The sequence below is a fragment of the Hetaerina americana genome, unplaced genomic scaffold (genome assembly GCF_022747635.1).
Source record: "Hetaerina americana unplaced genomic scaffold, ioHetAmer1.1.p SCAF_9, whole genome shotgun sequence".
NCBI classification, from domain to species: Eukaryota; Metazoa; Arthropoda; class Insecta; order Odonata; family Calopterygidae; genus Hetaerina; species Hetaerina americana.
In genome coordinates this window covers 54,905,452-54,977,540 of record NW_027287538.1, presented here as the reverse complement: position 1 = coordinate 54,977,540, position 72,089 = coordinate 54,905,452, and positions in this window count along the sequence as shown.

Here is a 72,089-nt window from a genome sequence, read left to right as displayed (position 1 = left end):
AATAATGATGTAAATTCAAAAGCGTGAGCATGTCATTTTTTATATTAAGAATATTATTAGCCTTATTACACTTCCCTGAGTGACATAATTTCCAGAACAGAGGTCAATGTAACTTCCCGAAGTTACATTGACCTATGTTGATCCCAAATATAATAATTATTCAAACCATATTATCACTTTTTCATTGATACCATAGCCTTTCAGCTGGTGCATCGGTATATTGTGATGGACTTTATCAATCTTAATTGAAATTCAAAAATACGGCATCTACTCATGTATTCCTTTCGCGTGATTTAAGATATCGTATATAAAAATAATTAATTGGGTTGGGCGAAATCTGCTCTTCCTAAATCCGAGCTGGTTATAGCATAGTACCTTCCTGCTCTAAAGAAATGTCATAAATTTTCAAACAATATATGTTCAAATATTCGACATGAAATCGATGCAAAAGGTACTTCTGCGATTGGTGGGATTCTCACTATCGCCACCTTTGCAGTAGGATTTGTTTGATAGCTCGCAGTCACGAGGTACTGGGCCTTATTTTTTGACTGACGACTAATACTTTAAAAGTTTTTGCCCTGCTTATTCATGAAATACTTTAGTAATATGTTCTTCTATGCCTGATACTTTTATTAGCTTTGATTCTAAGTAGCAATTTTTCTATTCTTTTCTTAAACATTGCTATGTAACTCATGTTTTTTTGCCCTCACAGTTGTGCAGGCTTGTTTGGTACCCTTATATCATTTGTAGACACTGTGGAAATACTTATTTAAATAATATCCAACTCCGTCTCGATGCCATTTGTGCCCACCCTTCCCTCCGTTATCGAATTTTTTCCCACGGTTTTTACTCTTTCATTTCCGTGCCTAGCATTGACTCTTGTATTTTATTTAATATTTTTTTTTCTTAAAGTTCTTTAAGAATTTTTACAGTTAATAATACAAATTATATCCATTTCTCACAACATGTTTCCTTAATCAACGAGCTTGAAGAATTTTACGTAACCTCCTCTGAAAATAATCCACCTTCTAGAAGCACAGCCAATACAGCCCTCACTAAAATCACAAATCTTTTTTTCCAAAAACTTTCTTCCTTCTAAAATCAAACTGATACCCAGGACGCCCTTCCAAACCTTCAAAACCTGCGTGATAATTCATTAAAAAATATTCTGCAGGTCTAGGTCTCGTTTAAGGCCATGGGTGGTCATTTACTCAGGTGTTAGCGCACCACTTCAGCCTCCCTCATCCCAAAAGTCATTACACAGATTATGAATATCACAAATCGCAATACCATACTTGCTCATACGAAATTCCAAACTTAAAATTTATCCTCTGCAGTCCATTAAGAACAATTAATCTTTCTTCTTATCTGCCCTTGTGCATTGATGACCATCACCACACACTATAAATGAAGCCTAGAAACAAGATGAAATAATACCGAATGACTCCAAAACAAAGTTTCATTATGAAATCATTACTTTTCTGAAAAAACAAATGACCACCATAAGGTTAACAAAGCACGGCGTTTTAGTATGGCTTTGGCCCTTGAGCTACTCAATTTTATAACTCTTCTCAAAATATATTTTCGTACTAACAATAGCCTTCTCATAGGTTTACCTCGCAACTCTCTATGGAAAGGTTTTTGCGCTAATAGATTTTTAAATTTAAACTCTTATTGATTGAATTACTTTACCTGTTGCATACATAAATATCCTTGATCGCCTAGCTTAGATTTCTGACCTCTCCATCAGGTTTGAAACAAAATAACCAACACTGTCCCTGTATAAACTCCTCGCGCCTTCATCCCGCTGACCGAATATTTGCGGCAATTCCTATGAGATGATCCGTGCCAAGTGATCCCATTACAAAATCTCTTTTAGATCTCTCAACTTTTGTCCAAATGATAACACCTTTTCAATGAATGCCATCAAATTATTTCGGTAAAATAGTTTCGCGATTGGAATTGGCGTTCCTCTCTCATCATACACCAAACTTCATCTCGGCCTCACAGAAAAAAGTCAACTCTCTAAAATTAGCTTTAAGAGTAAGTACTGTGTCTTTGAAATCCTCCGCCGAAAAGATTGCATTAATTCTCTTAGTGATATCATTTTCTCTCTCAATATAAGTCCTTTCCTTTCCTTTATTTTGATGATACGTATATTCATCCTGCGAATAACTTTCCAAGATGTAAATATAATTCTCACATTAGACAAATGTATTAACTCAGGAAATGTGAAAAAACGACATTTATTAAATATTAAATACTGGCTTTTACACTTTTGAGGAACCTAATCATCCTCAATTTTAATCTGCGGCATCACGTTCGTAACAAACCTGATGACTTTGGCACTTTTATTTACAAATAACCATTCTTCCCTGGTTGATCTGCCACTTTACCGCGAATTCTTTTCGAATTATGTCAAAAACCTCTAATTAAACTCTTCAAAAATAAACCACCAAATTTTCTATTTTGTATTACTTACTTCATGGCATATTAACTCCTGAAAGATTCTTTACTTCCCTCAAAATAAATAATAATTAAACCTCCAACGATCTATTCTGCTCCCCATTTACCCTTTCCTAAATCATCATACACATTAAGCAACGTCCTCTTTTGACCTCCGGGTAATATGGAAGAATCTTTGCAAAAGGAGGTGTTTTTTATGTGGATGTTGAGGAGTGAATAGCCCCAATAGAAAGAGGGGAAGCTAGCTTTTAATTTACCAATGTAACTTTAACCTCTGCCCCTCTTTCTACATTTGAGAACTCAAACCACTTCTCAACATAAGTACATGCATTCACCGCGCCATATACAACATTTCTTCAGCTTTTCAATCAGTTTTCAAGCCTATGTCATTCTCCAAAATGCTTCCTTCAATGAGTGTTTTTAACCTATCAATTATCACCCCCCTTCCCTCATAAGGAACACCACCACAGTTCCTTAGAGCATACTCGAACCTGGGTTTAAACCTTTCCCACTACAGGGTACACTCCCGCCGACCCCCAAATGCTACCCCTCAAAATCCACTCTCTCTCCTCTCATACACTCCTCTCTTCACCCGTGCTCTCTGCATTATTTATTTCGCTGAAAGAAGGGTTGTTACTACATGATTTCTCAAAAACAAATTATTTTTTTTGTTTTTCTGTATTTTATCACATCTTTTCGTCGGTAAATATCCTTATGATCTCTATTGTGGACATTTTCGTGCTTGTTAGTGTTTACAGACACATTACGGAAATGCATGTAAAGTGGACAAGAACATTTGAATATTTTTTATCTGTTTCCATGCTTATTAAGTACAACTATTTTATCGTGTATTGAGTCTTTACTACCATGCAAATGCAGTTTCAGTAAGAACTTCTTCTTTATTTACTTTTGTACTAAGACATTTACTTCTTTTGCTAAGGAATTTAAGGGAGGCGAATTTGAACAAAAACACTGGTTATAAAATAAATTGAAAGATTGGAAAATGAAAATCTTCTTTCTTAATCCCACCTTCTGCACAAATGCGATTGTACGATTTTCCTTTCAATATAAATACGACTTATGCTGGAGAAATACTGGATGATTGTAGAGATGCCAGACATGGTATTACCGTTTCTCCGTAAAATTAATGACACCATAAAACTTAGTATAAATTGATTTATTTAGCCATTATTTTTTATCGTTAATTGCTCGTGGGACGTTATTAACCGTAAAAAAACTAAAAAAATTTAATAAACAATGCAATCTAAAAAAATAAAATGTACCTTTTTTTAAATTCCCGCCTCCACTACCGTCAATGAGGAAATAATTGCTTGGAATAATATTAGGAAATATACTTTATGATTTTCTTTTAACACGGAAAAAGTGTCCAGTAGCTCTCCTTCAACCTATATGAAAATATGCCATGATGCGTTCTCTCCTAATATGCTGTCTTTTGTGTTATGTGTTTATTTCATGGATAATCTCCTGTGTAACGCAAAATTTTGAGAAGGAAAATAACTTTTACTTCAGCATGACCTTATGAATACCTTCCTGGACACATTAATCTATCGCCTCTATGCATAGATCGCAGGGACTTCTAGTTCGCAATTTCCAAGCTAAGTGATATGTTGGAAAGGTTGAAGGAAAGAAAATTACGATCTAAGATAGGTCGAAGGAAGGGATGAAAGGGCACGTAAATATGGAAGAACGGAGGAAAGTTAGCGCGGGGACGTGAGAACTACTTGAGGGATCGGAGCGACGCTGAAGGGAACATGAGGAAAGCCGTAATGAAATGAAGAAGAGTGGGGTTATCCTGCAGCACGTCGTAATTAAGGGCGACAAAAACGGGGGAATTCCTTGGGCTCTTTTGCTTCTTGAATTAGAGCTTGCCTTGTGAAAGGAATTATTCTTAAATGTTGGGGCCTCTCCTCCTTTGCTTACTTTCTTGCGTATTTTTGTGAAACCAATAATCATCCAATACACAATTATTGTGTTTTTCATTTGAGATATGAATTTTTTTAAATGGTATACACACTCAATGTACAAACTTAGATGATATACATTCACTTGCTCGCATTCTATGATAATGGCTGCATAATAACTATTAAAAATATGAATACCCATTGAAAACATTTTCAATTAATCCATTTCCAAGGGATTAAGTAAATGTTATGGATCTAGCTTGTGAAAACCCAGGGCAACATTTTGAAACACTGTAACCAATTTAATGCATGACATGCCAGTAAAAATTTATAATTTTGCAAAATGCATTTATTTCTCGGTAAAAGCAACTTTATTTTGCCATTGAAATTCTACATAGACAGCTAAAATATATAATGAATGATAATTGGGATCCTAGAGAGAGAGAAATTGATCTAAAAATTCAATAAATTCAAATTTAACATTTAAACTAGTTCTCTAGGTTTTTCGCGATCAGTTTGGGGATAAGGTACAAATGAAATAACAAACTATATATTTTGAAAATACAATAATACTGATAACGAAAGTGGCTTGGGAATTCATAATAACATTTTTTGAAACAAGTTTAACGAGAGTTCACAGAAAGTTTTGATTTTATTAATGTCATACATTTCTAATTGTACACTGTATTAAAGAAGCCATATCACTGTTGTTATAAAACATACCTTTTGACTATGTGCTATTTTTGTAACATGATTGTGACTGCAGACAATCGTAAGGACTATGTAGATCATTTAACATTATTTCTGTACTCAAATAATATCATTTTGATATTTTGGGATAAGACAACTATTGTAACTTTCCTTCAAAAATATTTTCTTCTAACAGTGAATAGCAATCATTCAAAGGACTTTAAAATGAGGAAAACTGATCTACAATGTATGTCCCAAAAGTAGTATGACCTATTTTTTCCCGGATAGACGGACGGACGGGGGCGGTTTCTCTGACTGGGTTTCAGAATGGGAGTCAAGTAAAGGCTGGAGGCCAGTGGCAGTTAGCTCCCAGCCTTTATTGACTGCGGATCATTCTTGTGGGAAACCGCTAAAATGTGATCTCGTTATGATCCGTCATGAACTGGTAATTGGAACAGCACTATGACATCGTTCTTTAAGTGAAACAGCGTAAAACCGGGTAAGAGACTCATGGAATGCTTAAAACAGCTTGTAGTATTAATGCCATGGGTACATGGGGTGTTATTAGGTGGTATAAGTTGCATTGGTATTGTCGAGAAAATGTTGAAATCGCCAAACGTTCAGGACGCCCTTTGACTTCAAAAAATGACAAAAATATTGCAAAAGTGGAGACTTTTTTAGACAGGAATCTTAGATAAAGAGTTCACTTGGTTTTTGATGAACTTAGCATCCCTAAAAGTGATATTCATCGACTTGTTGCATGGGTATGAGAAAGGTGTATGCGAAGTTGGTGCCGCGAGTGCTTCGGATGAATAAAAGAACACGTGGATCTGCCTAGAGCTTCTCGACCATGTCAATGAGGATCCATATTTTTTGACAAACCCCCAACAGAATTCTTCCTCTTCCCCCATCTCAAGTTCGTGTTGAAAGTACGTTATTACGGCTCAGTGGAAGCGCAACAACAAGCTGTGACGAGGGACCTTAGCAGCATTCAGGGCGCCGCCTCCCAGAAGGCATACGAGGTGTGGAAAACCCGTTAGGAGCGTTGTATGGATGTATATGGGTTGCTACTTCGAAAACTTTGTGAGTGAATGTATTAAATTTGGTGTTTATTAAATCAACTCAAACCTACTATACTTGGGATAGACCTAATATTGTCGGAAAAAGTAATGTTACAGGATCACTTAGACAAGGTGCTCATCGGGCATTGAATTAGCATTCTAAGATATATGAAAACTTTTTTCAACCACAAGAATAACTTCCTCATATTATGTACCCAGAATTCCATACCGTAGACTTCTACGAGTTTTTAAAAAAGGGTAGTATTGTTCTCATGGAGAAACATTCTGGCGCAGGCCGAGAGAAGGGGAAGGAGTGCGAGGGGGATGGGTGGCTCGGGGACGGGGTTAGGACATCGTCGGCCGAGAGGAGTGACAGCGCTGAGTAGGAAAAAAATGAGCAGCGCTCGCGCGGCGTCCACAATTCACTTTTCCGGAGGGGGCGTGGCTCTCCGGGTCTGGTAGATGAAGGGGTGGGCCCACGACCGTATTTCTGAATTTCGCGCGCGGGGGATGACATCTTGGAAGAGGAGGCGTGATGGTCGGGCAGAAATTAGACTACAGAGATAGGGAAAGGTGGAGAGGGATAGAATGCACTACCCTCAAAGGGGATAGAGAGGGAAGGGAATTGAATTCACCCAAAGCTGGGGGGCCTGAAGCACCACCGTATTGCATACTTTCTGCTTACATCTTTCTATCTCCTCATCTCTAGATCCTAGAATTCAACCGAGACTAATATATGTTGCTACGAGAGCTATATTTATGTACGAATCAAATAATTCCTCAGCACTTGACTTTAATATTATGAGCAAGTATATAGTTAAGAAATTTAAAAATAAATTTTGAAAGGAGATATAAAGGGTGGTTGAAAGCGTCAAATCTGGCAGCTGGAAATAATATTAGGAAAATGATTTTTCTATCTGAATGAATTTCATGGTATATATAAAATCTGTTAGAGAAGGAGAAAGCTAACTTCGACATAATAGATAGCTTGTCTTAAAAATGTTTAGTATAATAACAATAATACAATATGATATTTAATATAATAAATATTATGTTTTAATAATTTCAACTACAAGCAAGGAAAATATTTAAAACATACATAACGTTCCTTCAAGATACCACATTGATTTGATTGAAAAAGAAATATTATCTCAGAATCAAAAAGGTTATCTTATAAAACGCAAAAATTAGTCGTAAAAATATAATTCACTATACTGAAAGACTATAACGGTTATACCGAATCAACTAATTCTAGATCAATTCCAAGAAATTAATATAAAACCAGTCAACCTTTTTAAACTATTTACTACGAAAAATTTGGCATAATTTCTTTTCAATCACTATGTTGAATACCACTTTGAAATACAAACTACACCCTATGCTTGTATTAACCGATCCGTTTCGCCAGAAATCTCCCGGTAAATTACCATGTCATTGATTTATATCCTAATTTTATTGTTACTTTTACCTTTGTCGTTAAAATCGTTTTAAAAAATCAAGAAGAACCAGAGCCCGATTACAATTCGCTGAGGTGCACCAGAGGCCTCTCGCATGCTATTAGAACTGGCGTCGTCGAAGTTCACCCTATGTTCCAGTTTTGACGCGTTCAACCTAATTTATTGTGCTTTTACTTATTTTGGGAAGTGTCAATTCTTAAATTAGCTTGCAATGGGGAACCACGAAATGAAATGCCTGTTGAAAATCTAAAACATTCGCGTCTGTTTGTCTACCCCACTCCTCCATTAAACGAAAGTCATGTATTGATGGCCCTTATTGAGTCTCGCATGAGCGGATTAATTGAATCCTTGTTAATTTTTACTTATGAAGCTACGTAAGTCTAGATATCCCCTTATCAAACTCAAAATAAAGTGCTCCAAGATTTTGCAGCAAATTGAAGGGAGATAACAGTCTGTAATTACTGGTATCCTCGAATTCACCACTGATAAGAATAACGAGTCTCTTGCTCGGCTTCTGATCTTTTGAAACTTTGAACTCTCCGAAGGATTTGTGAAATATTGCTACGAGAGACGTTATGATATTAGAAGCTCATTGTTTGACCCCGGAGCTGGTAAAATGACTGCACCCATAATTAAATGGCTGTTTAAACTTGATAATTCCTTGTTTATCCGCTGTTATGAGATAAGTCATTACTTGAGTAAGACGAATATCTTGGAAATTTTCAGGGGCAATATTGTTCATGAAAACACTTTCAAAGAATGCCAATCTCCATTCATTCCCATTCATTATTTAGCAAATAATTCCAAATGCAATCGGTGTTGGTGGTCTCGGTTTTATCTTGAATTCTTTTAATTTGCATTTCAAATATTCCCCAAGTTCGTTGAAATTTCACTTGGTGAACTAATGTTCTTTTCGCTTTTTCTTATATATTTTCTAAGATTTTACTTTTTCAAGAATAGCATTAGAGTCACTGATGCTGTCCATTATTTCAATGCAGTGATGATCTGGGGCATAGAGGTCGCAAGGATATCAAGTATGCTGTGATCTCCTATTGGTGATTTATTACTTGTTCTAAAGAGTTCTTTTCATAGGAATAATATTTTCCTAGCTACATTTTAGCCCTCTTAGTCTGCTCAAAACAATACTACCAATTCCAACACATATGGGACGATTAAACAAATGCTTAAGTTTACTGATCCTACGCCTCGGCTTCCTTCACCCCCAAATGCAACTTCTACAAAGAATTCAGAACTTTAGAGGCACGTTACGTGGCCCCGTTGGTTTTTCATGAGCTTAAATTCGCAGCTCGGAGTAACCCACGTCACGTCCTTGCCACCTTCACTGTTTGCGTCATCTGAGGAACTCCACCCTCCGGTACACGCCACGAGAACTATGCTCCAGCATTTGCCTCCCGCTGGTCAGTACGCCGTAAAGGAGAGATGCGGCCGATATTGGAGCTACCTATCATAATGATTACCTTCCCGTAGACTGACGTGTTGGCCAAGGTACATCTAGTCTCTACCTCGGAGTAGAGGTAGAGACTAGAGATACGATTGTGCTCTCATTCGACGTACTTAGTACCTGTTAGAGACGGGAATAGGAACTAACTTCACTGAGTCCAATCCCCGACGCAGAAATATCTTCCCTTTATCTCGATAAACGACCCTCCAGTCGTCCGATCTACGAAAAAGCGACAGCCCTTCATTAGAGCATGGGGCACAAAGTAGGGCAGCGATTGCTCAGCCACTTATAGCATCCGGGGGTACCCGTTCAGACCTATTGGAGAGGTTCTGAATTCTCATCCCGAGCCCTATCCACTTTGAGAGAACCCGTTTCACGCTTAATATTTGAACGGGGTCCTGTACCATCCTCTCAAACAAGGCGTTATGTGCCCTATGAACCGAGCAATCGCCAACATGCTCGATTCTGACAACAGACGGAGCTATTATAATTTTTTGCCCACAAAAGTAAAATCTAACCTAAAATTAGACTAATATTCCAGGAAATAAAAAAATTGACACCTACTGCTTATGTAATCCATTGAATGTATGGAAATATGAGTTACCTTTCCAATCGAGTTGACTGGGGAGAATAAGAAATGTAGTGTTTTTTCGGAAAAAAATCATATATCAATCGCAAATATAACCCCAAATCACAATAACAACCGCAAAACAAAACTAGCATAATCAATATACTTAAGAAATGGCGCACCAATTAAACCATCCTTTCCCTTAATCTGTCTTTATTCCACACACGAGAATATGTAGGCTTTTAGGTACTAAACACACTAAAATAATACAATATAAATAAAATAAATAACATTCAATACTACAGCTATAATTAAGCAAACAGACACAGAAAATACACATGTAGACCGTGGGTGAAAAGCACTCAGATAACAAGTAGTATGTGGGTAGGACACGAGTTTAATTAGAGCACAAAGAGAATTATTGTGGCCCCACAATATTTGTGTAGGTTACACCACAAAGATGAGACTAGGTAGATAGACTTATTTACAGACAGACACAAATTTTCGTTCTTTCCTCGGGCAACCAGGCATAGTATGGAGTCAAATTCATAATAGAAAGGGTAAATAAATTCTAATTATGAGCGAGGACAAGATTAAACGCTGCGTTGACATCTGGTACAATCGTAGGTGAATGCCCAACTGTATATTAGTTTCTAGTGTATTTATTTCCATGTTTATAAGCTAAAATGAGTTTTTTTATGAGTATATAAGTCTTTGTGGGTATGAATTGACATGTTTTTGTTAGTATTACAGGTGGTTTTATTCTGCTTTATGGGTGGTGTCCTCACGGCCTCCGGCATACGTCCTTTCGGCGGCTTGTGAGGTATTGTGTAGATGCATGCATGCAGGCTCCGGAGGAGCTAGCCGGGTTATATACTTTTACTTAAGCAGTGGGTAATGAGTGGTATGGGCTTAAATGCAATTACTGTCCCAAGCCAAAGCGGATAGTTTGAATTCCCAGCCGTAAATAGAAGAACTATTTTTACGGGTGATCTGATACATGACATGTTGAAATGTTAGAACGCCCAAGTAAAAGGAGCATGGATTAACGTTGGGTTGGACTTATTCCAATACTGCGCACCAAATATTTTTGATGTTTTTATAGTCAAACATACCCATGTTCTACTATCGAAAACTTTTTCTACTGCCACAAAAACTCAGAATCCTAGTCTATCACGTCTGGCGCTTCTGTTAGTAAAGTAGTGGGCGTGTTTAGATTCTGCAATGTTGGAAAATTGATAAATCTAGCATTGCAGGCCCACAAACTTTAATTTTATATTCCCATTAGTTGACCTACACAACATTCATTAGAAAGTGCTCAATATTATATCCTTTGATTAAAAAACAACGAGTTTATGTATCAGACGAGCTACTAACTCCGATTCCTCGGAGGTCTCTGTAAAGCTGGCCGATGTAGAGGTTTAATGGCTGCAATTGTGCATTCATGGTCGATAATCTAACATGTGTCACCACATACCCCTGAATTGGCTTACGCGGCATGAATGATTGATCTCCGAGTGATTCAAGGACTTCCGAAATGATAAGAAGACAGGTCTCAGGTTAACTAGGCCGTCCGTCGGATGAGAAGTAAAGCTGCGGACCCCTTGGGGCCTTTCGCGAAGAGTAGGCTAATGCCAACGCCGGGTTTCTCTCCATCCTTCATCATATCCTGCTCATCCCTAATGACCCAAATGGCCTTATCTGTCTGCCGTCTCCCCTAAAATACTACTACTACTACTCCATTTTTTCCAACGTCCACACAATCTTCCCTTTAAACCTTAAACTCTGCTATACGACTTTAAACGAGCCCTCCGTGGTCAATTCGCGGCAAAATGCTATATCTCGTTAAATATTAAGGTTGGACCATCAACTCTGCTTCGTCACGTTTCACTTCTGATAATAACTCTTCATCGTTGGTGCCTAAATGAGTTGTCTTTCTTAGTTTGCAGCAACCTGCATCCCTGACTACCGCCTTTACCGCCTGCGTTGCCTTATAATCCCGCCCGCTTGGTACACACCAAGACGACAAGAATCCAAAATCTCCTTTCCGTTGAAGCCTACCTCGCAAAGGGAATATTATCCACAGTAGGTTTGAACTACCTTGTACAACTATAACCTCCTTCTCGTAGGCTGATGGTTAAACTTTGGCTGTGACCTCGGGGCAGGAGTAGAAGCTGAAAGAAATTCGGTCCGACAACAACTGGAACCTATTTGAGTCGTGGACGGCATTTGACTCCGCATTTGCCATTTCACGCTTGAGCGTAGTAGTAGCACCCTTCTCAAGAGAGAATACCAACTTCTGTATTATAACTAACAGATAAACTATTCTATGTTCGAGTGCAAAAAATCGAGGCCATAAACTTGTATCTTAAAATTAAAAAACTTAACCTGGTCACTGACTACAAATAATAAGTTTGAAAAAACCTCAAAATCACTGGCCCTCGAATGCACTATATAAAACAGTACACAGAGCAAAAATTTTCAAGTAAAATAAAACCGCTAACGAAGAGTTATTACATACCTACAAAGATGAAAAAAAATAACTTTTCACTAAAACAACAATTCTAAGCTATATAGGAAAACTACACTTTTCACTCGCTATATCTAAGAAACTATCAAGCACACCTAAACAAATAAGATACACGCACACATATAAATAGGAAGTGAACTCCTTGCCAATATATTATAGCGTGTATTGAGAAGAAAAACAAATCTACTGGTTCACTGAGGTATTTCAGCACAGGTAGGAAGCAAGCACGTTATGTCGAAACAGGTTTAGGTGTAATCAGGAGTTCGCTAAGACACGGCGTTGTACTTCGAATCCAAACAGAGGGGGATTGATTTACGAGATCTTCGTGATGGCAATAACGGCAGTGAATTAATTTAATTAGTTCATAGTGTATAATTGTCTTTTTATTAGTATTCCCAAATCAACACTAGAAGCATTTCTGTGACGCTTTTCGTTTAGTCGTCCCTCTAAAAAATCTGTCATTCTTTAAAAATTAAATTGGAACAATATCGATGAGAAAAAAAGGAGACAGGATATTTGTTTCAGTAAGAAGGTATTGTGGCAAATATATGGGATCCATCTCAAGAAAACACAGATTAAAGAACTGAACAAATTGTATAAAATGGCCACCAAAATCCTGCAAACCTTTTACAAAAAAATAAAAATCGTTGCACATGTGATACAAGACCCGGGATTGAAACTTTAAAATTGCAAAGACTCAGACCATGATAACAACGTAGGTGATACTGACACCACAAACTAACCGATACCAACGTAGATTGTCTACTATAATTATACCAAACTTGTGGTGTTACACTCGTATAGAGCATATGCCCCCCAATTAAATGGATAGGCCAGATTATTAACCCCCAAAAAGTGGGAATGACTCTTGGATGGATGAATCCAAGCATTTGTTATCCCCCGGCACTTTTTGTGATGAAAGTGCATGAGGGAAACTGCAAGACAGAATGGGTAAGAACTAGTGAAATAGTTTGGAGCAAGTTATATTCCCACTGAACTTACTTCATGGCTGGCATCTTAATGCAATTAGCCTCGTACCCTTTGGCCGAGTAATGGGGTCCCGTTTAAGTAAAATTACAGATGTAATGTAGTTAAACTGTCCATCCTACATGGGGAAAATGCTAACTGGTGAGTAGTTGTTGCGTTGAAAGTGAGCAATGATCTTTTTAATAAGTTTAATGTTTCTTTCCATGGTATTGACAGTGCAGTAAGTACTAAAAATATACTTTTTGTAATGTGCATAAGGATTCTGTATGAATGTTGTCCAATCACCCCCATTCCAAGGATCATTTCAGTGGATTGCGAGGTGCCACATGCATGTGGAAGGATGGATTGAAAAAGGAATGGTGGTAAACCTGACACCCCTTCCACCGATTCTTACGATGGCTAGTGAGATAGGTCATAGATACATATAATGTAGAGATAAAGTGAAAGCAAGATATATTTACTTTTCATTGAAATGTTTTACCAAAATGCGTATCAGTGGCTCGCATTGAATATTTCAATTCTGTAAAACGCTGTAATTTTTTCCGTGAAAATATTTTATGTGCCATATTTGCCTAAATAAATTTGCGATAAATGATGTTTTTGCACCATTTAAATGAGAACAAGATACGGCCAAATTTTTTATTAGATTTTCTGTTAAATTGAGACTTGCGATGCATATTTTAATAAATACGTAATCAAGAGGTATCATTTCGGTAACTTAAATGCAAAGTGACCCAAAAAACATTCCTGTGCATAAGTCTATATCTATCAGTCATTTTCTATACCTTCCGGAGTAGTAATGCACAATTCTAGGTTTGTTTAAGCGGTATTCGATTCTCTTCTTGCAGCAGGAAATTTGGGCTGCGCGAAAGGGATCTATGAATTATCTGTCTATTTTGCGTAAAGGAAAGGGAACGTAAAGGGGCGTGGGTGTTAGAAGGCGAATAAATTGTAAATATTTATCTCTTTTCGTCCGCAAAAATAGATTTTTATTCTGCCCAGCATTTGTTTGCTCATTTGCATGGGAAAAAATAAGCTTCACTTAGAATTGCGCTGTGAGAGAATATATGTGTGAATAAAAGATTTCGATATCGCGTGATTGGTGTAAGTAGGGAATGAAACGAGAAAAGTGACGTTTTTTGTTGTCGTAAAAACTAGCAATGTAGTATAACAATCACATTACATTACTATGAGGTGCCCTTGAACAGGGTTACTATTGAATTGAGAAGGATATTCATTTCAGATTTCTTTCTTAATCCATCCTCTTCTCAGTGGCGTTCTAAGAAAATATGTATAATTACTTCTAGTTCACATGGAATAATCATTATTCTCAATCAGTCATTACCTTTATGCCGTTCAACTTACTCTCGTCAGATTTACTTTATTCAGCCCAAAATTTATATCTTATTCCTATCCCTTCTTCGTTCACCTAACATTCTTTCCTCTGTCACAGTCTTCATTTCATTTCTAATCAAAGTGCTCTTCATTGATCTTTCATGCCTCTCTTTGATTTCTCCTGGCAATTCTTTCTTCTCCTACACGATGCCTAGTACTTTACCTCTTTTGTTTCCATTTAAGTCAGTTTTTCCTTTTTATCCCTCTCCATACTCTCATTTCACGTACGTGCAGTTCTTTTTTCTTTCTTTGAGATACAAACTAACATTGGTCTGATGAAGCTAAACCTTCCGGCCATATTCCTTCCTGATAATTGTTACAACTTATTCCACGAAAATTCTTACTCCCACCTTTCCGTAAACATTGAAGTACGCTTAGTTCCACGAGAATGTTGGTTACACCCACCGTCTTATTTCAATATGAATCACCTTTACCAATAACCTCAAACCTTTACATCTCGCCATCGAGTAAGTCTGGATTTAAGCTATCCTTATCTATGCCATCTTTCTACGTCTAACCTAGCTAATCTTTTCTGTTCCTAACCTTGTTGACCTAATGTCTTTAAATACCAATATCATATTTATTCCTTCCATCTTTTTTGAAACTTCTCTAGCTCAGCTTATATTTCTTAATTGTAGTTACCCTTTTTTATAGATGGTGTCCTGGCACCCTTGTGACGGCTTGCGAGTTGTTTAGAAATAGGTGAATATTACTTCAAAATCAAATTAGTTATCATATTGAAAAAGGGAGTATATTTTCACTCCAATGTAAAACATACAAATGCGTGAACATGAATACATAAATTAGGTATAAGAATTAAACAAAAAAATAAGATGTCCACATTTCACAACAAATTGCGGTCCAAACGATAAGAATCAGTGAAAGAGGTGCAATTATTCACACAGATGAGGACGGTGCCGATTTCATTTATATTTTCTATTTTTAAAAACCATTTAAACATCACCTTCTACTATACTCACTTTACCTTAACGTCTATGGACATGATCCATAGGCAATATGAATTGAGCGGATAAATATATAAAATTATGTAAACTTTTTCAAAAATTATGATACATATCCCACTGTAGCAATTCCCAATGAATTTCATTCTACCTCCAAGTAGTGGTAAAATTAATTTTCCGAGGCATGCGTCTTTCAAAATATCTCCTATCGTTACTGAACGTACGGCGAAAAAGCGATCGATCGAATTCCATCCGGCCGAACGAAGAGCGCTTATGTAAACATATCTAACCACGACCGAATCCATGTAGCCGTAATCATTTTGAGAGACCAATCAGCCCGAAAATCACCGCAGTGAATGACTGGCAAAAGAAAAATGAAGATGGTGGATGTTGTTCAAGGGGAGAGAGCTGCGTGGGAGAGAGAGAGAGAAGGTTGAAGAGGAAGAAAAGCCGGGAGGAATTAGAGGGGAGGAGGGAAGACGTGTGGAAAAAGGGGAGGGAGTGGGAGTAAATTTGAGGGTGGATGACTGGGTGGCGGAAAAGGGGAGGGAGGCTTGGGGGTAAGAGCAAAGAAGGGAGGAGGGAGACTCTAGAAGGTCTCAACGAGCGGATCACAATGGATATCTCCCTGGAAATCAAAACAAACACGCGGGGTATCCGCTTACCATTGGCTGAAGGTTTCGGATGAGGTGGGCGGCTGGTGGGAGTCTGAAAAGGAGGGGATAAAAGAGGGAGTGAGACATAAGCTGGGAAGGGTGGGGAGTAGCAAAGAACATCCTGGTTAGGGTAACGATGTATATCGGGAGGAGTGGGAGGAGGTTCCACGAAGGGAAAACGGGGAAGGAGGACAAAGGAAGGGGCATACTACAGATACACCTCCCTTTCCTTCCCTGAGGCAATCGCAAACACTAACAACATCGATCTTCCTTTCCAGTTTATTCCTGTTGGCCTTCTTTCCGGCAGGAAATTTTCCTTTTTAGTTTTTAAATAACTTTTACACGCAAGCACATGTATGCATGCCTATATGTATACATGTACACACACTTATGTTATAAAATATTATATTTCATTATTATATATACATATATGTGTGTGTATGTATGTATGTGTGTGTATATATATATATATATATATATATATATATATATATATATATATATATATATATATATATATATATGTATATGTATATATATATGTATATGTGTGTGTATGTACTATATATATATATTCACACACATAGGTGTGCGTGTGTGTATGTGTGCATGAATACATATATAGTTGTGGGTCACGGTATGTAGAAGTAAAGCTTTGGACTACTGACCGGAGGGCCCGGGTTTGATTCTCGGGCAAGCCTCTTTGGGCACCAGCAGCTCCACCCAAGCTACGCTATTTTCCGGATACTAGATCTTTCTATATATATATATATATATATGCATGTGTGAGTGAATATTTATGCATAAAATAGACAATTGATATGACGGAGAGAAAAACGAATATTTAGCGTTTCGTGACAGTGATAGAGGGGAGAATGGAGAATGTTAGGCGAACGAGGTAGGGGTAGGAATATCCTGTAGGTTAGGGATGTAGGACGGGATGAAAGGAGGAAGGAAGTACTTGAAGATGTAGAGGGTCTTTTTGTAGAGTAGATGGGTTTTGTTTTGTTAGGAGAAGAAAAATAGTTATCCGGTAGCTTTGTTTAAATACAATATAAACGAAGTTATAAAATGCAAATATCTTTGTTGATATATCTTCTGTCAGTATCTTTCCATTAGTATCTCGGGAGCAGTGGGATTTTGTTTTTCTTACTCCAAATTTTGTCTTCACCAGTTTTTAAGCAGTTTCACTGCTCCCTTCCCTATGTTGCCATTGATATCCTTGCAGTAGCTTTCTATCCACTCTTCCTTGGCCTTTTTGAACTTTCATATGACTTGGTTCCGCGGCTCTTCGTACAGGGATTCCTAAGTTTCATTTCTTGGCTTCTTGTATTTTCTTATTACCTCATAGAGGTGTCGTATTTGAGCTGTTATCCACGGCCGTTTTGTTGGGGCCGTTTTACTCACGAACGTTTCATCTGCTACTTCTTCAATAATATTCTTCATTTCCTTCCATTGTCCTTCTATGCCTGTCGCTTTTATTCCTCCTATTTTTCTATCTATGTAACGTGGTGAGTTTTCCTCTTGCCTACTTTTCCTCCAGTATTTTTGTTTTCCATCTGGGTTCCTGTGTCACTTTCTTAATTTTCTTGTATCGCAGTTGGCTGTCCATGACCACCAGGGTGTGTTCGCTATTTATATTTGCGTCGGGGTAGCTCTTGCATTGCTTAGCTCGGTTTCAGTACATCTTTCTCACGAGGATGTGGTCAATTTGCTATCTTACCCTGTCCCCTGGCATCTTTCAGGTGTATCGTCTTCTACGACATTGCTCAAAGAGAGTGTTCACAACTACTGTGTTCTACTCTTTGCAGAATTCTTTCAATCTTTTTCCACAGGGATTCCGTTTTCCCAATTCGAACTGTCCCACGCTCCTGGCCTTTCGGCCCTCCCCAACCACAGTGTTCCAGTCTCCCATCGCGATTAGGTTCTCCTTCCCTCTTTCTGCTCCTATAACTTCTTCCACTTGTTCGAATACTTCTTCTATATCCTCCCCTGAATAGCTGGATGTTTGCATATACATCTGCACTATCACTGTGTCTATAGGTTCTCCCTCTAACCTTTTCATAAGAATCCCTTCACAGTACTGCCAGCAGGATTTGTCCATCCCTGCCCACTTATTTTTGAGCATCATGCCCACTTGGTAGGTTGCTTTGTTAGAATGGACATAAGAATTATTTATTTAATGATTTTGGGCTCTCCGCTCTCACGGCATATATGAGTACCCGTTATGATAAGAGAGGGAATAAGATAAGCCATCCAACGCAAGATGCAAGATCGTAAGTGAAAATGAAACACTCCAATTCGATGCGAGATGAGTATAAGCGATGGAAACTACAATGCCGGGTACCAAAGAACGCGATGTAAATATAACCTGTGTGCTATAAATTTACCAACGTTGGCCAATGTTAGCAAAACATCGAAGTGATGATGACCGCTCACAATATACCACAATTTCTACTCTGATGGGAATAGACACGTCGCGATGTATGAAGTGACGTTGTCCGTTCGCATCGAATCGTCGATGCGCCGACAGTTGTGTGATTTTCAATTTGAAACCACAGAGGGGAGAATTCGGCTGACAGGGAGGTCACCCACACCCAGGGTAGTGGTCCTGATTTCAGGTGCGTGGTATAGACCTCAAGGAATTGCCATGGGTCCACGGTTCCGCGCGGGGACCTCAGGAGAACGCCACGTATAATAAGTTATGCGATGGCACACTGTCCCTTGGGTAAAGGTGGAAACGTGTGCACTTGGAACAGCTGCAATATTTGATTTAGCCAAAGAAATTTCGTATAATCTTGTGTTATCCTTAAAATTCCAAGGGTATGGAAATAGTCAATATTAAAATGCCATTTTTTAGCGTAACACCAACCTCTATTAATAAATCATGGTTCTAATGTTACTAATTGCCTTTCCCGGATTCACATTTCCTTTTATTTTGAATTATTATTACAAGGCAAAATTTTTTTCGTCCTCAAAGGGCCTAATAACTTCAATAGCAAAAGTAATTTTTTAAATCTTTTATTTTATCAAGTTAAAAAAATAATACCTTTATTATTGTCATCAATAAAACATACTAGGTCATACAGGATTTGAATGGACATAACCTATTTAAGAGTAAAACGATGCACTATGTACTTGTATCTCTACCAACTATAACACTCCCCACACCGTTCTCGTTCAGCAAATTTGCATCCATATTTCTTGCCTCCTTTAGATTTTTCCCATCAGTCCGTTCTCCTCCCCAGCAAACCCTAAAATTTCAATATTTGTTTCATTTCTCTCAATTTCATCTCTTTTTTCCCTCTCTACAAGCATATTTCAATAGCCTATAACGTAGTCATTTAGTCTATCTCCAACGATCATGTTTATGAGATATAAAATATATGACACAGCTCTAATGCAGTAGAAATTACTTCGGGTGTTCTCCATGGAAGTGTTATAGGTCCTTTTTTTTATCGCTCTTTGCACTAAGGACATTAACTCCGAAGTCACTGGCAGGATATGTCATTTTCCACCGATGCAGAGATTTACAAAAATATCCAAATTCCTAAGGATAAAGCAGCTTAATCAGATTACGTAAATGCTACACAACGCTATTGTAACCCTTGAAATCAGATATAAGCTTAAAAGGTGTGCAGCGATGAATATTTGGAAAAAAAGCTAATCCATCCAGAACACCCATTGCATCGGGAACACCAACATGGTATGTAATAACCTAATAAAATACTAAAACGCCACCCTCACTAACGGTACGTCCTCGGTATAACGCATACATGAACAAGCTAACAAAAATTCTGATAGATTTTTTAGAAAAGTACTGGTAAATGCGATGAAAAGTTCAAAAAGAAATGCTAAAAGCTAGCTAGTAAGGCCTCATTAATAATATGCTGCTAGTACTTCATGGTATTCCCTTGAAGTTGGACTGACTGCCAAACTACATCGCGTGTATTCTAGTGGACCGAAATTTGTTGCAGGGAATGATGGTTTTCAGTAAAGGTGTAATGGTCACGTAGAAATAATTGAAACAGCTTACTCGTGAAGGAATTAATTCAATTATTATGTTGTATTCGTTTCCAAAAAACGGAGTGCTTAGTATCACATATTCTTTTTTCTCAGTTAAAAATAAATTCAAATATCTGATGATATGACTTGCTAACAATGGTCCAAAGACCAAAAGAGCTTACGCAGAAGCCGTTACTAGGATAAAGACAAGAAAGAAATATCCTTGGTGTTAACTCTTCAAATATGGAATTTTTCATGAGTTAGCACTTTTCTCATCTTTTTAAAAATGTATCATAGTATATAGCCATATTTTCTATTCCAATACTAACGATGATTATAAATATGAGTGCACTCGATTTAACGGGCGATAGAACACCATGGTGTATATATATGTATACCAAACTTGGACAGCAACAAACAACATAAGAACACATATGGGGAATATATATATACATATATATGTATATATATATATATATATATATATATATATATATATATATATGTATGTATGTATATATATATGTAGAATTATGTATATATATATATATGTAGATATATGTGTATAGATATGTATATATATACATATATATATATATATATATATATATATGTGTATATATATGTATATATATGTGTATATATATATATATATATATATATATATATATATATATATATATATATATATATATATATATATATATATATATATATGTATGTATATATATGTATATATATATATATATACATATATTTATAATTAGGTAATCTACCGGTTAAGGTAGGCTTTTGGATGGACGCAGCATTTAAATAAGTATTTTGTGACTCCTAGCAAAACACTAAATTTAGCATCCTTCTCTACAGCAGGCCCCTCTTCAACTCTGAGTACCTTCTTCCTCCCTTCATCCTGTCCAACATCACTATTATGTTCCTTCCCTTTCCTCGTTTGCCTAACATTCTCCCCTCTATTACAGCCTTCAAAATCCCACTGCTGTCAATACCCCCTTATCCACTTTTCCTGCCCCTCCCCGGACTACAACCTTGACGTGGTGGAAGGGCTTGTGCGTTCTGATGGCCCCTAGAGCTGTGCTGGCGGGAGTAATAATGATTGCTCCTGGTAGGGTCACCCATGCGAGATAGGTCGAAGGTTAGGAGCCAAACGAAGGTAGTCCGCGCAGCGTCTGTTCCACAGTGAGGCGGCTGCAATGGCGTCTGACCCCAGTGGGGCGGCCTGTAAGCGATAGTGTCACGCTAAAACACTTTTGAGGAAGGCAACGGGAAACCACCTCAAGTTTCATTCCCAAGATTAAAATGATGGATATATATATATATATATATATATATATATATATATATATATATATATATATATATATATATATATATATACAAATTATTTATGTATTTTTTTAATATAAATAAATACCGTGAGTCGCGGTAGTCCATGGGGTAGAGCGTTGGACTAGAGACCGGAGGGTCCCGGGTTCGATTCCCGCGCAAGTCTCTGGGCACTTGCAGCTCCACCCAAGCTATGTGATTTTAAGGGAACTAGATCTTCCTGAGAAGGGAACTGGCCCCCCTATCCTGATGTGTGAATTTCACACGCCGTCGGGCTTAGTACTGGTAAAACTCGACCATCACCTACTAAACCGACCTTCGGGTTGATTACTGTATGTATTACTGTGTTTTATTACTGTGTATATATATATATATATATATATATATATATATATATATATATATATATATATATATATATATATATGTGTGTGTGTGTGTATACGAGCATCATCGGACGCAGTAAGCGTAAAATCGAATGTTTCACATGGAAGGGTTACTGGCCAGCTTTTTTTTTATTTTATTCAATAGTGACATCGGGTCTCAGGTTTCCAGTTAACTTTGTCTTTTTGCGCCTCATGAAGATAAAGTATCATTAACTAACCACCCAAATGCAATAAAAAGTGGTACGAGACATCAGAACTAAAATTAAATTTGAATAAATGTGTTCCGATAAACTTTTGCAGGAAAAGTGTTTCATCCGAAAGCACACGATACAGGGAACCAACATAGCATACGTAGAGATGCTTAAATATTTAGTTGTAACGATGGCCACGGATATGTTCTGGGCAATACACATTCGTGAAATTGGCGGGATAGCCAACACACAGTTAGGATTCATAAAAAGTATACTCGGGATTTATACTCAAAGGGTCCCTTAGCATTATTATTTCATGCTGGTTAGGCCCCACCTTGAGTATGTTATCAGTGCATGGAAGCCTGGCGAAGTAAGCTTAAAGCTAGAAATTGATAAAATTCAACGTAAAGCAGCTAAGTTTGTGATAAGTCGTTATAAACAAGGTAGTAGTGTCATGGCAGTATTGGAAGAATATGAATGGGAGTACCATTTGACCGTAGGCTTAAATACAAGTTAAATGTACTGCGTAAATCTGAGTAAGGTTACCTATCTCGGGATATGAAATGCACATTACAGACCCCGATTTAATATGGTAGATCACATCAACATAAAATGAGGGAGATTTATTGAAGGACGAATTTGTTTGAAAATGTTGTTTTTACCTCGTACTATTTGAAATCAACACAAATATGACATCAATCACGTAGGAGATAATGGGAACTTGTTATGTTTATATTTGTCAATATTGTTAATGTTTCTTCTTCAAATTTATTGTTCTTCCAATTGACTTGTATTTTTAACATTTCTACGGCATGATTTGAATACAGGTATCCTGTTATTAAATATTGTTGAATGTGAGTAATTTCTTTCGTGTGTTTAAGTGTTTCCGAGTGATTGATCTAAATAATATTTTTATAGAGGTTACATAAATGCGATTGTTAATACTTGGCTTGTGACCTGACACGCTCTTGCGGTGGCTTGCGGAGTATTGGGTAGAATTAGATTTAAAAGTGCACCTGCGCATATGGGGCTAAGTATCTTAAACAAGGGATGGGATGTGTGCTAAACGGATTATACGGATTAATAAACAAAATAAGTAGGAAGCCATGAATTCCACAAGGAAATTATGTGGAAAAAAGAAATTAGTCAATAGGAATACAGATGGAGGAACGGAGGGTGAAAGGCGGGAATTGTACAATATACTATATAGTAATTGGAGAATTTCTTTGCTACGGAAAATGTTACAATTCATTTTTTTCCTACTGAGGTAAGGGTTATCCTACAAAAGACCACCTTATTATTAATAGACATACATATGATGGGAAGTGGAGGAATATTAAATGTAGAATCATCTAATTATATTGTATGTAAACAAGTAGCTAATGTTGAAATTAGTGTAACCAGTAAAAGAATGGAGAAGAACTCAAATGCCTATTTAGAAAAACGTCGGGTTGGAGGTGAAGGAAAGATGGTTCCTCTTATGCTATAGAAATAACTAATTCTCAAGTAGGAAGGGGCATAAGGTACGGCTGGGATGTCCTTTAATACTCCGTTGGCTTTAAGGGAGCACTGGACAGATTAAATGGAAAAATTAATGGAAATTTTGCGAGACTGGGAGTAAACAGGATTAGTAGACGACTTACTCGTATACTGAATCCGTACGTGCCGCAGGCAGTGGCTTGGCTAGCAGCTGAAGATTCGAAATTTATGGTTAGAACAAATTTCGTATACCCCACATTCCGTTGGAATATCTACTTTATCCATGGTTGTCCCAAGTATATCTTTTAGTGTGGATATTTTATAAAATTCAGTTTTACTTTCCTTTTGGGAAACAGGCTATAAATTTATAGTGATATTCCACCAACTAAAGGTCCTATGAGATTGTGCTTTTTTGTGTGGACAGGAATAGAGAGAAAGTGGATATTTTTAAAATTGTTAAATTCACTGGATGAAAATATAAACATGCAATTAAATAAATAACATTAAATTAAATTGATAGAGATAGTTTGGAAGCTCTTTCTAATTTAGATTTATGTAAAAAATTATTGATTGGAAGTTTATTTTCTCCACAATTGTGCTAAACCGTCCAAGTGATACACCATAATGCGAGACACCTCATATCATAAAGAATGGCCGTCTTTCACTCAATGATACACAGATTATGCGGAATTCCAATGTAAATTTTAAACAGATACAAATAACTCCAAAGCATTAATAATAGTAGAAACATTGGATCACATGCACATTTAATCGACGCGCTAAACTGACGGAAATACGAGTACTCACGCATGTTTCTGCCATTCTCTCATGAGATCTTATTCAGGATATGTATACAGCGTAATTATTATTTACTTAAAGGCCATATATTTTTTTGCCCAATAAAGACCTCTATCTATATTTACGACCTCAGAAGTAGGTTGTAAAGGAAAAACAAGGATTTTAATGTATTTAATATTGCAGATTAATGAGGTAAATGCTTGGATAAATATTAAATGCTCAAATGAACAAGATATTTTGAAAATAAAAAAAATATATTTTCAATAGATTGAAGCCAACTTCTACCGATAATCAACAGTATAATCCCTTGTGCCAATACGTTAACCTTAAATAAGAATAATAGTATGTAACTATCCATGGCTTTAAATTCGTAGAACTACTTTTTCTCAAACAATGAGGTGACACATCGCAGTTGGACCACTATCTTTGGGCCTTATAATCTGAAACCCTATGGCACACGTATAGAAACCGGTGTGGACCACATAGAGTCAGGAGACATATGAAATATATACTTAAGAACCGGCATATTATTCCTGGGCGATACAATCTCATAAATAAAAACACTTTTTGTTTGTATCTTCCATGAAACTGAAATTTACGTAGAATTAACGTGTGTGGCTTTTTTCAGAGCAAATATTCCAAGAAAGGCAGTGATGCTTTGCTTTGAAATATGTTTTGCTTTAGGAAATGAAATGTATTGTCATTTTTCCGGCTTTCAAAAGAATTTTATTCTGTTTAAAAATTTTGATTTAAAAGTTGAAAAATATTTTCAACATTAATTTAACTACACCAACCATTTTAATATATATTTTAACCTGTGATATTCTAGTATCAATTTTTCTTAAGGGAACAGAATTCACATAGCTTTGGTACTAACATATCAATTCCATACGAATGCGGCATGTTTAATTACTTTCTATTCTCTCTCTATATATTTTAGAAGTCTCTGTTTTACGTCAAAAAATGGATGATTTGTTTAAAACGCTAACAGCTCATGTAGTTACAGTAAAACTCGCATAAAACGAATTTAAGGGGACGGGAATTTTACTTCGTTATTAATGGGAATAGGTTGAGCCCGGATAAACATGTCAGCGTGTAAATCTGGTGACTAGTTGAGAACTATGCCATAACACACCATTTTAGTATTTTCTACGAAAATATAAGAAATAAATGAAAAAACACGTCCTGCAACGCTATTGTGAGGCCAAAAACACTGAGCGGTTGCAAGTAAGAATTACCACTGAGCTCACACTTTTTCCTACCTCTTTTAATACACGCATCTCAACATAAGAGCTCATACCCCACGAAATCGACCACCTATGAGGTTAATCGTTCACCACCGCGGTGATAGGGTCAAGATATTATCTTGGGTTCAGTCTATTAAAAATCACACAATAGGAAAAAATCCCTATCCGACTCTTATAATCACTGTAAGACCTTTTAAAAACATGCACAAGAATGCTAAGATTTAATAAAAGAATATGGCGAAGAAATACGATATCTCATCGTCTACTCACTTTTCTACCGTTTTTGCTCAAAGAGATTAGATTAAAAAGAGCTGCAGCTGAGGGCAACATAAAAAGTTAAAAAATAAATTGGCAAAGAATGAGAAATTAGAGAATTTCTTTACGGAATGGTTTTATAAAGCTAGAGCCCATGACTTCCATCTCAGTGAAAAGCATCTTAAAGAAGAAGCGAATAAATTATCTAAACGATCTCATTTCTGTGGGTTTTCAACTACCAATGAATGGCTGGATCGATTTAGATGCAGATGGATTGGGGTTAAAACGCAATAAAGAACGGGCCACTGTTCTTCTACATATGCTGCAATATAGACGAATCAAAGAAGTTAAAGACCACCAACATTGGGATATTCGTCAAACGAAGGAGCTTAAGGTATATACAACATTTTTCTTACGAGCGATTGTATACGCACCAAAATAAATTATCCCCAGAGAATACTGGACATAAATGCCATTTAAATTACTACGGGAACATTTTACGTCTCGGCCGTACCTTCTTCTAGATGACCAATGCTGTGATTAATATAATCCGCAGCTGTAGATTTCAAAATTAATTTTCAATTTAAAGAGGGTAGTGATTGAATATTGATTTCCAATGCGATACATATGAGCCTAATTATCACACATATCTCGTCAAAGATGTCAGTATCAAGAAATAAAAATATAAGGTCATGGTTTTAAATGGAAGTTGACAGAAAAAGATGGGATCCCGGAGCTTAACCTCTCAAAAGCTGGCGTTTAACGGAGACTTCGGGGTTCTCCTGAGAGGTGTCAATTCTCAAGAGTGCTTTCAAGAGGTTTAAAAGGAAGAGGGCGCTAAAGTGTGCACGTAAGGGGATGAGGGCTCCAGATAAGGACGGAGATAACACTCGGTGGCGAGACAAATGAAACTGCACAGCGAGAGTGAGAGAAAGAGAGATAGAAAGGGAAAAGCGGCTGAAATAAAGGCAAATGGGTCGGTAAGGAAGATAAGGGAGCAATGGAAGGGATTACGCTGATAGCGGGAGAATGAGGGAAGGTCAGGACAGATATCTGTGAGAGAAAGGAAAGAGGGAAATTGCGCAGGGGGCTTGAAAACGTAAAGAGCTCTTTGAAACACTGACAAAGGCGAAAGAAAGTGTGTAAAACTGAGGGAGGACGTTGATTCAATGGACCGGCTTATGCAGATAGGAGGGTGTGGACGAGAAAAAATTTGCACAAGAGCGTAGCCATTCATATGGTAAACCAGGTTGAGGAGGAAATAAAATATTTAAAAAGAGCCGCAGAGGTATATTTATTAAAAACGAATATGAATAAGTTGGATCTTCCAGTAATAAAATTGTTATACATACACACACATTATTTAAACACCGAAGTAAATCACTCATTGGATTATTATCACAAAGCGTGACTAATATCTACTTAATAAATTAGTTAGAGATTTTATTGCAAAAAATTTACTAAACTAGGATGTCGTTTATTGAAAATGTTTACAAAAACAAACATAAAACCAATGGATAATTTCTACAAGATAATAGATGTTTTTTAACCCCCGCATATGCCTCGCGCGCAGGTATATTCCGCGAAATTGGTTTTTTAAATAAAAAAATGAGAATTAACCATCGAGATGATATCTCAAAACCTTTGTACACAATTTCCTCAATAATTACATTACTTTAGATAAAGTAAAACAACGGCATATTTGGTTATCATTTACCCCACCGTATTTACGAAATAGATGCTGTTTAAATTTGATCTATTCATCAGCAACTCTCATCAAAAAGTCTTATTTGGAAAATTATGTATATTTAAAAAATACGATAAACCCTATTTGAAAATATGTATCGTTTGCTGACAGCCTCCAAAAATTATCAAGAGTTAAAGATTATACTAGGTTTATACACGATTCATGTGATTAATGAGAAATAAAGAGGTCATCACTCGATTGCTAAGTCAAAGGGCGTGTGCGGTTACGGGAAAGCGATAAAAGAACTCGGAAAAGTTCAAACAAGAGGAAATCATTTTGAAAAACGAACCCGCAGCGCAATTGCTCAACGATTATGCCTCAAGTGTTTCGAGATTGAAATTGTTCCCCGGTCCCACCGTAATGGGGGCGACAAAATGACCAAGAGGCAAAAAGTGCAAAAGTTCGGAGGAAAAGGTGAGAGGTCCGACAGGGCATTCACGTAGGGTTTGCACTTGGACGATGGAGCGAAATGAGGGCATGGCGGAAAGGAAGGAGTGTGGGGATGAAAGTTATAGGAGAGGAAGGATAAAAGAAGCGTAACGCTGAAGTTGGAGAAGGTAAAGTCAGTCGCGCGGGGGATGAGTTTATTAGACCGGCGAAGGAAGGAGGGTTAGGTTAGCGCGGGTGGGGAACAGGTGGAAGGGGCGAGGGTGGGAGAGGGAGGAGCGAAAGGGCTGAACCCCGCGCCCCTATAACGAAGGGGGCAAAGGGATACTCACAAAGGGTGGGAAGTTGCCTAAAAAGGGCAAAAGTGAAAGGAGAGGGGAGGGTGGAGCTTTTAAAAGAGACTGGGGGAGTCGATAAGGGTAACCCTCCATATCTTCCTATTTGACGAAGCCGAGGATCTTGAAAGAGAAAAAGGGAGATTGAGTTAAGGGAAGAGATAAAGGGGCGGTAGGATGGGGTAGGGGAATAAAGGGCTCGCAAAGGAAAGGAAGGGGGTGGCGAGATACACAGAGAGAGGGGGATAGGTTGAAAGCCACGGAGACTAATCAAAGCTACGCAGTTATCCGTGGAAGTTCAGACGGTGGGGTAGGACTTGGCGTACAAGGAAGGTAGCACGGGATAAGCCAGGGATGGAAGGGTGAGAGATGAAACAGAGAGAAACGCCAGCGGACCTCATTCCACATCAAATATAAACTGTCAATGGCACCAAAAGGTTGATTTTATTCCAAACGTACACGGGTGAAACCGTATAAAAAATATTCTGTATCATTGAAAATAAAAAAATGACAAATACTACTACCGCACCTGTATTTACATATTCCGATTCACACACAAAAATTCATGCGAGAGCATTGTTAAGATTGATATTTGATTATTTTTAGAAACTTTTGTGCGTAGGCTTTTCAGATGAAAAAGCGAATTGACCCTTAATATTATTTACACAATGATTTCGATTCATTAAGTGAATTTCGTTTCTAAATATGCATCTTCCTATTTTTTGGTGCATGGAGTGTCAGATCTATGCGTAATTCCTTTCTACCAGCCACAATAAAGACCTAAACGTTCATTTTCTTTCACTTCCTACCAGCCCCACTAATATTGTTCTTTATCTTACGGCGTTTAGTGTTGATAGCCTTTGATTGTATTCTCCATCTACTTTTCTGGTATTAGTTGAATTCCTCACAAACGCTGAAACCTCTGCCCCTACCAAACGAAAAAAAATATCGCTTAACTTTATTATTATCGCTTAAATTTATTAATGAAAAATTACATAAACGGAGGTTTTCTACACCTAAAAAAAACCCTGCACGTAAAGGAATAGACAATGTCACGCATAAAACACAACTACAGGGAAAAAATATCGACATAAAATGAACTAGTAACCACTAATCGTACTTGAGGGGAATTTTTATGGTTACACAACCATTTTTATTAAAGCCATTCTAGTGAGAAGTGCTAGTTTTGTCTTGAAAGATCTATCCTTTCATATTCCATACTGGTCTTCGATCAATAAATCCTGGCTGTCGATACGTTCCATTATAGTTTTGATGAACAAGTTCCAGAGCTTATATGAAATAATATCAGCTAGATTGGTCAGTAAATATTGGGTTTTTACCTGTCATTGCTCTGAGATACATGTTTATCGTTTGCTCATTTCCAATTATAACAGAATTTCATGTTTTTACTTTAACTATATTCACAGAAAGTTGTTTAACTAATAATTTTTGCAAAAAGAAAATGTACTAATATCTTGCCACGAGTCAAGCAAAATGGATTTGCAAAAATATTTATAAATGGTAATGTTACCAAGCATAAATCCTTAAAGAAAAACAGAATTTTTTAATTTTTTTGGGGCAGAAATATTTCAGAATACTGTAAACGAGACATGTGACCATTGATATGAACACAGGATAGAAGGAAATAACGAAATAGAGAGGTCACCCTTTACAGAAGGTTATAGCTCCCTTTCCCATCCAACATTAAACACACAACGCAATGGATCTTTCCTAAAGGAAAGAGGCTTGCTTCATCTCCAGTCTGAGTAAATAAACTCTAAGTAAAGAGCAGAGCGAATTTGCTTCAAAGTTTATTTAATCAATCTATCAAATATTTACTCCAAGATAAAGTACATAGGAAAATGTATTTGGCAACGGTCTCAAATGATGCGATAAATGTGTCCTATATTTAAGGCTCCAGTAATCTTTCATATAATAATCCAAAAAGAAGCCAAAGGACTACTTGTAACTGTTTTTTGCCTTAACCGTATTCCTAACAAAAAATTTCCAGGAAATTATTATCTACATCTATATAATGGCCTGCAAGCCACCGCAAAGGCATATGGCGGAGGGCGCTAAGTTACCATCCATCTATGCAAATTTATAAAATCCATCGATAGAAATTATTTCGATCATGCACTCGGACAAAGTCAGTCAAAACGAAAGAAGCTACTTGCAACATTATGTAATGACAGAATAATCCCCAAATTATTCGGGCACAATGTTATAAAAAAGGGTCTAATGAAGATTCAAGTATGATATATTTAAGATGGTAAACACACAAAATATCAACAAAATATGTATATCACCTGCATTAATTACCCAAATATGCCAAGCTGCATGCCCTATGGCTGCAATCAGCAAAATATGTTTATCTGAACACGACCAAATAAAAAGGTAGTAGCCATCCCATTCCGGAAATAAATTAAAGAAACAGTCAAAAAGACTGTTCAAATTTTATCTCTCGTTATTTATAGATAATATTATGCAAATGAATTCCTTATAGTCATGATTATATATCTGATTGTAATTTATAAAATAGGATTTAGTGACGTCAGAAGAGAAGTGTAGATTTATACTGTTAACCTGCTTTGTGTAGAAAGTATCCATGCACTAAAAAAGTAGATGAAAAGGGACGTAGAAGGATTGTATTGTCGACTACTTAACCACTTTATTACTTACTCATAAATTGGTGTGAAAAAAATTGGTAGTCGTGAATTATTTAAACAAAATCACATTCAAAAAACAATGCGCTTTGGGAATATAGTTTCTTACAATAAAAATGAATGGCTTTGATGTTGTATTCAACGAAAATGTGAAAAAATTTTAGTTTCTTTACAGATCCGAAGTAAAAAAAATACTTGGGTGTAATAGCTCAGACAGATGCTTACCAATAAATAATTATTTCTTTTTCAAAACTAATGTTTTTGTTTGTCTTTTTTTAAAACAACTTCATTGCTCACAATTATCAAACCATAAAGCCTTATGACGGAGGAAATAAGATTAACCCTTAAAAATATGAATTAAGTATTCAGGTATCATGGCGGTTTTGTTACTGTCAACCTTTTTTTCCATCAGAGCTCAAGACGAAATAATATAAGAGGAATAATTGCATCCCTCTTTGTGGTTGGGTAAGATGAAATATTGTGATAAATAAAGTGGTGTAAGGCATGATCGCTCTGGAAAAAAACCGCCTTTCCCGGGGTGAAAAACTAATACCGACTACCACCCTAGTCTTTTCCTACCTTCCATTCTTAGCCCCGTGCCCTCTTTGTCGAGAGACAGGTTGAGTTACCCAATCTTACGGCGCGCGATCTTATCGCGGGGCGAAAAAAATTCACCGGCCTTCCAGCCACCCACGCAAAAGAAGCTCATCCCATCAATCCTCGCTCACGGAGTTTAGGATGGGGATCTTCCCCTCCAACGATTCCGATTTCACCCACCCGTCCATCCTTCCGCCATAGATCTCACCCACTGCGAAGAACGTCTTGGAGTCATAAGGGAAAGCTTTTCCTTGCAGTAGACCAAAACTCCAATTTTTTGTAAATATCGGAATTCAAACTAAGTAAAAAAATAAACTTTACGATAGCTGGGATGTGTAAAATAGTTATAATTTAAAATGTTTCCCTCTTTGTGAAATTTTGATAGTATTTAGTCAAATAAATGCGAATGAAACAAAAAAATACGTTAGTTTTTGGGGGGTCTCGTTCAATTTTTAATGCTCTTAAACTTATTTCATCAGTATATATTAATGAAGAGAAAATAAGCAATCCATCTTTACTTCACTTAAGTAGATTTATTGCTAAGTATGCTCGCGAAAGATAACCAATATATGCCACATTTCAGACCATGCAGAGTCATTTGTCCTGTAAAATTGGCATATTGGGCCAATGTACCTTGACTTGAGGTAGCCTCCACCTGCCGCTAGCAAATGCGCGAAGAGGACCGACGCAGGAGGGCTCATTGCCGCAGTTCCCCGAGGTTATTCGATAGCTCACTTGACATAGGAGGTGCGGAGGAATCCAATTACGTCATAAGATCTTCTTAGATCCGCCACGTTGCTGAGAGGGAAGAGATGCGCGAACCCGAAAGATGAATTTGGCGGTGAGGGTATCCGGCGTGGAGTTCAGGGGAGCGAAGGGAGGTGTGAGATGTCAGGAACCAAGCAGTTTGAGGGAGGGATATATATATAGCTCGGGATGTGCACTGTCGGATTGTGGGATAAAAAATATCAACGACATTGGATCTTCATAAGGATATTGGTGAGGTTATGGTTGGTATCGTCGAGATGCCGCCGAAGGACTAGCCAATAATGGTGAAGGTAAAAGCATTCCCATGATTTTGCAACAAATAATCCTTACCATGCTCCCCTACAAAACTGGAAAAATTACATGTGGTAGTATGTTAAAGAAACAGACACGAAAAAGGAAGTAGCCAAGTGCGTATTAAATTCTTCTCGCTATAGAGATATTTACCATCATAAAAAAATATTGAGCCAGAAAAAACATCCCCAATGAGTTTACACTATTGTTTTACTTTGTTTTCTACTGTGAAAGGAGTATATTTTATTTTGAAACAGAAATATTCTATGTGTTTGTCGGTCGATTTGATATTGCGTATTGTTATTTTATAATTAAAACCTTTTCAAAACCGTCAAATTCTTGAACCATATGGCATGATATCGCTCTCATAATTAATCCACAATATATGGTCCCATTTATCAATATAGAATACGACATATAACAGCCTGAATAATATGCTCCTAAAACCATTTTATGAGAACGCTGTAAGATAGAAAAGTTTTTTTTGATTTAGGTTTTAGCAAAAAACTTAACCAAGTGAACTTAATCAAGAGTCTATGTTAACTTTTGAACAGATATAGTAAATTAAACAGAAGGGAATAAATATGACTATTAAAAACTTATATTAGGGATCTCCAGCATAATAGGATTAATAAAAATGCAGAACTAGAAAGTAAGATGAGAAAACCTAAAGTTAAGGTCATGCTACTTGAAGTCATCACCACTTACGCCCGAGATAGAAAATGTATAACCACACGTAATATCACCTATGCGGAGAGAATGGTGATAGAGGGAGCTTGAAAACACAGCAATTAACGGTTATAGAGCTTTTTAGCATACCGTACGTTAGTTGTTATTTCAGACTTACTTTGATATACGGGAAGGGATTGGCCAATGAGCTCTGTGATATCAGTTGAAAATGCATGCATACAAATGAAACCATTTGTCTCTATAGTTTTCAGATGGCATTCGACATTCTTGTCAGTTTAAGAGTAATTATCCGGCATTGTGGACGGTTATACTCACGAATCCGAACATTGTCAATGAAAGGATACATTCAAATTATACTGGATTTACAAGCCGATGTAAGAAATTTCAAGAAATATCCAGAATTTGGGGAAAGGAATATCTAGTGAAAGCTGCATTTTTAGATTAAAAGAAAACCATCGGTGAAGTCCTTAATGATAAATAAATAGACAGATAATATTTTAGTATTGGAAAATATAGAAAGATAATATTTTAGTATTGGAAAAGGAAAAATGGTATCAGGTACTTTATATCTAACCGTAAACGAAGAATACTCGTCGCTGGGTTGAATTGATTTGATATTGGATAGTTATATCGTGCTAAACCCGATAGTATATTTTTATTCAAAATGCGCGAAAAAAATGCTTAAGTGAAAAATCTCAGGAAAGTGTAATTGGACCATTACTATTTTTATATTACATCCATGACTTTAGCTCAAGCTTTCGTAGTAGCCTTGGATTAATGGCCGACGACCAGGAGGTATACAAGAAAATAAGGACCAAAGCAGATAGCGAGCTACTCTCTAGCGCTTAAAACTACGAGATTGCAATTTTTTCTTGATAATTATCTGAATTCTTAAAATAAATTGGGTGAATCAGGAATTTACTTGCGTTTTCATGAAACTAAAATTCTAGTACCACTTTGAGATAGCGAGATTTTGACGGTTGAGTGGTAAGACTTTTGTCGGATGTCCTAAAACCTCTTCCACCATTTTACGAATCATATTTAAATTTATGTTTGATTTCAACTGATGAAACACTTTAAAATACGTTTTTGGTACGAATATAATTGCCGAAATGTTCATTAGTCAAATATTACATCAGTAGCAAGATATTAATCATTTTCATACTCCTTAGTTCACACAAATGATTTGCTTATCAATGCTTATCAGTAGGTGACTTCACTATGCCATGATTCATCCAAATAAAATGTATGCATATAGTATAGTTAATTATTTCATAGACGCTATAGGTTGTGAGGAGCATTCTTGTTATCTCCAACCCTACATCTACATAATGCCCCGCAAGCCGCCGCAAGGGCGTGTGATGGGGGTGTGACCCTACAGTTCCTATATCATATTTTGCCCGCGGGAAGGAGTACTTGAGTCTGAAATTCTGGTGCCCTATCCTAGAATTTAATGCTGATGTTGCAAATTACTAACACATCTTAGATTGGGATCAGTTAACGAGATCTCGCCACTGAAACAAGCCACTCTGAATTCAATTAATAAGTTTAACCTTGCATCAATCGTCCTAGCTCTAATCATTCTCAACCCAACGCTAGGAGTATTTCTCTGACGCTTTTAATTTTATCGTAACAGTTTTTAGCAACACCTGCCCTGCGCTGATACTTCTAGATTCCCCAAATTTGGCAATTTCCATTCTGATCTCACATAGCATATTAATATTATAGATGGAGCCTCACTAGAGGATGGTAGCAAAGTTTCTTGGCCATATGCCTCCAGCCAAAAATGCGTCTAATGAATCCTATTTGTTCTTTATTTGTCCACACATTTGAAGTATCTGTGAGCCCCATGAAAAACCATCATTTATACCTAGTAACCTTTCCGTACCAACTACAACTGGTCAACTGCAGCAAGTACTAGGTAAACAAATCTAGCTGATATTTTAAATAAGTTTACCACTGAGCATCTGTTATGATTTGGTGTCGATCATCACTTTATTCTAAACTTTCAAATACAATCTAGATTCTTTGGCAGTATTCCTAGATCCTCCTCCACAGAAATCCTCACGTAAATCCCCGAGTCAATCGCGTACTATCTTACTTCTCTTCGCGGTTCAGATTGTGAACCAAGATCAAGAAAAGCAAGGGACCGATTACGCTTCCTGATTACATGATTGAGGCATAAGAGAAGATAGGGTATACGATACAGGAGCATATAAGGAGAACTAATTATAGTAAATAGGCAGGAGAGTGGAACAACCAGTGAGTATTCACTTTTCAAGTATTCCGCCGTCCCTTTGAATAAAAATTCTGATCAAAATGATGGAAAGTACAAGGAACGGTCAAACATAGCAATTGAGAATGAGTAGGCAAAAATAATGCCAAGTCTATTTAGAATCGGGAAAGTAAATCACAGAGAATCTCCAAATCAGTAATCAATTGCCCGAGTTTTAAAAACAATATAACTGACTTTTTATACACATTCACTTGTACACTTCTTTACGTTTGCATAAAAAGTATCGATAACAATTTTTTCCTGTCGTGTGCGTTAATTGCTGAATTCAGACCTTTGGTTAAGTGTGCGCATATCACAAAAGTTCATTGACTGCCCAAGCGGGCTAGTAAAAACCGTCCCGGTGAGTGAAGTCCCACCTTTACCGGTCATTGTACATAAGAAACGTATGGCATTGAAGAAAGAAACATGGCTGAGGTGGAAGTGCGGTTTGCGGGAAAGTGAAACTTAAAACTAAGAATAAAATATGAATTCTTAATCAAACAAGAAAGGAAAGCCGACAGGGAACGGCTTTTTACAAAAGAGAAAAAAAGTACGTCACTAACAGCACTAACTGCCCACCGGCACACACTGAGCATAGAGCGTTACAAAATGACAATGTACACCATTATCACTGAAAATTTGATGATGCGGAAGATTTGGGCAAAACTCGTCTCGAAGGTCTTGACGGGAGACCAAAAGCAGAGGCGAGGGTCTACTAGCGAAGACATTCCGAAACGACATCGTGACGATTCCCCAGCCCCCTTACAGCCGCTACTGGACACCAGCAGTTTATTTCTTATCAGTAAAAGGGAAATTCTCCCTCATAGGACATCACCATGGGATCCTGTGCCGTCAAATAAGCTTGCAAGTGTACCCTTAAGGTCCTTCCAGAGTCCACCTACGAGGCAGCCTTCGAATCGTGGCAAAGGAGCTGGCAACAGTGTCTCCGCGCCCAAGGGATGTACTTTGAGAATAATAGATGTACTTTGAGAATAATAGATGTACTTTGAAAATATTGAGGCAATGTAGTAATATCTGAAATTTACATATTTTTTTGAAATTTTTCCCGAAACTTTAATACGAACTTTACATGTACCCCGTGAGTCACAGAAAATGTGTTGCAGGGGAAGAGTGTACGGCAGGGGATTAAAGCACCAGGTGAGATAAGTTAGGGATAAGGTAGAGGACGCGTGTCAAAATGGTTAGGAAAAGGAAAAAAAATATTGACTCATTACCCGAATCACATTCAAGAATTTTCTCATAAGAACAAAAGTATCGACGCCGATATAATTACAGAAAACAAGAGCTATTAGACTGGGGGACGGGGAGAGCTAGTAGACTGGGGGTTTAGAAGGCTTAATCGGTAACCGGACATCTCACAGACCGTGTGTCGCATAGCAAACGAAGAGGCGAAACAGGAAGTGTGTGACAAGTAACGATAAGACAAAGCTGCTCATCTGTTTACGACAGAAACAAATAATTTCAGCAACGGAAGAGCTAGATACAGGAGTGACATTTGGTGAATTTCCCAATTCATTGAATTAATTCGCTGATATTCAATAGTAGCAAGGTAATCAGACAGAAGTGCTTAATCATTGCTTATAAACTGCGTTTTGATACAGATACGCGATAGAGATGGTTGCCGTGTAATAATAAATGCGAGCCTCAAGAAAAGCGTCCAGTACCAAATTTATTTCCTTATTGTCTTAAGTCGCCAAGTAACCAGATCAGCTTGCCTAGCACACATGAGTGTGGGGTAGTTAATATTGCTATAGTACAGAGAATCAATGAAACTCATGCATATGGGTGTTTTGAGCGAAGAGGTGGCAAGGCTGATGACCGGTGACCTAATACCCCCTGACACACGTGCTTGTGGGGTAATTTCTAGGTGCAGATATATATCTGCACCTAGAAATGCATCCTATATGTTGATGCCTACTTTCTTATTTTTTAGGATTCTGCAGTTCAACATAAGGATGAATAAATTAATTTCTATGATAATTTAGTACACGTCTTCGGAACATTACACGTCAAGCAATGTTTTCATGTGAGTTCCTCCTTTCTGTAAAGAATTATAAATTTTAACTGTGTTTTCCTAATTTCAGTGGATGCTTTTGAATACGGTGATAAATTCCAAATCATGGTCTAAGTTTCATTAGTGGCAGGGGAGTAATATAGAAATATTAGCAAAATGTTATTATTTATTATTAAAGAAGACATTGTAAAAAGCAAAATAAGATTAGTTATAACTTCAATGCAACAAAGAATGCCATTTAGTTTGTTAACACTCATTATTGTTATTAGATGACTGCCTATTGGCACGGAACATATTCAATTGAAAACTTTGCCATCAAAAGATATTTAGAAAAATACATAATATAAGTTACTACGATGGACTGCCTTCCTGAGTCTCTATTGTCATATTTTAAGTCATTTTTTAATTTAATAGCTTCAGCTTTAAAGGATGTAATGAGGAATTCTAATCGCGTCATTTTAATCGAATATTTTATGACTTTTGCCCATTAGATGCGTTTACCCATAAGTTCGTTTCCTCTATAAACAAACTGTTGCACGGATCTAAATTGGAGTCGCAATGACCAAACAGTTACATTTCCGGAATAGGATTTTCAATAAATTAACATTGATGAATTATCACATCGTATTTAACCAAAGTGAAATTATTGAAAATTAATAAAAAACTCGGTATTAACTTAATTTTGTATCTAAACTGAAATTAAGTTATAATTAATTTCTCCAGAAATACCATGTAATAACAGCTTAATTCCCTAGAAATAATTTAAATTAGTTCGCAAAATTTATGTTGTGGTGTACATTATTATTTATAACAAGTACCTACATATATCTGTCAGTAGTCGAAAGTATTTTTATAATATCTTGATAATTCAATATGAAAAACGATCTAGTAAGGACATAAAGGCAGTATATATCTTTTTTCTTTTAATGATAATATATCGTCCAAATCAATTTCTAAAAACTGAATGAATTTTCTCCATAAGTATTTAATGAGCCTCATTAATTTCAAAGTCACTCTATATAAATACAAAATACCTGGTAGGTACCATTCTGTCAACATTGCTTTTGGTTTTTGTTAGGATTGCAACTAACGTCCAATTTGCTTGCCCAAGAACTATTTATTTTAAGCACACAGAGTATACTTCAGCAAAGCACTGGGCAAAATCGAAATATTTCTTAATCCGTCCCACTATAATTTGGGAAATCGACAAGTAACATTTGGGTAAAACACCGTAAACCACTTTTCCCTCTGGCATCACTTCCCCTTCCATGAACTCAGCTCCGATGAATCGACCCCAATCCAGTAATTTCCCTCGCTCTCGTATTTCCCTCCAAGATCACATAACATCTGAGTCGTTCCACCGTTCGAAAACCTCTTATCCGCCTCCTCACTCTATCCGAATCCCCCTCTTCCACCACCCCCTTCCCTACCAACCTCATCTTCACCCTCTCTCTCTCCCTCTCTCTCTTTCCTCTTGAAGGAATGAAGTTAACTTTTGCCCTCGCCCTCACAAGTGGTCGCCTTGGTGATTAATCCCATCCCATGATCTGATTCGAATATTAACCTCCCCTCCATCATCCTGTTCACCCACCACTCCTTCACCTCCTCACCTGTTTATTTTAATCCACCTCTTAATAGGATTGGCGCCTTACGAAGAACTTTTCCGCGTGAGGGTCGGGAGTTGCTAGGAGCGCTTCGGACGGTGTATCCTTGGAAAACCGGGGATGAAATGGTCGATTAAGAATACTTCACGTTTCCCAAGAGGGAAGGCTCCGTCTTCTTCGACAAAATCTGCGGTTTAATCATCCGTTAAATCCCAATTTAACTCCACAGCAGAGCAAGGAAACAACTTCATCAACTCACACGGATTAATTCGTTTCCATAGACCTCTCTGGGTGTCGATGTAACGTCACCAATCGGAGTATATCAGAATCAGTTTTCACCAAAGAAAATCGCAAACTTTAATCATTGTGGAAAATATATTATTTTTCTATTCATCTCTTCCAAAACCAAGGGAATCGACAAATCAACTTTTAATTGTTACCAAGATTTGATGGTTTACCAAATATTTACATGGTAGATAATGATAAAAGTTTAAAATTACGTGATTAAAGACCCGTTTCTGGAAAAATAAGATATTTATTTTCAAAATAGCAAAGCATAGCTCTATGATTTCCAGAGTGGAATGGCTAAACGTATATCCATTTGGTGATCCCAAATAAAAAATTATAAAAATACGCATGATTGAATATATATATAATAGTTTTAATTTCCTGCATTAACAGTTATCTGAAAAAAAAGCAGCCAAAATATCAACCGGTAAGAGTAATGACAGAGCATACATATTTTTTTAATAATCCTAAGGCATTAAGTTAGAATCTCTCGGAAGATGTTATTTGGTATTCTTAAGGTACTTGGAATTATCAGTGAGTAGTCTTCATCGTAAAATCTTCTAATTGAATAAAAATATCATTGAGGTTACTCAAAGAGAAGAGTAACAATATCATTTCTCGATAATTTTTTAAATACGGTCTTTCAAAGGCAGCCTATGATTCCAAAAAATTGGCGTCATATTTCATACTATAAAATATAACTTGTATTATTTTCTCATAATCTAACTAAATTCTTTACCAGCAGATCAAATTTTAGTGATAACCGCATTTAAAGTATTTCCACTATCAGCAATATGACACCATCTCCAAAGAGCCAATGTAAAATATTTTTGAGAACGAGGTAGTCCGATTGGTACTAAATCAATAAGTGTTGAGCACAAATATGAACTTAAGTTTACAAAATCTATTTATAAAAAGATTTTCAGTTTTTTTTCCTTATCTTATTACTATAATGAGTTAGAGTACATTTTTATTATATTATATACAAAAAAGATATTTCACATCCTTATGAAAAAATGAAGAATTCATCAGTACATAAAGATGTATAATTACGGTCATCAAAAGTGCAACCTGATCAACAATAAGGTGGTAAAAAAGTTTAAAGTTTTAAAAGATTATGAGTCCAAAGATTCACTCTGTTACTTGCATTCGCGGATTATGCATTTGACATAAATGCAGACTCAAATGCAGGAAATGGAGAATTTAAAAACATTTGAAAAATATAATATAGACATAAAATACTTAATGTCCTGAGGTAAAATATATCACTATAATAGTACAAAAATAGCGCTTTATAAGTGGACAAAAATATATCGAGAGAGCGAATGCTAATTATGCCACAGTTTTGAAACCAATTATATCAACATATTTCCTAATGCGGGTGATATATTATATAATGTAATAAATACATATTTTTTCTATGTAGCGAGATGCGCATGTGTAAAAATACCCTCCAAACCACATTTTGAAAGTATTCACGTTCATGGAAAAAATCGCCAACTCAGGTGAGGGTACCATTCTTTGTAATACTTAATAATAACACATATAGAAACTACTACTAATACTTTGTTTCAAGTATTTATTAATATTTAGTGTTATATATTTTTTCGAAATCTATATTTTCTTTCTTACAATAAGTTTTGAGTAGTTGCCTGATTTCATTTTATGTTGGATTAGGGATACAATTGACAGGTTTCAGTCAATATTCATTAACGTCCTGCCCTTACTGTTCGAAAAACTGTTTTCTCGGTGCCCAAATTATTAGGTTGTAATAATAACACAACATATCAGTGGTGAATACAGCCATGTAAATAAAACGTAAGGCAAGGGCACCAGCCCCAGCACCCTTTACTCAATTAACGCAAGAAGGAAATATTTATGCAATGGAAATTCCATTTTTAGCAGTCTAAACTGGACCTACGTAATTAGTCGATGTAACCTTAATAAAATATCAAATTTTCTCCTTCAATTAAATAAGTGGCATAACATTATTTATGAAATAACTTATTTCCCAATAATAGATTTAATTGTATGGGCAAATTTTAGTTTTCTTAATACATTGTAGTCATGATGATTACAACAGGAAGAAATTCAGCTAATAATTGAGGATAAAATGACTGGTTACCTAAGGGATAAAAAATATTGCAAAACTATGTCATGAAACTTTATAATAATTAAATGGAGGAGGATAAAAATAAATGGTAAAATACTCGTTTGTATATGCCTCGATGTAGTGCTAAATTTGAAAATAATATTTCGAATGCAATAAAATATTTCTTATTTCCATTTGTATGTACACATGTATCGTTATTAAGTGTCAATAAACACGACGCAAACACAGTCGCATTAACTCACACATATACATGTATGTGTACATATGCACGAATTATATAATTATGAAAAGTATATTGCATTAAAATAATGGCTTTATGCAATCAGAGTTTGTCTTATATATTTGGTCTTGAAATGTGGAAGGCTGTAATATAATGAAGAACTTAAGGAAAAATAGACTATAAATGACTGATTCAGGTGTGATGCGATTGAAGCATTATATTATATCAGTGACAAAAACTCTTGCAATTTTTCAATTTATGGAGATTTATTTTCGACTAGTTTCGAAAGGACTACACCATTTTTGAGATCGCTTGAACTATATCTAAACTAGTCCAAAAAAATGTTTATTAAAGGAAAAAGCCGCAATTTTTAGTCTCTTTAAAAAAATTAAAATTGTTACATGAAATTAAAAGGCATAATGGATGCGGAATTTAAAAACAATTCAATGTAATGACAGAGGCAAAATGGAATAACAGCTTATGCACTGAAAGATGAAGATAAGCAATGTAGTGATATTAAGTCTATGTCCATCCTAAGCCAACCATGAACCGCTATCCATTTCATGCATGATAACCTTTATCGCTATGCATCTTTGCTGCTTCGGGGATTTCAGGTACATATTTGAGTTATTCCACTGCTCATCCCAAGCGTAACTGTAGCCGCGTTCATTATGGAGGTTTTTGAAGTTTTTAGGAGGCCAAAATCAGAATCGGAAATGAAACTTGCACTACACAACTGGGCTTGAGCGTTTCGCTTTGCCGATGGTTATTTCACAATATTAGGTGACATGTTCTGCTAATATGGGTTCAATCCAAAATTGTAGTTGGGATATATTAAGGGAATATAAATATTATTTTATGAACAACTAAAAATACTTAAATGAAATAAACAAATCCTCGCAACATATTCAAAAGCATTTTTGAACGAATTACAACTTTAAATGTTTAATTATTTTCTTTTTTAAATCTTGAGTCATCAAAATACGAGCATAGGTATGAATATAGTATTTTTGGTGGATTAACTCTTCGTTTCCACGTAATCCTACCGTCATATTCTCTCTACTCTCCCCATTGGTCCACAGTCATACTATCGGATGGTGGTTTACAGCAGTGGTGTTGAAAGGAAAAGTTACCCCCACCCCACCGCTCGAAGGTTGGTAATTCCTTTATGCGCGGAGGAAGCCTTCGTCACGATAAGGAAGAAGGCAAAAATCGATATCTATCTTAAGGACAAGGGGCCTATGATTGAGAGATGGTCCCTAGGGTCATTGCGAATTCCAACCGAATTATGCATTATTCATAAAAAATAGAAAGAGAGAAATGAGGATGGGACCGGAGGGCTGGGCGGAAAGACGGCGTATCATGGGGAGAGGAGCATCGCTGAAGGGAGCATGAATGGGGGAAGGGAGCTCGAATCATGAATCGACGGTGGGCAAGGTTTGAGTTGGGAGAAGAAGAGAGAGGGAGAGAGAAGGAAGAGGGTTTAGGAAGGAGTGCTATTAGCGGGGAGAGGATCACAGATCCTTGGTATTAGCACTGGTTATCGTTTTCAGAAATTTCTCGTAAGTAAGATCCGGAGTTAAGATATGGAGAGAGGAGCGACAATTTCCGTCTGCCATCCAATTGCACTTCCGCGTGCAGAAAACATCCGGAAGATAATTGGCGAAGCAAAACTGGGCTGATACTGTCTAAGTCCCTTTGAATATAGTCAAAATATCTTGGAACAATATTGCTCCGAAACCAGAGGTATACAACACCCATTTCTCAGAGCCTCACGCATTTTCTGCTGAATTCGTCACTTTGGGTGAGAAAAAAGAAGCATGAAGCATACCAATATTTTATATCTTGAGATTCAGCAATAAACAAAAATTACTTCATATTCCAGTACACTACAGTCAAATATTAAAATTAACTTTCAATGAAAATGAAAATAGATTATTATAGTGGATGAATTTTACTAAGGCATTAAGGTACATATACTTGGATAATTGAATACCAAAAGTCCTAACGTGTTACATACGCCTGGCGGCAAAAAATGTTTGTCGCATCCATCTAAACTAATTATATTGTGAATTAATTTTACTGCTAATGACCCTGTCCATAAGGAGGTATCAATGTTAATCTGTATTACTAGGCAACCGTATCTAGGCCTGTTATACATTTCTCGTTGCTATAGTAAACAGCCTGGTTAGTTAAAATCATTTGAGATCAAACGGCCATTAATTTGGAAAAAAACAAAGTATCTGAGAGTTAAATAGAGAGAAAAAAATATGCAAATGTTTGAAATTTTACTTTGAAGTTTATTTACCGCATGATGCCATGGAAGCGAGAAAAAACACAATGGTTCCCTTTGAACGGCAATCTGGATGAAGATAAAATTCCTAATAAACCATTAAGTTTTAATTATAAACGAAAGCAAGATATTGGTTTTGGCTTACTACGGAAATAATACCATAGAGACAATCTGACTATATAATAGAACAGGTCGGAAATGGGAATTAGTTAAGAGACAGAAGAAGGAGATCAACAAGGGTTGATTGCATACTAGAAACCAACACAGAATCAGAGATCATAAACACGGAGAATTCGAGTGAGGGAGGGAGTGAGAGAGACGGTACGTGTACCATCAGCCAACCAACCCCACCACTGACTTACGCCGGAGCCCCCATCCACTCACACATGGCTCTCATAGGAGTGGCTTGCGACATTTCTCAATCTATGGCAAATGAACACCCTCCTGCTCCTGTGAAATCTCCGGCGCCCCACGTGTTGACTCGGGGAACACGTCATGACCGTAAATCTATTTATCAAGATGACCGGTTCGATCGCCATGGGGAGGCCGACTGTTAAAAGAATAAGTAAGAGGCTGATTCTGCCCGCGTCTTTATCCTCTCCCGCGCCAGAGGGCGTGAAAGGATTTTCGAAGGAGGAAGAGGGGAAAGGTTCTCTCTTCGGGTGTGCATAAAACATAATAAAAAGAATCCTTCAGCTCACCTTTTCTTCCTTCTCTTCCCCGTTCGTGAAAACAGTTAAGAACGATTCGGGTGGTGGAGAAAGGGAGAGAGGCACAGGGGAAAGCCTTGGGCTTACAATATGCTGAACTAGGGTGAGAAATTCAATTTTATCTTCCAATGCACGAGCATTTTATTATTACGACTACACTGTATTGTATGAAAGCATGCAGCAATTAACGCCGTTTAATAATTAACAGAACGTTTGGGCTCTTCAATTCTTGACTGTTAATAACTTAATTTAGGCAACAAAAGGTTTGTCACTCAAAGCTACATGTTCATATTCTAATTCGTTGGAAAAAATAATATGTGTTACATTATTTTCCCGTTACGCTATAGTGAAGTATTTAATAGCAAAAATCTTCGTAAATATTAACCAATTCCTAAAAAGAAAGGCTTATTTTAGAGGATATGTGATTAAAAGATCTTTTAACACTTTGAAATAGGTAACTTAAATGAAAATATAAAAATTATTACTCAGAAATTTTCAAGAAAAAAAATTTGATTTTGCCATACTTTAATTTATGTCAACTTATACGTTTTGTTCATAAGTTGAGCCAATGTACATTTAATAATATGTAATGCCTCACCTAAATGAAACATTAGCTTATAATAACCATGATCATAAATTATGAGTAGCGTCCCATAACCTACTTCGGGATCTGAAACCATGGTTTCATTATTTTTTAATATAAACATTTTAATTTTAAAAAATAACTTAGTATAAAAAAATATTTGCGATTCTGCGAACTATATGGCGATCATTCATATATATAATTGAGAATTAATTTTATGGATCATTTTTCGAAAGAAATAAAAATATTTCAATTAATTTATCCCGTAATACTCGTACTCGTAATTCAAGTCGAAAATACCCCTTACTTAACTGCCTAAAAGTGTAATGCGTTTTTAAAAGTAAGCTCGCTACATAAATACTTGCTGGATAACGCGAACTTGAAAACGAATACCATCTCTCACGACGTCATTATACACTTCAATATCATGAATTGTTAATTTATTTTAAAATCAATCATGTTTATATTTAATATTTAACAGGAATGAGCATAGAGGCACCGTAGAGGCAAATTATAAACAATGTATTTATTGTATCGAAAAGGTTTTTTTGACATGGACACTACGGATAACGTCCTAAAGAGATTGAAATACTCTTTCAGCGATGCAACCAATCGCCGCAATGTACTTGATTCAAAATTTCTTTTTTTATTCTCCCATTATTCTATCTGCTTACTAAGTTAATATCTCTATTTACCACCCATAATTAAGTATTGCTCATGCACTATACTATTTAACGTCAAATTTTTCAGAAATCATGAAGTGGTATAACTACTAAGTAATATTTGAGAATCAAAACAATTAATATTTACCAACGGCAACGATTTTTTTATTGCCAAGAGTAAGTTAAGTGAATTCATTAAATCCGAGATATCCCAAAAAAAATGTAGCAGTGCTGATTTGTAAGCCTCCGCAAATTGAGCGTTGGTCCCATCCAATCAACGTAAATGCCTTTGCCATCACAGAAGAAGATGAACACTGTACAAGGCAATATTAAGATTTCTTCCCCCACTGACGAAGAGTGCCGGGAAGAACATTTCCAGCGTTAGCGACAGCGTCGTGGTGACACCGCATTGTGGCTATTTCTCCGGGAGAAACGGAACGCGAGGCCCTGCAGTTGAAAGCCGTTAGACGAGTTTGGAGCTGCAGTTACCGACGTGGGAGCACTCTTCACTTCAACGTGGTTAAGGAGCCGAGAACAAGAGACGCGAGTCACAAAGGAGACACGGTGGGGAATAAACGGAACGTTTGAGCCTCCACATGGAAAATAAACAGCGCCCCACACGACTGGGCGAGGAACTTCAAGAATAAAAAAAGGCTGTGTCTTTCCGTTCAGCCTCCTCTTCAGACGGAGCGACGAAAATCACAGAACAAAAGAATGACGGTCATGAAGGAAGTAGCGAGGCCAGCAATGAAACAAAAACGAAGCGACAAGGAGGAGAGCAGAAAAAATGGGAAGACGAGGTAAGGAAAGAAAAAAAATACGTAGGTACCAGAAGGCGATTTTGTCAATGAGCCGGCGGTGCCTTATGGAAGGTTTGCGACAAAGCTTACGTCGGGGAATAAACAATCGAGAATACTCCTTGAAAACTGGGACTTACACAAACGAAAGAACATAAGATAATTCAAATAAAAATAGAAAGGCCAGAGTGGGAGCATAAGAAAAGGCGCCGGCTGGTCACGACACCCCATCCGCGCGGGGAAAACAAAAGGTGTGTGGGACGGGCTGGTGGTGGCGAAAAGGGATGAGGAGAAAAAATGTACAAAAAAAAGGGATCGCAAAATTCTGCGCTGGACGAACCGATAAAACGAAACGGGAAGGCACTGATACCATGTTGCTGTGGAAGAGGGTGTGTGGCGGCGGGATAAGGGGAGAGGTTAGCAAGAGATTTTACAGGGATAGAATGTATTCCAAAAAGAAGACGACGCTACAGTATGCGTTACAGGATATTGGACTTGCAGATAAGTAATAGTGTAAGGGGTAATTGAAATCTAGTTAATATTTGCGAGAAATATCAAGAAGAACTAAACTTCAATTTATGATGTCATCATGTGAAGAAGATTTATTCATTAAGTTACATGTAAAAAAGAAATATGGAGATTACTACTCAAAGGTTTCCTCTCAACCAATCTTGATTTCTACGAATCCAGATCTAATCCATAACCAATTTTAAGAAAAACCATATGTACAATACTATTTTAATGAGAAAATTGTCCGGACTGTGGTGGCCATAACTGATAATGGGCCATCAATAGCAAAAAATCATCTAGTCTGAAATAATTTGCTATATATCATGGTTTTAATTTAAGAATATAATTTTAATGTAAAATTTCATCACGCCTAAGCACTTCCATTTACTTAAGTAAGGAAATTGCTCTCTTTAGGTTGCGAAAGTTACTGGAAAAATAACAATACTATGTTAACTGCTTCGTATTTAAAAGACGTAAATTTAATCTAAAATATTTTTTGGCAAAAGTTATATTGATCTGTAATGTAAATTTCAAGCCATTCACTTATCAAAATTAATTAATAGATGTTGCTTACGAAACTATGCATCACATTTTAACTATTCCGTTGTCCTTGTTGCGTATTGTCTCTTTTTAGTTTCAATACCGAGTCAATGAAACATTAGAATCCATCGTTGGAACAATTGTAGAATTAGACGATTTATAAATGGAGGTCGGTGACCCCACGAGCCAATAGGGAACTGAAAAGATTGCAACAAAAGCGTTTCAATTCGTTAAAAGCTAACTACCAATTCTTGCAAATTTATAAGAGCCGATTAAATCAAAAGCAGGGAAAGATTTTGCCGAGAATTGAGTTATGTTGTCATGAAAACCTTATGGACTTAAACTATTTGCAAAATAAGTTTCAATAACTTTTTATTCCTTCTGACAGAATACAATGTTGACAAGAATTTTTTAAAAAATCATGCGAGTGGAGGTAAAATATAAATTATGCCCTCTGACGAGATCAGAATGATTTCACGGAACGGAGAAAAATTTTCCCGTTCCAGCATTCATGTCTCATGTTGGAGCCGACGAGTTAACGCTCGCCTGCATTATGATGGTCATCGGGTGAGAGGCGAATCTATGAATGCCTTCCCTCCATTCACTGAAGGCTAATGGCGTTTAGTATTCTGTCTTATTTTCTCCAATATTCATGATCGTGTCTGTCTAAACTGGAAGACGAAATTCATGACACACTTCCCAGTTCTCACAAGTAGCGCCGACTTTGTGTATTTACTAATAATCGAGCCCGAACATTCCCGTCAGACAGACATATTGGAAATAATTTTAGCCGTCACCTATTCCCAGATTCGATGAGTAGTGGTTACCATTATTTCATTTATTCGATTTTTTCCACGATATTCTCTCGAAAGATTCAACAAAGCAAAAACTGTGAACTCCCTGTCGCCCCCTTCAGCTCCCAAAGAAGAATCGTCCCTCTGCTAACCCGCGCTTCCAACGCTATGGGAAAAAAGTAAGTATAAATAAGTAAAGTATACGGAGCTCCAGAAGCGCAATTTTTTCTCCGAGGCGGGAGTAAATAGGCACCTTAAGGCCCCCTTTTGCCGGCGACGACGGCGTAGGGAGAAGAAATGAAGGACGATAAAGGGAAGTCTTTGGGATCGTTGGGGGAGTGAAAGTAGGAGGGGGGGGGAGATTGGGTAGGAAGGCGCGCTGAGAAGGTTTCCCGTCGGATATAAAGGCGGGTTGCCACGACCCAAGGAAGACCAAAGTTTTTATGGATCCCGTAGCATCGGAGGCAGGGGCTTCGGCAGCGCTCCAGCCCGCCTCCGAAGCCTCTGGTCCCCTCCCGTCCCCTTCAGAATACCCGATCATCTAAAAAAAAGACTCTTCCCCTCCCATTCCCTCCTCTCTACGTCCTGGCGAAGACAGCAGCGGGCAGGGAGGATGAGAGAGGGTGAATGTGGGTGGGCGAAGAAGGTAGGTAGGTAGAGGTGCCCGAGCGATAAGATAGAAGGGGCGTCGAGGAGAGAAAGGTATTTTTTTCCGGGCCGGAGGATCGGGAGGTAGGCAAGGGGGATGAAAAGAGAGGATAGGAGGTGATATAAATCGATTTCTTTGAGGGTTTGAAAGGTTTTGCGCAGGTTTTTCACCTCAGCAGAATCGACGGATGGATCCCCTTTATTACCCGCATTACAACTCTCTCTCAAAATAGATATCTCAGTGGTGTTAATCATAAATTAAATGCTAAATGACTGCGAAGGAGAGATTCCAAAAAAATGTGTCAAAATACGCTCAACACGTAAAAATTCACGGATATTACTAGTGAATTTACTTTTATTCATAATTAACGGTCTGTATTTACGCAGGTAATATACGGGTAAATATTTTACTAGTGTTTTGAATATTCATTAGTAGCTATCTTCAGGGTTTTTCTTTGCATATTTTAATAACTTAATTGGAATTTATTAATATAAAAATCAAACGCGCAATAATCAACTCGAAGGTTGGTTCACCCAGGGTCGGTAGAGCTAACTCAATTCTAAGTCAAACGGTGCGTGAAATTTACCCATAAATTACCAAACAGATTCTTTTCCTGTTCCGCCTATTGTTTCCCTGGAAGTTTATGTATCCAAAAAGGGTGAAGCTGAGGGTGACCAGAGAGGCGTGTCCAGGATACAAATCTGGGCCTTCCGGTAAGGATTCAAATGCTCTACCCCTGAACTACCGAGTCCTCTTTTTTTATACATTTAAACGTATTTCTTTTAGGCCATAAGGTCCATGAATTGGAGTGCATGGGGTCATAATTTTGAAAAATAAATCCTGAAAAATATTCGGGAAATATTCGCTAATGTTATTACTTAGTCCAAAAGGCTGTCGACCGATATGTACTTGTATATACAGATAAATTAAATATTTTGTAAATAGATAAGTCACTCTTTGACACTTTTTACAATTATGAAATAAAGAAATGAAATACTCTCATCTGGACATTATTCAATTCAATGAACTATTAGAGACATATTTTGGTACTTCTTTACGAAATTTACCTTTAAAATATCGTGTAATATGATGCCAAATTTTAAAATCAGTGAAAAATTGACAATGGTGAAATAAAAGTTCGTCAGACAATGATTTTCCCTTATTATGAGCCAAAAAAGTGTGCTGTAAAATAAGAGAGACCAAACATAATGATAGATAAGTAATGAATAGAGTTAAAACTTTTTCATGGTAAATGAATATTTTGATGAAATTTAAGGACGTCATTAGAATAATGTATGATAACGAAGGCAAACTATATGCGGCAACTGTTGCTTGTTTCTAGCGCAAAACTGAATATTGTAAAGATAAAATGCCACATAGTTTAGGCAAACGAATTGCCCTTCATTGTTTCTGACAATGGTATGATAACCTTATAAAATTAAAAATATCAAACTCACACGAAATCTATTCTTAGAAATATAATCACTGATACTTCAACTTGAATTGTTCAATGTCCAAATTCGATCTCTTAAATCGTGTATCTAATGTAAAATTTCATTTCTTTCGGCCGCTAATTTGAATGATATCTGTAATTTTCCCTTTTAATTAACTTAACATAGCCTATTTCTGTTTTCAAGTAAGAATATAGTATGTCTCTATAAAAGTTAAAAATTAAATTTTTTGAAAAAGTCATAGAAAAGTTGGTTGTGTCCTAATTTTATTATACTTTTGCACGTATGTAACCTACATCCAAATATGTGAACGCGCCTTAAAACAAAATAAAATTGTTCCAACTTTATTTTTATTAATAATTTTTATTTTGGAATAAGCTGCTCTACGTAAATTAAACTTGAAAATATTTTTGCTTGAAAAGGTATATATTGAAAATTTTTATAAGCAAAGTTTGAACGAGAATATCTTGGAAGATTATTACGTAGTATGCAACACTTTGATGTACTCCTGAAAGGTCAACCGCAACCATTTCAAAAGAACGAGGGTAAATTTAGTGTATTTTAGTATGTACATCCTTAAATAGAAACCAGAAATAGTTTTAGATACATTACGGAAACTTTTTAAACTCTCTTGATATATGTCTATTTCTAATGATTTTTTTTTCTCGAAGCGACAATGGGTATTAAAATGAATTAAATCATTGGATTACTAAAAAATTTATTTCCAAGGAATTTTTTTTTTAATTTTCCGAGTGTTTGTTATCAACAGTTCAATGTAAAGATTTTAAGCAATTTATTGAGGATTTAAATTACAATTTAACGTTTGAAATGTCATTTAAATTTCAAAATAAAATTGTTTTCAATTTACTTTATTCATCACTATAAATAATGCTCGAGACAATTATTTTAGTAAAACGCTCATGTAAATTTGGGGTACACACGGTAATAAGTAGCCGAGGCTAGAAATAGTAACACCACCTCATTTGTGTAATTCTGTCTACGCTGAATATGGATGGATTATACCGTTTAAATATATAAATTTAGGTCCATGCTGCTGCGCTAGATATGAGCGGTAAACATTATTTATTATTATCTGATATTTTGGATACGACTTTACTGCCTTCATTGATGAAAATAGTTTCCCTAACAGCAGGTAATCATTTTTGGCTACAAGGGAAATCAAAACCGTCGTTTTTTCGATGTCCAATTTTATATATTAACATAATTATCTATAAAATGTTTGTGGAAGACCAGAAATTAACTATTTTAGTAATCATGCATAATAAAACGCTTTTTGACGACTTTTAAATTGCATGGTATTTGAAATTCATCATAATTGCGTTTTTGTGATCTATATTTCAAGTATCTAAATCTACCGTTCAAGTTATGAAAAAAAACTTAAAATTAATTTGTGTATCTAATTTACCTTTTGAACCGTACAAACGCACGATAAATAAAATTAATATATGGTATTAATAAATTGCATTGGAGCCAAACATGTATTGTGATCAGGAACAGTGTCTTAAGTGCGTACTCTAATACGTTCAATCTCATTTACATTCTATTACATCATATTCCAAATTCCAATTGCATATTGGACCTGTAATCTTAAGTATCAATTACAAGCAAATACTTTACATACACTGAGACGTAACAATATTTTAAGCAAATACATCAACCATGAGAAAAGCCATTAGAGACTTCAAAATCGATAATGACGGAAATTATAACATCACTTTTCTTACCTGCATGTTGTAGCAATGGAATCTATAAGTTAATGCCGTGGCTGAATGTATCTTGATTGGTCTCAACTTAAAAAGAAAAAGGTTTTCACAGAAAAGATGTTTTCACGAAATCAAGAAAAATTTTTTCCGAATCTCTTACATAGAAGGATTTTTCCGACGTCGAATGAAAGGGTTTGAGTCAGAGAACGATAAAACGATAAAAAAAACAAAGCACAATTCATTTCTGCATGCGATCACATCGGAAACATTCGAGGAATCTGCGGAAAGATAGCAGACATTCGGCAATGAAAACAAAAAACTCCTTTCCAAACGGCGATTTAAAAAAAAGATAGGACCTCTTCAAGAGACTTCGCGGACAAAGCCGTCGGCCCGACATTTACATCGAGCCCGTTGCGCGAATACTCTGGAGCCCGGTAATTTGCCCATGAGCAAAGAACAAAGGCGGTGACGGAAGAAAATCGCATTTCGGGGAGAGGGAGGTAAAAATGAAACGAGATATAAAATATTGCGGAAGACATGAAAAAATAATAACGTTGGAAATACAGAAAAAAACACATGATAACCTCCCCCGCTTTCAAAAGGGTGAAGAAGCGAGGGAGGGGAGGCAAACAACAGGGGTGGAGGTGACGCCGGGGTAGGGGAAAAAATATTAAAATTACTTCCCATCCAGTCAACCAGATATTAACAAGATACTGCGCACGAAAAAAAACATGGAAAAAATATGTCTCTCTCATATTGAAGGGGGTTTCACCGCTTTGGGTGTTTTTTTCATCTTTCTCCCACTCTCTCTCCCTTCAACGAAAGCTAACTCCCACCCATCCAGGACCCCTTCCGTCCCCTCCCTCCATGCCACACGGCTCCCCACACCCTTCCCAACCGTCCTTCAGAATAACTTTTGACACCCCACCTCTCTCTGCCTCGCCACCCTCCCCCGCACACACACACACCGGTGAACTCCCCATCGCAACATACCCCCCTAGAATACTCGGCCCCCTCCACCCCCGACCGACATTCCTTTATCCCCTCTGTGACACCCCGCCGCGCAGAATCCTCCTTCTCACTAGACTAAGACCCCCCCCCAACCCTCTCCGAAGTCCCGCTCCACCTCTCCCCCACCTCCCCTCCCCATTTTATCCTTCTTTCACCCCTCCTGCAACCCCTTTCTCCCCCTTCCAGCCGCCTCGTTCCTTTCTGACTCCTGCCTCCGCTGCTAATTGACAGGAGGGGTTGGGGCATCTCTACACACACTCCAGGCGTTTCACAAACGCCACATGTCCCTGCTTATGACAGTTTGCTCTTCTCCCCTTCTCACCTCACCCTTCCTAGCACGGCGCACTAACCCATTCCACCCCCCGCTACTTTCCCAACTTCCATCTTTCTCCTCCCTGTATTCCATCTCTCTGCTTATCCTTTCTGCCTTCCGCTCTCCCTTCCTCTCTTCTCTTCGTTGCCTCCCCATGCACTGACGTCCACGACATCTCACCCGCTTCTCATCAATTTCTTGTTAAATGTATACGTTTCGCACGCTCATCATTTTGGCGTATTGAAACATCCCTGCGAAGCTATTCTTTCGTAGCATAATTTATGAAATAACGCTAAAATAAAAGTGTTGAAATGATGTCATGCACGATCCGTTAGAGTTTTCTCCGCTTTTTATGAGGAATATATATATATATATATATATATATATATATATATATATATATATATAGTGAGTGTATTTGTGTATGTATCTGTATTTACATATACGAAAGCATGGTTTTGGAAATATTAATTTTTCCATGCGGCGGAGTATTGCTTGAAATTAAACCTCTACAGGAGATTAAACTAGGAATGCCCAAAATAACCTGAAGTGAGGCATAATTAGCTAGTAATCATCATAATCAATAAAATGGGAGTGCCAAACTTGAATTTAAGTTAAGATATACGTATTTTGGCGAGTAAATGAACACGATGCAGGACATTCTACAAGTGTTTCACGTGAAATTCCATATCGGTGAGATTTTACGTGAAGCACTTTTAGCAAGTGCAAGAACACGGCTAGTAATTCACACAAAATGTGGCATTGGTGGCATTTCATGTGAGTTAATCTATAGTGATCTGTAAAAAATTTGAGGTTGTCTAATTTACACAATACGGAGGAAAGATATTCCGTGTTTATGAGTAATTTTTTTAGTTTTTCTGACTAGAAAAATTTACTCTATTAGTCAAAAATTCTCTGGACATTAAGAGGAACAAGAATATTAGCCTTTTGAGTGCTACACATATATTTAATGCGTTCATATAATTTACGTAGCCAGAAATTCAAAATGAAATACATCACTTAACAGTATAACAATACAAAAATAGACTCTTTAATAAAGAATAATTGGGAAAGGAACTAATTTCCCTATTCTGATGTGTAAATTCCACATGATGTTAGGCTTAATTTTGGGTGAACTCTACCTTTACCTACCGGACCGATCTTTGGGTTAATTTCTATGTCTATGGTTTTATTATATACTGGTATATATATTAGTAGAACGTACTCCATATCGCAAAGGCAACCGCGAGTTAAATATTAACATCTTTTCAAGTATTATCGATACATTTTCAAATATAACCTATATTATATCTATTCTGTTTTTAATACGGACGAAAAAATGTTTGTAAACTTAACAACTCTAAATTTTGTCATAAACTTCTAAAGAAAGTGATTTGCAATGAAGTTCCTTTTAAGATGCTCAGAAAAATCATGAAATTAGTCATTTTGGGAATACCATTTAAGGATGTGTACCTCTTGTAATAGATATGGATCGCGAAATATTAAGTAGACATCAGATTAGCATAATTATTTATAAATTTTTTCTTCTCCGTGAATTTGCGTTGAACTGCAGGAAAATGAAGCCATTCTCATTTTCATGGAGAACTTGTTTGCGATTTTTCATGTCCTCTTGAAAATGTTTAGCTAATTTAATCACCGTGTTTAAAAATTCGGAAGAAATTGTTTACCCCAATTTTGAACATAAAAAGGAGGTACGATTGCCCTAAATCTTTGCACTCATGAGGTTTAGTTACCCATGAGACGATAAATAAAGGAGAACAACGAACAAGCAAGCAAGGACGGACGGATGTGGCGGCCATTTCATAAGCGTCCGACCTTTTTGAGGAAGACAATCGAGCACGCTCGACCAAGTCCTACACCGCCCATCGACTCAAAGGGAGAAAAAATGATTACGGCACTAAATCAAAGTCCCTCCATTCTATTCCACTCCAGAAAACTCATTCCCCGCGGAACGTATGTAAAACCCAATTCTATCGCCCACCCAGAGCGCTGGCATGAGAGGCAAAAATCCTTCCGGTCCCGAACAGAAAGCTTGCCCCCTCACCCCATAACCCCTCTTCCCCAGCCCCTCTCTCTCTACCACCATAAGCGTGCAGTCTCCACCCTCACTGAAATTCCTCTCATATAGATCTCCCTCCTTTTTCTCATCTCTTTTAACGAGCCTTGCCGGAAGTACTCCTTTAACAGCGAACGTTCGCCCTCTGAGCTATGACTCTTCTATCCTCCCTTCGGAAAGGAAAACCCCGGATAAAGAATAATGGTAAAAGACTTCACTATTTCATATACATACTTGGTTGGCTCTATGAATGCTTGTTTAAAAAAAGATAATTTATTTGCTCTGTTCATTTGGTAATTTCACTCTTTTTAAAAATGATGAATATTGCGGGAATAACCTGAGAAAAAGAAAGCGAATTTCCTGGAAGTGATTGGTTTATCTCAGCATGGTTGAATATACAAGAAAATTAGATTTCTCTTCACTTAATACTTAAATTTCTCTAGCATATATGTATGTGATTTGTTATTATAGGGATTTCCGTACAAATTTCAGAAAGTGATGACTACTTTCAGCTAGTAACTTGCATGCGATAGAAGAATAACCTACTTCTATGACAAGCTTGGCTATCCTCTAATGTCTCAACTAGAAAAATTATAGCATTCCGTATTGCATAAGTATCCGTAAAATAAATTCCGTATAAATGCCATGATACTGCCAGTACAAATTTATCCTGAGAATATTTTTTGGTGATTTTTCACATTGCATGAACTGATTAAGTAAAATTAAGGGTTACTCTATTCGTTGTACCCTCAATATAATTACCCAAAATTTCACCTAATAATTATTTTTTCTCTTTTTGTTCTTCGCATGAAATCTGTTTTAGGAGGAAATCAAATTAGGGTAAGTAGAAGGTAGGAAGATGGTAATTTAAGGATGAATTAAACTTTCTGATATGGCGGGGGAGGAGAGTGTTTTTTTTAAATAAATCCAAGAAAGCAGGAAAAATGGGTGCAGAACATTTTGATCGGAGAAGGGATGTTGATGATTGTAATTAAGAGTATTAGGCAAGTGAAAAAGTGTCAGAAAAGGAATAATAATTTTGGACGGAGTGAGCGGAGGAAGGTAAAATGTGAAGTTCAAGATGGACTTATTGTAGAATATAATGCTCGATTATGTTTGTTAGGAGAGACAAAGGGATTGTCGCCGTACTGATTGGAAGATTCTGTCCTTGCAAAACCTACGCGTAAACATATCAGCATGCATCCGCAATCAAGAGCACCCATGCGTATGGATTGTGATAGAGTATAATGAAAAATATGGTGATAGTATAGTGAATGATATAGAGTGAAAAGGTAAAAACACATATACGGGTATAAGACCAAAAGGAGGCTAGTGAAGAAGGTAGATGATTTGGATTATACACAGAAAAACGTTGTCTTGACCGGGGCACGAACAACGGACCTGCATATTCATGGACCAGTGTTCTATTATTTTAGCTGTTGAGGAAACAATAACCACTGAAATCCCTCTAAGAATTTATGCAACCATTCACTCCAATTCTTTGGGCAAGAGATGGCGCTCGTGAGCTATTTAATCTATTTCCAGAGAAATGAACGAATACACAAGAGTGAAGGATAGCAGGAAAGCAGTAACACAATGTTATAAATAATATTTTTATAGCCTTTAAAGGCAAACCAAAAGATCCAAAAGAATCATATTGATTCCCCACAATTTTAATCATGAGAACCCGTCAACCAACAAAAGTATAATATCTTGAATATTGGTGCAAGAATATGCATAAATAATTACACGTGTGTATAATCAAGATAAATTACCCCAATTCTTCTTCCATAGAGGGTCCCATATCAGCACCATCCCATCCCATCAGCACCACCCTTTGGCGTTGCGCCAGCGGCACCCTTAGCGCCGTCTCTAGGTGCTCATAGCCCACTTGTGGGAAAAACAAAAGCCACAACTGCAGCCCACACGTATTTATATTTAATAATTTAAATGATTACAATTATACCCTAAATATTTTGTTCTTACTAAAATTATCGATGAGTTTTAGCTAGATGAAACGAGCCCTTCAAATATTTTAATAATAAATTCCTTTAACATAGAGAGCTAGAAAGCATAGTTGAAGAATATATTAATTTTACGTAATGAGTGTTCCTTAAAATCATCTTCAAAAGGATAAAGGTGTGCCTAATATACCTAAAAATTATAGATTCATGTAAAAATCCTAAATGCGTTTTATTTGGCCTTATTTATGCCGGCTCCGGTGGCAGCGGGGTAACGTCCTTGCCTCCCAACCCAGAGGTTGCGGGTTTGATTCCTGCCAAGGTGGATTTTCCCCCATCTAGGGTTTTGTTATACGTAATTTTTAAAGGTTAGGTGAAAGAAGGGACTAAAAGTCAAACTCGCCCAATTAGGTTGATCAATAAATAAATTGGGATTTTTCATGAACCTAGTGATCCTTGTTTAATTAGTTAAATCGCTATTCTTAACATATCTTAAATGCACACCAAAAACCAGGTTTCAAGTATGCTTTTGGTGCTATTTTGGCTGAGAGAATGTTTGGAAATGTTTCATTTGGACCTCTAGAGTGTGAGTCACTATCAGCGTCTGGGGTGTAAGCTAACGTTCACAGGTTTTTGTGGGAGAGTCTTGCATGTACTCTCGTATAACTTGCGTATTCATTCTTTTCCCGGAATTTTTCCTCAAAATAAGTTTATCTGTCACCTTGCCCTCCCGTTTCTCAATCTCCTCCTATGTCTAGGGTTGCCTGAATCCATGACGCCAGCCGTACTCCCTTTCATTGTGTCCCCCACCCTCCAGCGACCTCCTCACCCCTCACCCACGGAACAAGCGGCATTAATTAAGGCTGATAAAGACGACGCACCCTTCCATTCCCCCCTTCCTCACCCTCACGGGACACCTCCCTTAATCGACCCTCCCTTCCCCAATCCCTCCCAACCTAAAGCCATCTATTCGTTTTATTCCGAACCACCGGGGACTCCACCCTTATCGAGTTTCGTCTCTCGAAGCTCAGCAGCGAAGGAGAGAGGGATAGGGGGGAACGGAAAGGGTGAGGTGCCCATTCCATGCACAGCAGATGTCGCCCGAGGAGGAAAGTGTAGGGAAGGGAAGGAAGCGTATTTAAAAGGGTCTCTCTCTCTCTAAAGGGTGAGTGGGTGGGAGTAGTTGGTTGGATTTTGGGGATGGTAGTATGTTCTAGGGTGGGACGCGGCTCTTACTCTCACCCGCTACCAGTTTCTGGGTTGTTATCCTTCTCTTCAAACACACCCCCTAGACCCTTTGCTCCCTGGCAGATATTGCGGTATAGATTCAGAGCTTATGTACGTGTGTAACTCTTGCTCTCTCTCTTCTCCTCAACTTTTGTTGGCCGCCTATGTGTTTTCGAATATATGTGCGTAAATGCATTTATGACCCACTGAATGCTCCCTCCATTTCACTACTCCTGCAGTTCTTCCTAATATTTCCAAAGCATTTAAGTCTGGAGCTCGAGGGTCGTTAATTCGCCGTGGTTGTAGTCAAAGTGAAGGTAGTGTAAATCTGAAAGCATCTATGTCATTACGATAGCTTAGTAAATAACTTGTTGGAAAAGTTTTACTGTCGGGTCCTAATGAATACATTTTTGGTACCGATATCAATACGCTCCTATCGAAAGATATGCTCTATATTGGTTTGCGTATCCCATGAAGTGAGAACTACGCTTCATGCGACCAACTAGTGTAAAAATGTTTGGTTTCGTAATAAACCAATCAAAAAGTTGACCGAAAGGGTAATAAAATATTGAATCTGAGTATATCTTTGTACTTATATTTGGAATAAGACATTTAGTTTTTAAATATGTTTTCCTTTTTATATTCAACAGATTCAGGCGAGATGTAGTGGAAGCTTGTCATTATGAAAGAAAAAACAAAAAAATGCACTTTTCCACGGAATTATTTGAAACGTACAACGCGTCTCAGTTCGTCGAACCATCTTTAGGTACAAGACAAGATTCAGCATGTGATACATCATATGAATACCTGTTTTAGGAAGGGGGGGCTTGTTCTACCTTTTCTTGTACCTGAAGATTGTTTGATGCATTGAATAACGTTGTATGTAACAAATAAATCTGTGGAAAAGCGCAAATTTTGTTTTTTTTTTCATTTTTCTTGGTAGACTATTCTCAGCAGAGAGCTTGATGAATGGAGAAAACGTTGAACTAATTTTAAAACTGTTTCAACTCGTTTAAGTGTTTCAATAGAACTTTGGGAGGCACATTAGTATGATGAGGTTCTCTATTGATGGTCCTGATAGGGAATATCTTAAAAAGTGCGCTGAATAAAAACACACAAAGACTCCTCGTTGGACTTGAATCAAGCGGAATACTTTAAAGGTTACATTTAATGCGTACCTTAGACATAAGTTAATTTTTTAAGGACGTTACCTTTATATGGTATATCAGATCACAAACGTAAGATGGAGTTCCAATAGATGACCGTGGATTGATGTACAATTTAAATTTACTAAGTAAATTCATAGCACTTTTCAATTAGTTTGAGGCATGTCCCTTATCCGAGGGTGTTGGAGGCATATTGCAAGACTTACTGTGGTGTTCGAAACGTCTAATCAGGGATATAGGTAGTAGAACGGAAAGATTTAGAATTAAGTTTTTTCCTCATTTCATTAGCGTTTAAAATACATATTACTTAAGGTGCAAAGGAGATATTTATCATTGGTAGTGTGTATACTTGTTAATGTCCGGCAATTTTTTAATGAATCTTGTCAACACTCCTACAGCATGAAACGTATCCTGTTATTAAATGTTTTTGTATATAAGTCCTTTCTTCCGTGTGATTTACTTCGCTCCAGGCATGATCAAACTGATATTAGTTTGGAAGTGTCATGACTCGTATTGTTAATACATGCCTGGTAACCTGACAACCCACGCCACACGCCTTTGCGGCGGCTGCGGGATATTTATCAGGAGAAAATACATTATATAATGAATGTATCAGGAAGAAGTCAAGTAAATAATCAAATACCTCTATTTATTAATAATCAAAGCGAGCTGGTTAATTCGGTGAACCAGCTTGGAAGGTGATCGAATAGACATTATCTTCAAGGTTTGCTTAAAAAGTATCGGAAACATTTTTTTCCTGAGAAGACCGTGCGTAGCACCGTACGAGCTCGGTGGTGGTAAGTCTTACCATCAATATGCGTGAATCATTAATTGCTTGTGATCGTTGGTTCGTACTGTATCGTTTTTAATGGACCCATGTCGAGTGACTCGGTGCAAGCGCGAATTACAGCGAACGACTGAGCAGCGGTAGGCCATCAAATTTTGTCTTCGACTGGAAACATCGAGTACCAAGACGTCGGGCATAAATATCCAGGTGTTTAATAATGAAAGCATGTCACAAACTACTGGTGGATAGGTCAAACATGGAGGATAGGTCTTCAAAGATGGCCGAGAAAGTTTGGAGGACGAGCCCTACGTTGGACGGCCGTCGACGTCAAGAACTGACGGCAACGTTCAAGGTGTGCGTTAAGTTCTGATTTCAGACGTTGGTTAAGTGTGCGCATTACTGCAGATTATTTTTGGTATTGACAAGGTCACAGTGCACACGATTTGCACTGAAAATTTGGCGACAAGAAAGATCAGTGCTAAACTCGTCCCTAGGTCTTTTGGGAAGACCAAAAGTGGCAAAAAGAAGAAGGAAAAGGCATGGCAACGATTCCCCACCCCCACAATATTTCCCCCTACGGTCCCGATTTGGCACCAGGGTATTTCCTTTGACCAAAACGAAATTCCTCCATCAAAGAATATTACCATGGGACCCTTAGTGCCGTCCAAGAAGCTTGCGAGTGTACCCTGTAGAACCTTCCGGAATAAGTAAATCAGGGAGGCTTTCAGTCGTGGAAAAACCGCTGACAAAAGTGTGTAGATGATCAAGTCATGTCTTTGAAAGACTTCTGAGAAATTGCAGCAACATATAATATGCATCTTTTTTTCCGATAATTTTTATACAAACCTTGTGCAAATAGAATGATTAACTTTGTGGGAAAATTTACGGTGCATTTAATTCAATTTATGTTTCATCTACCATTAAATAAGTAAGAAAGGAACAACTTTTTAATTTTAAACCGTTTCACATCAATGATAAAATGGGCAGGTACCATAGTTTATAAACCTTTCATAAGTCGCATATTTGTTGCCATCTTTCAATTCCAAACAATATTGTGCGTATGATTAACCACTGAAATCCAGCTATTCTTTTCCAGCCTTCGTGGCGGCGGTGTCGTAGGCTCCATTCCTGGTTCGATGGATTTTCTCCCGCCTGGACGGTTGTCGGTTTTGTTATTTTATGTTAATATTCCGAAGTCGTATATATTTCCCAAAATATTTTCTGCCTCCAGAAATCCAAATTTTTATATACTTGACCGTTTGAATATTAGAACCCCCTTAGTTGCACCCACGATATTATCCATTGACCCAGCGTTCCCATTCTTCATAGAAAGCCTTAGTATATATGCACAGTAACCTGAAAAAACATTAATTCGATTGAGAAGTTTTAATCCGGCAAATAAATGTGGTGGTAATTCTCTTTGCCTGAGTGAAACCAATCAAGCATGCGTAGAGACCACTTGGTACACCAAATTCCACTGATAAGTGGTAATTTAGATGAAAAAAAGTTAAAATTCTCATTATATTCCTAATCTTTCTTAATTATTTTGGTTTATCGAAGAGGAAACATTTCCCGTGATATATTATATCCGCTCATTAAATTTCAATTTTAAGGATACAATTATTTTTTATTACATTTTTTGTTTGTTACGTGCCCCCAAATTCAATAACTTTATTTAAGGCAAAATAAATATTTACTCTTCATACCATTTGTTACAAATCCTTAATAAAAGTCCATTTGTACTTCGTCGTCGAAGAAATTGTTTCTACTTATTCAGATGATATGCTCAGTTGGGAATGAAGTAAAGTAACAAATAGAATAGGAAATTTTAACCTAAAACTAAAATTCCCCGTTTAAGGTAAGAAAATCTGAAGCACTTGCTCTACTCCTAAGGAGTTAACATAATTGAAGTTCTATTTTCTTTTTTCATTATATTTTTACACCTCATTTCAGCAAGTAGGACACGTTGTTTGAGGCTATAAATATATTTTGAAACATTGCTGACAAAGTAACTTATTTTTTGATTTGAAATATATTTTATCTTTGGTAAAACTACGATTGAATTTTTAAATTTCTATATTTTTTAGCGAGAATATTGAAACCTAATACGGTACTCCCTTTCCTGTGTTCCCTGAATTCGCGTTGTTACTTCTCCTCTTCCAAACAGATTATGAAAATCTTCTAGTTTAGTGATTTCTTGAGGTTTAGTATGTGAATTTAAAAGCTCTGTTTGTACTCACATTTGACACGCAAACACGAGGAGTAAGATACCTTGCATAATTTCTCCTTTCTGTGTAAATTTGGACCGGAAACTAGTCTCCTTTTATAAGGCGTCGTGAAGTTACCAGTAACAGCCAGAGAAAAACGGAATATGATGGAGGGTTGACGTTTGGCTAAGCATGGAAATGCAGGAGAATAGAACTAAGTGTTTTTTTTAAATTAATTTTGAAGCATTAATAGACATTAAAAAAATAATAATAACTTTAGGACATTTCGAAGGAGTAGTTGTTTACCCAAAAAGCTGGTTGGTATGGTAAAAATTTACAATCAGGAACACAAGGAGAATAATTGAATTTATACTGAGAAATATTAACATGCGAACTTCTTTTAGTTTCAGATACTTAGATACATGGCGTTCTACATTCTTCATTCAACATTTGGAAGAAAAAATAATACTAAATACGGACTACAATTCTCATTTTTGAAATGCATTAATTTACTAAAGGAACTCTATCTCATAAATAGAGTCATAAGAAAAGGATTTCGGCTATTTTAATAAAACTGCAAAAAACAAATAAAAAAGCGCTAATTAATGGTTTTATTAATGTCCTTCCTCTCCATAAACATTAAGTGTCTTGCCGGCAGGTATACTTTCCGGTACAACTGTACCATTGCGCATAGCTAATGCTTACGCTACCTTAACAGTTAGTCTTAAAGATCTAGCTACCATGAAAATTTACAAATTACATTTTGAATAGTACATTTAAATATTCCTAATAATTGAATCCATATAAAAATATAATATTAGAATGCATTCACTGAGGATGAAAAAACCGGGGCGTAGACAAAGAGAAACTCTGAAGGAACTAATGGTGAAGTAGGAGATAAAGGGAATAATATAACATACGGATGAGATGGAATGAAGTAGTAAAGAAAGTGGTTGTACATGCGCATTCATGCATGTGTGCAGTAATCGAATGTTCGAAATAGCCTCGGCCTCGAGGTAAGTGCGATTAAAACGAGAAAGTACCAAATAAAACCGGCGGAGAAGAAAGGAATAAAAAAGAGTTGGTGGGAGGAAGGGAGACATAAATACGAGCCTGGTTTCAAGTCGAGACGAGTCTATCGACGTGATCTGGGGAAAAGAGGTCCTTGGGCACCGAAAAAGATAGACTTCAATGATAAACCTTAGTCCGCTTTTATACGAAGCACGGGTTTCTTTTTTAACTGTCAGAAAACTTTGGTGCAAAATTTTCCGGGAAATATCTTCTTCGTACGACATACAATGACTTAAATTTATGACTGCTTTCATAACACCCTCCAAATGATTGAAAGATAATTTCTAAAGATCTACCCTACTCGCGCAGTTTGTAGACTATTTCAGGAGAGAAGGAGAGAATACATGTATGTATGTATGTATATATATATATATATATATATAAATTTCACCCGCCATAGGACTGATTCCTCATTGATGGGAATAAATTTGAATGCTTCTCCCTTTCGAAGCGGACTTTTGTAATATTCTCCCTTTAATATAAGAAGAAAATTTAAATAATTTTTTAAAAGCCATAATTAATTAGAATAAAGCCGCAATTCCTTAAAAATTACAGTTAATTTGCTAGCATCAAGGGTAATCCGTAGAAAGTAACCTTATGTTTATCATCAAATGACCTCGCAGAGATAATAGGTGGAGGACAATATATTTTTCAAATAAAAACACCAGAATCAAAGGGAAACTTAAATGACCTTGCTACATTCCTTGTATTAGCAAATAGTCATCATACCTCTCTAGCTAAATACTTTTGAAATTTTCTAATCAAAGACTTTTTTGAAAACATCTTTGTTTTTCATTGCCTAGTAAAAACAACAATTCATTACTCTAACAATTACCTGTTTTGCTATAGAACAGCGGTTCAATAAATATAAGTTTCAAAACTCTAATAAGCACATTGTGTATCATCTGCTTTACATACCTTTACTTAGGTTATATCAATTTAACATGCAGGTGTTATCGGTGCATGATTTTAAAATGTATTTTAAATTGAAGAATGCATGTTTATGGACGGAGTGTGGTGATGGACGGTGCGTGTTATACGTATGGTGTGAACCTAGTCCATCTGTGATGGTAAAGGGCCGTTTGATAATCTTTAAGTGTCGTTGCATGTAAGAGTATTTTCTCTCATATTCGTCCTTCTTATGTACGTCTATAAGTGCATTGTAAATTTGACCGTGGATCACATTTTTACGTTGCCACCGGGACAATTATCTTATTGCAACGAGACTTATGTAATAACAATAGTAAAAAAATACCTTTAGTTTTTCATATTTATCATGCATGAAATATAAAACTCTCTTATATTCCGAAAACTAAACAATAATTAGATAAAATAAGAAATATACAACATAATTTTAGTTCAGTTTTAAAGAATATAGCTAGCTGTATTTATTTAAAACAATTAAAACTCATGACTATTTTTGATGGCTAAATTGTTTATTACATATATTTATTTATACAAAATAAGCAATTAATGTATAAAAAATAGCCATGAAATTTTATTGTTTTACATTTTTACATTATAGATAAATACAGCTAGCTATATGCCTTAAAACTGACCTATGATTAAAATGTATATATATATATATATATATTTACATATATTAATGTAAAAATATATAAAAATATACATTTATGCATATGTACACATGCATACATATAGATATGCATATATTTAATACCACGTCTCTCAAAGCAATAATTCAACTCTACACACTTATCTATTTTCCCCACAATTACCAAACCCACGTCAGTAACACCTATTGCTGAGCAATATATGAAATATCTTCAAAAACAAATTGTCTGTGGAAAAGGTACCTAGAGTACGAGTATCATACTGCGACATGTATATTTGATGATTTGAGAAGAATTTCAATTAATAAATAATTAAACACCCAGTTTGTTTGAAGTATAAAAATGTATCCTATCATTTCTAAAATGATATTTGTAAGTAGTCGATACAGTGAATTTATTGTTCTATACAATACTACCGCATAAATATTTGAGAGCTGCATTGTGGAAATTTGAATACTCCAAAAACCGCTCCTAGAATTTGTAAAAATACAATGGAATTTTTGTAAATATAAAATTCATCAACTCGTAGCTCTTTACTCTTCATTATTTAAGTGCTTGTAGATGAATTTCAGGCTTCAAAACTGTATTTACTCCCTTTTTGCCATTCGTTCTCCTATTTTAATATAATATGAATTGCAACCTCCCACATATTTGTTCCTAATACCGTGTAATATACATTGTTTGATTGGGTTGAAAACCGTTGAAGGATGAGTTAAGTGTTTGTGGAACCGCCAAGAATATATTTTCCACCTTTTCGTTTATTCATCAACTTGGCAAATTTTGTGTGGTGTTAAAATGTTACATTTTCTTTTATGAGAAATATACGTCACTATGCATAATTTTACATTGAAACACATTCGGTATGAGTGAACTAACAGAAATGCTTTCATAAACACTCTGGTAATTTAATACTTCTTTTTCTAACCACCATTAGAACAGATCGCTGGTCCTCTATTCTCTTGCAGTATCTCTAGAAGAATCGAGCTCTATTTATTTTCTTCAAGGACGAGTGAGGAGTAGTGTAATGGATTCAGGGAATAGCTAGAGAAGCCATTACCGCAACTATTTCCACTCGCATATTATGAAAACGTATATTCCGACTCGACAAAGGCCTTTGAGGAGAGCGGCTGGCCTCATTTGACTCCAGAAGTCCCTTTCCACTCCACCCGTCTCCTCTCTACACTAACGCCGCACACCTACTCAGTGGGGATATCAGCGTGTGGGGACGAGTCAAATTGGGTCAAATGCCGGTCACCGATGGCGGCGTCTCTTTAGGGATATGTGTTTGTGCCTGTGTGTGTGTGTTCCCCTGCGTGAATATGTGCTTGGAGATTTGCCTTCCAGCTCACCCCCTTGGGGGCTTGTGAGATGGGAGGGAGGGGGAACAGGGGGCTCTCGCCGCCACGCCATAAAGGGGTCGTGAGCGCTCAGTGTAGGAGTCGTCATGGCGGTGCCCCTCTAATCTCAACAAGGGCGTCCGTGCTGACCTCTGGAACCAGGGATTCACTTTGTGCGTGATTGTGAAACCTATACGGCTCCCGAAACGATTTTACTCAATGCTCGGCAGCAGGGCTCAAGATGCGGCGATTTCAAGAGATATTATGCTTATCGTTGGCATTTGAGGTCAGAAAAAGTGAAAAAAATGAAACGGCGAGGGCGGAAAAGACATAAGAGTCGAGGGATGCTATACTGATGTCGAAAAACTAGATTCCAACCTTTTATTCGCCTCTCCTGCTACTCTTATTAAGACTTATAAAATCACGGTAACCTCCTTCAAAAATTAAAGTCATTGCGACTATCATTATAATTGTCGAAAATTATTGCATATTTGGAAATATAAATATATTTGTCATAAATTTTGATTGCTTTTACTTGTAACTATTGCAACAAAATATTTCCAAACGCCATTAAATATTAGCATTCCGAATCGCACATAAATAAAAACAGTTACTAAGATAATTCAGGAGCCTCATCTATGGTAAATATTTCCAACCTTTGCACGAGAATATTCTGAGTTCCTGATTCATCTACTTTAGTTATATATTATATATATATATATATATATATATATATATTAATTGGCTAATTAATATCAAGTTGTGACACAAGAACTGTTAATGTTTAATTCGTATTGAATTGAATTCGTAAGATCTGAGTGCAACCAATTTAACAAAACGAACTCAGATACTAATATTTATATAGTTGAACAAAATTTTATCTATGCATTACAGCAATAATTATAAACTGAGATGCTTAAAATATAAAAATTTTATTTTTCATTCGTAAGAATAAAAGGTGCATGCGCGATGGAAATCATATTCTTCTCTCCGCATCAATATAAAAATTTGTCCATATCTATTTATAATATCTTCAAAGAATATTTCGGTAAAAGATAATTCAAATAAATCCTTATGCAAATAATAAATCTCTTAAATATGCGCTTTAATTAAAAAACTTACAATTAAAGTTATATGTGGAATCCAAGTTAATAATCTCCATATTGACGTCATTTTCCCAGAGAAAAAACCGGTAACTTTTTAAAGCATGCTACTCACCACGCAGTTTAAAATCTAATTTAATAATTATCAATTCCAAGCCTTATACCCATTGTGGATTGATCTTGGAGGAATCAAGTTTCCCAGCCTGGGGAAAGGTTTTGTAGAGAGATGAGAGGAGGGATAAGTTGGTGGTAGCAGAAGAAAGAAGAAGCCCCCGTCGGGGCAGGAGGAAGGGTAGGTGGGATCAGCGGAGGTAGGTGAAGCGCAAGAAGAGTTGCAGGGAAGAGGTAGTAAGTCGCTGCGGGTAGGAGCAGACGGGTGGAGTGGGGTAGAGGGAGGTGCGGAAGGTTCAATTAGGTTAATTACTTCTCGGGATATAATTGCACCGAGATGGTTCCAAGTCTTCGAGGAAGCGAGAGAAGTTCAAAGAAGACTTGCTCAAAGGTGGCGTAGAGTGGGTGGAGGGAACGAAAAACGTGGAGATGGTAGAGTGGGAGGGCATGGAGTTGCTGCTGGTGGCGGTACGGGAGAGAGGGCCCCGCCGATGGCGTCTGAGGATGGGTGGGCGGAGCAGTAGGGATGCCGGTGGGGCGAGCGTTGCAATGGTGCCGAGAGTGACGGGGGAAATGGGGGACAGGAATGGAATCGACGAAGAGCCTCGTAGCAATTGGGGAATTAAATGCTTTGCCACGTATGTGTGCGTGGGTTTCTGTGTCATGTAGCCGAGAGGAAGGAAAGAAAGACTATCTGCAGTGAGGTGCGAGATCTGGGTAGGGTAAGAGTTGTTGGGTTTTACAATAAACGTCCTTCAAAATTTGGTATAGGACAAATGATATCGATGGAATTCTGATTAAATCAAAAATCATGTCAAAAAATTTCGTTTTTCATGACGATTCAAACGCAGCATTCCCACTGTCTAACCGATAATGAAAACTTTTGTTTTGTGATACCGCGGACTACAAATGAAAGGTTGTCTTTTCAGCGCAATACTTTCCAAAAATCATTAGCTAGAGTCCATCTAACTTCAATGAAATCAATAAATAAATAAAGACTTCTCAGTATTAATAAATGATATTTGTGTCTATTCTACTGATATATTATCTACTATGTGTGAATTCTACTGATCCAGGCTTCACTTGGTGGAAGTATTAAATATTCATGCTAAAAATACAACGCAGTTTACCGACTTGCGGCATCACCAGGTACCTGATGATACTGCAAGATGGTAAATTGCATTGTACCTTGTAATAAAAATCTGTGGAAAAGTAGCAAGTGTTTTAAGTATGGGTGATATTTTTGTATCAGTGGTAGCAAATATCTCATCACATTGATTCCTAAGAAGGCATCCAGAGATTCCCTTCCTTAGGATGATCAAAGGAAACCGTCTTAATATGAATATTAAAATATACGTACTTGAGTGATGAGAATTTTTATTTCCCTTATTTTAGGCTTGGCTTTTGCTCATCTAACACTTTCCAGTATACGACATAAATTTAACAGGTAAATGAAAAATACAAAATCTGGGGTACATAACAAAAAATATTAAATAATATTACGGAATATTTAATGCACGGGTCCTTTTCTAGGTCTTCATGCTCCCCTTATCCCTTGATGAATTATAAAATTAATGGTCTTACTTGCATCAACACGCCATCTTTTATATTCTGTCGAAATAGCTTCATCATAACGAATTATATGCATTAAATTAAACATTTCTCTGTATTCGATTGAAGTCATACTAATAGGCTGTTTTTTTGTTAACAGAAATTAAATGTTGTTGCCTCATTTTCTTCTTGACGTAAAAGTATTTAAAATCAAACGTGTGAATGCCTGTTTTGTTGATTACTACATGAGCCATTATCCTAATTGCATTATTCTATGTACTACTGGTGCACTTAAATTTCGAGTAATTGTTTTTTATTTTAATCATCTTCCCGTAATCATACTCAGAAAGTAATCAAGAGTTAAAATAAAATACGTAGCTTCGTAATTCAAAACACCCTTTTTTTAGATCTTGACCTAGGTTTCAACGTTGGACGTCATCATCAGGTGGTCCTTACAAAAACCAACTTTGTATATAGACCTTCAGAGCGGGGAAGGGGGGTTGGTCAGTGTGGGTGGGGAGAGAATGTTTGAAGGGTAAAAAGTTTAAAAAAAGGTTAAGAGTGTATGGATTACAGTGCTCGGATTATTCCACAAAATAAATTGAGGAAACGGGACGGAAATTTAAAGGATGAATTAAGGAGCAGAAAGCATGTGTAAAGAATAGGAACATAACATTTCTCTTTGCAAAGAACCTTATCGAACATGACCATATAGTGAATTGGAGACTTAAAATTTTCCATCTGAAAAATAAAGGACAGAGACTCGATCCATTGGAGCTACTAGAAATTGTAAAGTATATTCGTTTTAAGGATGAACTCTTTTATGAACTTTTGATTCCGTCCCAATCCTCATTCCTAGGTCTAATACTCTTTTACGTACTCCTTACCGCGGGTATCTCCCTTCCAAAAAAACCACAATGATTGACACCGAAAGCTCTACTTCCCTTTCCCTCCAATATACATTTTAATCTATTTAATCCATCAACTAACCTTTCCCTCCCACTATGACCAACCTCCTCTCCCCTAGTCTGAAAGTGTACATACAAGGTTGACTTTAGTGAGGACTACCTGATGATGACGTCCAACGCCTAAACCTAGGTCGTGATGAAATAAAGAGTGGGTGGAATTACAGGTAGTTATTAATTTGAATATGTTGCATAAATTCCATTAAGTTACGTTGGAGACAAATTTCGTATTTAAGAGTATTTCCCACGTTTAATCACCGCGTCTTGTGGGAAAATTTTGAAATTAAAAGCAGTAAAAATAAATGTTTATTATCTGGTAATATTTATCAAGCAAATAAATATTGTTGAAAGTCGAAAAGCATCTATTTCCGCGGCAAAACCACCACATTCATCTCCCTAGAAGTTGAAGTCTTCCATTAAATTGACACTTGATACCATTTTTCCCAGTCCCTCACGTTCCACTCGCAATAGTCTCCGTTTGAAGCACACTGAGAGGGGAACGTGAGTCAAGATCACATGAAGGTAGGGAATATGGAATTTTATGTCATAGAACGTATAATAATAATATTTTATGTCATTTTAGGTCATTAGAACAGTGCAGTATATGGTAAAATGCTAACATGGACATATATTGCTGGTAGATAAGTATTTATCTAGATTTGATCGGCCAGTTTTGACGAATTTTGGTGCTGAAAAAAATATATTTGCCAACGTGCAGCAATTTATAAAAAGAAACAGTAGAAGCATAAGAACCATCGTAAAATATTCCAAGAGATTAAAATACAAGAGAAGCATAAACGCGATTCAAGGCTGTAGCTAAAAGTAAGGTCAATGCGGGTCGCAACGGAATCAGCGTTGGAAAGTTGGGATTAGGAAAACGAGCCAATCAAGTACGTGTGCAACATACATTGGACAAGTTAAGGACGTAAGAAAAGAAGTTAATAGTGCATGAGAGGGGATCTACTCGGAAGAGAGAAGAATAGAGGGATGCAGGAAACCATCCCTGGGATTGAAATACTGAAGATGATGCATTATTAAACG